Raw genomic sequence first — 72,089 nt, forward strand, 5'->3', positions numbered from 1 at the left:
AAACCACTGTTTGATTCAGAGACTAAAATGATGTTTCTGGATAGGGTTTCTCTCCATTATTTTGCTCTTTAATCTCCAAGCTGACTGTCTTCTCAATCTCCATTTAGTATTAAGATAATCTACCAGTAGTTCTCATTCTACAAATTCCAAGGTATAAAACCAATGAGAAAAGGTCTACACTTCCTTTCCAGTAGTCCTACCAAATATTTATTTGAATCTCAATAGCCTTGATTGGGTCAAAAGTCCTTAATTGATCCATGTCAAGATAGTGCTATGTTCTGATTGTCTAACTTGCAAACAAGTCATATACTTACACCTGTTACTGTGAGGTTAGGGGATGGAGTGGTTGCACAAAGGGAAATTTGGACAATGTTAGCAGAAAAATTGAAATGACATGTAAGTGACAAAAAACTACAGGGATAAATAAAAGTTTCCTATGGGGAAGAAATGTGTAATGAGTGCATTTGTAAAGTTATCTGTAGTTCCAGAGGCTTTTAACTGTGGGATTTCCTTTTTTGCTGTTGTTCTCTGGGAAGTAAAAATGACATATATTATACCAAAAAATATTTACTGAGTGTCCACTGAGAGCTAATTATTTTGCTGTGTAATAAAGACACTAAATCAAACAAGATGTGGTTCTCATCCACAGTAAATTTATAGCTTAGTGTGGGAAATAAGCAAGTTTGTTAAATGCTACAGAAAATGTTTGCAAGGAGCCCAAGGAAGAACTTCAAGATCATAGTCGGAGTGAGCACTGTTGTTTCTTCAGCCAAATTTGAAAGGGCAGGAGTTAGTTAAATGAAACAATATCACAGAGTGGGGATAATAAGAATATTACAGCAGAGGTATCAGTATAGAAATCATTAAAGACTTTGTATATTAATGATACTGATGTAGAGAATAGTGGAGTGTAGGAATATGAGAGTAAATAAAGTTAGACACATAGACAGGGAGCATACAAACAAAGACTCTGTATACTAAGCTAAGAAGCTTGAAGCTTTTGTGGAAAATATAGTGGACCTACCAAGTTATTGCAGTGATGGAATAACCACCAAGTTATTACGTTACAGGAAGACCCTTTTGACAATTGAATGGAAAATATATATATTGGAGGAGGTCCAGAGTGTCAACAGGGAGATTCCCTAAAAGGTTCTGTAAATAATTAAGATGAGTGACAATAAGAGCCAGGAAAATAGAAACGAGGCAGTTGAGCAGATGTTTAGGTAAAAGACACTATGCTCCACAGGAGAATGGAGGCTTTGGTGATTTTTGTCTAGATGGGATAGTGAACTGAATGAGAGAGTGCAAGGGAAGAGATTATGGTGATTCTAAGTTTTATGTCTTATAAGAATGAGGAAATATGGTACTATTTAACAACAACAACAAAAATAACTGAATTACTTTTATTCTGCATTTATCATTTAGAATCTGGAAACCCCAAAATGGTGACCTTTTAATTGTTTCCTTAAAAATAATGTATCTGCCTGCCTTTGTGTGTCCAGGTTCCTAGAATTCATCTTTTACTAAGGTTATGTACTTGTTTTAGCCTAAAAAACCTCACTTATGTAAAGTTCCAGCCTAGGGGTTGAGTTCCTATTACTACATCTCCATGGACTGGAGTCCTATTCCCAAGGGATGGTAGATCATGGTTCAGGAAATGTGCTAGGAGATATTGTTTTTCACTTTCGTAACTAGAATTTTTTTGATTACCTTTATGTAAGTAGTCAACCAGAAAATACTATGAGCAGAATCAAAAGTGCAAAGGCCTAAAATGCTAATGGAGATCAATCTTTCAATAAATTTAAAGAAAGAGTTTCATGGGAGAGTTTGAGAACAACTCAAACCTAACCAGGTGTGGATAGGGGGTTACCTCTTTAAGAATATAGGAGATCTAGGCATCCATATGAATAAAGTGATAGCAATTATGAGAAGGATACTGAAAATGTAAGAGTTGAGATAATTGAAGGAACAAAATCCTTCCTCAGTCTATAGTAAATGTAAAGAAATAGATGATACTGAAGAGAAATTCTGAGATGGAGTGAAAGGCAGTTGCAATGACATTTTGTGGGTCTTCTATTTTATTGGTTGAGTAGGAATCAAGGTCATCCAGCTATATGTTGTCCTACTGAAATGTGCTGAAAAGCTGAGAATACGAACTTAAACACATGATTACATAAACAGAGATAATGTTCTGCATTTCAGTTAACAAGATCTCCTGTACCAATCTGCTTTAATAGAAACCTACCTAAAAAAAACATCTTTGTGTTCTGATCGACTATAAGGTCAATATGAACCAAAAGATGGCATGGCACCTGATGCAATATTGAGCAAAATATCACAAGTCTAGAGTCAGGTAAAGAGGGTGATCATCCCACTGAAATCAGCAATGTTTGGGCCACAACTGAGTGTATATGTTCTATGCTGGGCTCTGCAGTTTATGCAAGGTTTATTTGTTTCTTAGTCACAGTAATATGCTCTTTGTAAAATGTTTGGGAAGTGCACAAAAATACAAAGAAGATAATAAACATTTTTCATAATCCCACCAACCTTAGATGATGACTAATAACAATGAAGAATATTTCTTCAAGTTTTTTTTCTTAATGCACACAATCATGCAGAGGCATAGCAAATCTAAATTTTGATCTGAACTAAATATCCAATTACTAAACTATATTAAGCATTAATCATTCAGATGATTCTGAAATCATTCTTTACTGAATTGGGGTCTTTTCTGGGAATATTGTGTGGATGTTTGCTGTACAATAATAAAAAATTATGTACTCAAGGACATTTGTCCAAAAATAGACAGTACATCTCAGAGGAAAATCCAGACCTACAACTCTTAGTAGGCAAAAAGTTGCTACAGTTTTTAAGTGAGAGTATTTCCCTTTTCAATAGTCAAGATTTGAAGGAAAAATTTTAGAGTTCAATTTCATCCAGGATATCTACACGCATGTAAATATGTGTACCTATATTTACATAAATATCTTACATGCTATACAGTTTTATAATTACAATTCTACAGTTTATTCATTTACTTCAGATTTTTTTTAATTTTATTTTTATTTTTGGTTGTGTTGGGTCTTTGTTGCTGCATGGGCTTTCTCTAGTTGTGGCAAGTGGGGACTACTCTTCATTGTGGTGTGCAGACTTCTCATTGAGGTGGCTTTTCTTGTTGTGGAGCATGGGCTCTAAGTACGGAGACTTCAGTAGTTGCAGAACATGGGCTCAGTAGTTCTGGTGTGTGGGCTCTAGGGCATGTGGGCTTAAGTAGTTGTGGCATGCAGGTTTCCGTAGTTGCAGCATGTGGGCTCATTAGTTGTGGCACACAGGGTCTAGGGCATGCAGGCTTCAGTAGTTGTGGTGTACAGGTTTAGTTACTCCATGGCATGTGGGATCTTCCCTGACCAGGGATCGAACCCGTGTCCCCTGTATTGGCAGGTGGAATCTTAACCACTGAACCACCAGGGAAGACCTACTTCAGATTTTAAGTATAAAAATACCACACATACAAAATGTACAGAATGTGCATGTACAGTTTTACAGCAACAATATAAAAAAGGAGTATGTGGTTACCACAAACTAGCTGAAAATAAAATATTGCCAAATCCTTTGAAGCCCCTCTGTGTCTTTCACTAACCATATTCTTCTTTGTCACCCAAAGATAACCACTGTCCTGAATTATTCCCTGTTTTTATTTTTAGCTTAGCCATACAGAAAAAAACTGTACCCCGAAACAATCTATTTGTAAAGTTTTACATTTTAAGTACATGACAATCCCTGGCAGGGCTTTTATTTAAATGATATTAAATCTACACAGCAATTTTGGGAGAACTGACATCCTTTCATTATTAAATCCCCTCTCTGTGAACCTAGCTTAGGTTTTCTTTAATGTTTTTCTATAAAATTTTATATATCAATGTATCAAAATTTGTGTCATATTCTTCTATATTTTTTGTAACAGATAGGATACATTATTTTTAAGAAATATATGCATTTTATTTATGATTTAAATTTTATTTGCATAAGATTGTTTATAACATATTCTTATCACTTTAATGTTAGTATAATCTTTAATAGTCCTTTACATTCCTTTTTTTTTCTTTTTTACATCAGTCTTATATGATGTTCAATTTTACTGGTCTTTCAAAGAAACATTTCATTTTGATAATACTTTCTATTTTATGTCTGTATTCTATCTAATTCATTTATTCATTTACTTTGCATTTATTTTATTGTTCTTTTTGTATCTTGTTGAGATGGAGGTTTATTAATTTTCCACCTTTCTTATTTTCTATTAAATATTTATAAATTTGTCTACTTGCTAAAATTTATTTGTAATAAGCTATAGACTGAATGTTTGTGTTCCTCCAAAATCTGTATGTTGAAACTTAATCCCCAGTGAAATGGCATTTCAAATTGGGGCGTTTTGGAGGTGATTAGGTAATGAGGGGGAAACCCTCATGAAGGGAATTAGTGTTCCTATAAAAGAGACTCCAGAGAGTTCCCTCAGCCCTTCTAGCATGTGAGGAGGGTGCAACAAGAAGACACCAATCTATGAACTAGGAAGTCACTCTCACCAGACATTGAATATGTCAATGCCTTGATCTTGATCTTGGACTTCCAAGTCTCCAGGACTGTCAAAAATAAATTTCTGTTGTTGATAAGTCACCCAGTGTATGGTAGTCTTTTATAGCAGCCAGAAAAGACTAAGTCATAACCTCAAAATCAATACTTACAGTGTTTTTACAGACACTTGTGGACATGCACAAAGATGTGAAATATTTGAGTCTCTGATATGCATGTTTCCAGATGAGTCAAATGAAGTAACATTCTGCCCTCTTGTTTCAGTTCTCATGCTGTAAGTAAGTGCCCTTTTCATGGTCTATATAAGTGTTTCATTTTAGTGTCATATTTTTCCTTTTTTTTGGTGATTTTGCTGTTTAAAATACCCCCAAAATAAATGGAAAAAGAAATTTCATGGAAACAGAAATGACAAGAAAGCAGGGGTCACAATACACATATCAGACAAAACAGACTTTAAAACAAAGGCCATAAAGAAAGGCACTATATGATGATAAAAGGATCAACACAAGAGGAGGATATTCTACTCATCAACATATATGCACCCAATATAGGAACACTCAAATATATTAAACAAATACTAACAGACATAAAGGGAGAAATTAATGGGAATACAATAATAGTAGGAGACTTTAACACCTCACTCATATTAATGGATATATCTTCTAGACAGGAAATCAATAAGGCAACAGAGATACTAAGTGATACAATAGAACAGTTAGACCTAATTGATATTTTTAAGACATTACATCCAAAAAAACCAGAATACACATTCTTTTCAAGTGCACATGGAATATTTTGTAGGATTGACCACACACAAAGGCACAAAACAAGCCTTAAAAAATTTAAGAGTATAGAAATTATTTCAAGCATCTTTTCTGAACACAAGGGCATGAAATTAGAGATCAACCACAGAGAAAGAAATGAGAAAAAAATGATTACATGGAGACTAAACAACATGCTACTAGTGGGTCTAATGGATCACCAATGAAATCAAAGAGGAAATTAAAATGCCCCCCAGTATAGTGCTGAAGTGCTGCTTAGTATTCCTAAGCATAAGAAGGCTGTTATGTGCTTTACAGAGAAAATACATGTGTTAGATAAAATTCATTCAAGCGTGAGCTTTAGTGCTGTTGACTACAAGTTCAATGTTAATATATATTGAAGCATCTTTAAAGAGAAACACACATAAAACAAGGTTATGTATTGATGAAAGTTGATGAAAATGTGACCAGAGGCTCATGAGAACCTAATCCCATATTTCCCTTTGGAACAATGGTTTAGTATTCACTAATTCAGTGTTTACAGAAAACTTCTAGAACATAGCTACTATAAAAAATGAGAATCAATTGTTATAGCTTTAACAGTATCTTCTATGTCACTTTATTTTTCTTTCTTTTCTCTCTGTTTTATTCTGGATATTTTCTTCTGATTTATATTCCAGTTTTAATCTGTTAACGAATTCATAATTCACTTATCTTATTTTTTGGTCCTGGAATATCTATATCTATACTTTTTCATGTTTACTTCTATATTATTTCAATTTATCTGGAAATTCCTCAATCTTGTCTTTTGTTTTCTTGAATATATTAAACTTAACTCTTTTTAAAATCTATATCTGATAATTCCAAATAATAATAGCTGTTGTGGGTCTCTTTTTACTGGCTATTGTTTCACCTGGGTCTCACTCATTTGTCTTATCTCATTGGATGCCTGGTTATTTTATTATTATTATTATTATTATTATTATTATTATTATTGTTTGCAGGACACTGTAGTTGAAAAATTACAAGACCCAGGATGTTAAGACCCAGGATGATGTTCTCTTATTTCAGATTTTTTTTTTTTTTTGCCTCTCACAGATTCCTGGGGATATAACAATGTCCTATGACCTGAATTCAATTTCAAAGATTGAGTTGATTCAGATTTGGGCTGTAGTCCCTGTGGAGAGTGAACTACTTTAGATTCACTGCTATTTCTGTTGTATACTTCTCTGGAGTCCTTGGTGGGTACCAGTATTCAGCTTGTATCCTGCTAGCCCAGAAGGTTGACAGAAGTGCTATGCAGCTTCTTAGTCTCTCAACCACCAATTGTGACATCAGCAGTCATCCCTAGGGCAAAAGTGGCTCCCAACATCATACTTATCACTGAATTTCCATCTTACTTCAGATGTTGGCTTTACAAAAGCCTTCTTATAAATATATATATTTTGATCAGAGTGACAAACTTAGCACAAATTACCTAGTCAGTTATTACTGGAAGCCTCCTTAAATTTTTAATATTCAATTATTCATTACTTCTAAATCCTCTAGTTATTTATCAAATTTGTTTAGTTAAGTTTAATAATTTTATTACCTTTTACCTTCACTCTTTTATATTTTTATTCAGATTGAAATATTTATTTTATATTCTATGATTAATAATTCCCTATGTGTCTCTTACTGTTGTTACTTCTGATGACTCCTGATCATATTGGCTTATTAGTTTTGGGTTCAGTAATTTTTTAATTATAAACTTGTATTTCTTTGAAAATTATTCAGGGGAATCTTATTATATTTGTGTTTAAACTGTATTACTAAACAGACATTTTGATTTGATCTAGCACTTTTCTTTTTTTAAATAACAATATAATGAAAAATACTTACATTTAAACATTTGTCTACAAGTTTAATTATTTTCTTAGGACAAAATCCTATATTTGAGATTATTGGGTCAAAGTAGTGCATATTACATTTTAATATGGATTACCAAATTTATGCTCTAAAGGTCACTGTAATTTATATTGCAGGAATATTTAGACTCCATATTTTAAGATGAATATTGACAAAATTACTTACCCTGAAAAGGGTAACGAGTATGATGATAGGACTGAAGCCCAAGCTCCATATAAAAAGATAAAAGAATATTAGTGTATATACTATTATATGTTTTCACCTGCTAACTTTGTCAGACATAAGTCTAGGCAATAAACATGCCAAGTTTATGGTAGGTTCCCTTTGAATGTACTGATTAATCCACTTGCTTACTCATTTAACAATATTTTCTAAGTAACTAATATATGTCAGGCAATAAATGAGTCATGAAGGATTCAACTAAGATAGTATGAAATTTACAGTCTGGTGGAGGAGACTTTTAATAAGCAGGTTAAAAACAAAATATATAAAGTGAAGAGAAACAAAGGTATGGAGCACTAGAGAAGAGACTTCTATCAACTTGCTTATCTAGAGTGGTTTAGGGAAGTCTCTTGCATTATATTATCATTTAGGTGTGTGTAGGTGATGTATTAAGGGTAGAAATAAACCCCAAGAAAAAGTACAAACATCCTGAAAGATGCTTGCATGGTGGCAAACTTAATGATAGAGTAACATGAGGTAAATTTGTAAAAGAAAAGCAGTGACTAAGTCAAGCAAAGTTCTGTAGATCAAGGTAAGGAATTTGGATATAATTCTCAGGACACTAACACATTTTTGAAGGTTGTTTTTAGCACATTTATCATACAAACTGATATATTTTTAGACGTTTACTCCACATTCTATGAAATGAATGGTTTGTAGACCATCAACAGTGGAAGCAGGAAGACAAAGTAGGAAATTACTGCAGTAGTCTAATTGAGAGATGGTGATGGCTTGGAATGCAGAGCTTGTAGGGAGATTGAAAGATATGAATGCATTCAGGCTATATTTTAGAGGTATAAACAATGAAACTAAATGATAGACTGGCTAAGGGAGTGAAGAAAAAGGTACAATCAAGAATGATTTTTGGTTTTCTGGCTTGAAAAACTGAATACATAATGGTTTAAATGAATGATATGGAAACAGAAAGAGAGGCACCTAGAATTCTTTATGCCGTCCTGTTACCTTGTTTATGTTTGTCCAAAACAATGCTCTAAACCTCCCCTGGATAGGAACTTTCTTTATCTACTCTTGCATCCCTGTCACCTAGCACAATGACTAGCATGGGTAATGAACCCAGTAAGTACTTGCTGAATGATGGATGAATACATGATTAAAAGAAAAAATGATTATCCTTTTTTTCTTTTCATACTGGACAACTAGAAATAATTGCTCATAATTACAGGCAGACAGATTTCATTTCCATGTAAATATTGCCAGATAATTAGAACTCCACAAATGAAAGAGTTTGATTTCAGAAGAGCATGTTCTCTAATAACTAGAAATATTTAAACAGAATTTTGTTGAAAATAAGACAGGTGTCTAATTTTGAAATAGAATTGGAAATTAACTCAGGCAGAAAATATTAATTCTTCTAACCTTCTACTTAATCCCTCTTTGAGTTCAGAATACTTTTCATTGTCTATACATCTGAACAATGACTCTTATTTCCTGTTAATTGAGTTAGTGAACTTATGCTAAAAGAATGTCTTCAAATACTGGAAAGAAAACTAAAATAACTGCTTTTTCTTTTCAGATGCATAAAATCTAGGGTTTATACTTTCCAATGTTCAGCCAGGGTACCAAGATGTCTGGTCCAACTGATCTTGACTAAAGAGAGAGCACGAAGCATTTGCTTGCTCCCCCTGAAGAGATTCTCTTTCCATGACTTATCAAGTAATAAGGATGTAGGGAGTTAAGGTATTTTGTTTAGAAGAAGATTGCTAGAACTGTAGGATTGGACTTTACTAGTTGGTAGACATTTTGAGTTTAGGAAATCTTTCTGTAAGCCTCTATTCTGCACTGGACCTAAGACTCTACTTAAGCCGCATGGCATAGAGAAGACAAAGGGCCTAAAAAAAATCTGATTCTTCCAGAAAAAGTATATTGTTTTCTTATATTCTTATTTTAAAACTTAGAGACCAGAACTACGAAAATAGATAGATCTTGGTAACCATAATGATTCTGGTTGAATATCAGTTAGAATGTTCTATTCCTCGTGGGGGAGGGGACAGTAGAGTGAGTGAGGATCCCCGATCGCTACTGCCATTTTCACCTAAAGCAGTCAGCCTTTACAGGTTTTATTACATTCCCACTCAGTTTACTTTGAAGAAAAAAGCTATACCTAGAAAGAGTCTCGATATCAGTGGACAATTTCACTTTTATGACATTTTATATCTTGAATGTCCCATGGATATGTCTCACTATTCAATGTATCTAATTACTCAGGCAGGATACTCCTTCTATTGTATATTAAGAGTACATTGTTGCTTTGATTTGGATATACAGAACCTAGAAAATAACATGTAGAAGATAAGTTAGAAGTGATGTTCTTTTGCTCTTACCAAATTTTATCAGAAACTTTTAGAAATTCTGCATAAAAGGGGGATCCCAAAAAATTCAGTAATTAAAAGTCTGGCATACTGAGATGAAATTCCTGTACATCAAGAGTATGAAGTAAATACTTATTAAAATGATGTTTTTGCAGCTGTGTTACTTTGGTTCTGTGAATTAGTATAGTTGATTTCTTTTTAGATCATCTAAACTTTTAAATGTTTTATCATGACATAAAAATTTTGCAGATGTTCTTTTATATAATAGGATTTTGTCTAGTTTTTCAATCATGTATGAAAAGCATGAACAGACACAAGGAAAATAATGAAAAGCTATCCATTAAAGTCTCTCCACAGCCAGTCAGCTACATATTGCAGCATGTTTATGGGCAAGTTCTTTATAATTACTTTTAGAGTGATTGAAAAAGGATTCCCTCTTTCTTTCCTTTGTTATTAGCTACTTGCAACACTTTTAAATTATCTTTTAAACTCATTTTATTTCTGTGGTCCTGGCCCTACATTTAGCTTTTCTCCTTTTCTCTGTACTACATCTCCTCAACACATACTCCCATGGAACTGACAATACTCTATAGGTGTGTTTAATAAGATTTTTTTAACCCATTGAAAGACATGTCCCATTCCCACACACATTTCCCTGTAGAAGATTTCTACCATCAATTATAAAAATAACACAGTGAAAATTAGGTAGTTCTGAAAAAGACTGCCTTGAAATTAAGTTGTCAAAATGCCTGGATCAAACACTAGTAGCTTGAGAATTAGAGCAACAATGATAATCAAAATATCACTAAACACTAAATATAGTGTGTACCAGTAAATTAATTAATTGATTAATTTATTCAGCAAACACATATTAAAAACCCCTTTTATAATAGGTACAACTTTAGAAGCTAGGGATAGAGCAGTGATCACTCCCCACTTACACAACCTTTATAATCTAATGAGACAAGACAGGAAAAGAAGGAAAATAATATGATTTCAGTTAAAGATGACTGCTATAAAGAAAATAAAGCAGGGTCTTGGTAAGGAGAATCACAAGGAATTTGATAATTATGCTTAGTAGAATGGTTAAGGAAGTCTTATCATCTGGATAAGTCTTATCTTAAATAGCCTTTGGTTGACTCCTTTGGCTTTATTCCCACCATAAGTAGATCAAGAGTGTGGTATAATAGTCACTGTAAAAGGATATGAGTTGGAAAGAGGAGATATAGCCATAATCTATGGCAATAATTTTTGAAAAGCTGGCAGAGCAGATACACTGACTAATCCTGACTATAGGATGCACTTACCTATTATATCAAACAAATATTTTCTCAACACAGCACTTTAATCTTCTACATCTATATTGTAGGGAAGTGATGGGAAAAAAATTTCATCAGGAGAAGGATCATGCTGATTGATTCTTGGTTCTTTAGTCTCAGATGGGCCAGACTCCAAGGTGCCCAAGCCCAACACAGGAAAACATACACCCTACAGTTTATGGATCTGATAAGAGAAAGTGGTCATTTTAAAATTTTCTCCAGTATTTGAAGGCATTCTTTTAGTATAATTTTGCCAACTTGAAACCGGGAAATAGTCTCCATCAAAATTTAAAGTAAACTACCAAGAATCAATCCAATTTTTTTTCAAATAGAAACATCTCTAATGAGACTCATTTTGGCATCACTTTGCCATAGTTAGCCTAAATATGTCTATCCTTGGTTCATTTGACAGAATTTTTTGCATTTTATTTTTACTTAGCAACTTGTTTGCTAGTTTTTCAAATTCCTATGAAATTCAATTGCACAACTGAAATTTCAAAGTCAATAAAGTATAATCAGATAATAATTCAAAAGAAGTCTGTAGGTTAAGTTATTAGGAAAAAGGAGGCACTTGATAATGTGAATCTTGGTAATTTAAATTGGTTTATACATTTAGAAATTTCTAGCATTTTTCCCTTTTTAAAAAAACAATATTACCATTTTGTCTTTCAAGATGGTAGTTTCTGGCTTTTTAAAATAAATTTTTCTCAAATACTTTTACATGTGATGTCATCTACCACATTGCTGCCAAAAATAACAAAATGAACTTCACAAGTACATGTTTAAAATCCTCATAAATGACAACTCTGTTAAGAATGATTCATTCAACACAGGAAGAATCAAACCTCAGGAACTGTAGGAACGTGGATGTATTCTTACACTAGGAAGTTAGAGATAATGGCCATTACACCCAATCTAGGCTCAGACCTAATCCATTCAAGTGTTTTTCTGAGACTATTTCCTGGCTCTAACAAAGCTTACTCAACTAGAAGAACTGGATTAGAGAAAATGATATCAGCCATGAATTCTGACACCCCAGGTATTGTGGCTCCTTATTCCTTAAGTATACAGCTCTAAATTCAATATCTGTGGGAAGCATATCAGGCTTGCATTAGTCATGTAATAAAGTGAAAAGAAAAAAAATAAACTTGTCAGGAACTTAGGCTATCTACGATTTATTCTAGACTCTACTACTAATTTGATGACCTTGCACAAGACATTTCAATTCTTCAGGGAAGGCTCTAATTCCTCACCTGTAAAATAAGAATGTTGAACTAGGTATCTTACAGATGTAGACTTCTGAGTGTGTTGTAGGCTGAACTGTGTCTCCCCAAAATTAATACACTGAAGCCCTGAACCCGGTACCTCAGAATGTAACTATATTCAGAGAAAGGACTTTTAAAGAGGTGACTAAGTTAAAATAAGGTCGTTAGGGTTAGCTCTAATCCAGTCTGACTCGTATTCTTATAAGAAGAGAAAATTTGGGCACACAAAGAACATCCAAGGATGCATGTGCACAGAGGAAAGACCATGTGATGACACAGTGAGAAGGTGGCTATCTGCGAGCCAAAGAGAGGGTCCTCAGAAGATACCAATTCTGCCAACACTTTGACCTTGTACTTGTAGCCTACAGAACTGTGAGAATAAGTTTCTATTATTTAAGCCATCCAGTCTCTGGTATTTTGTTATGGCAGCCCTAGCAAATTAGTACAAAGTAGAATTACAGAATAGTGTTCACAAAGCTCTCTCAACCAAAAATAGCACTCACTGAAAAGTGCTTACTGGTTGGACAATTCTTTCGGCCAGCACTACTCATACTGCTTTGAAATAGTATTGCATTGTTATTTTATTCATATCCATATTATTTTTAATTCTCCCTAATAACCATCACAGTGTCTTGCACAGTCTTCAACAATTGTATTATTTTTAATTGATTGACCTTGTCCTACCCCACCACTACTTTTTCTTACCTGTGAAATGAGTTACTTAAAACAAACCAAAAAAAGCCTGTTGTAGTATTTGATAAACCACCAATACTCTCTCATCCCTATGGCAAGTGTAGCTCAAGAATAGACAAATGAATATAAAGATATGTAAGAAAGATTTTGTTCTTAGAAATATCTAAAGCAGGGAGTCAAACATAGAGCAAAAGAATATGTATATGCCAGATCATTTATTAAAAACTTGTTTTAGGTTTAAGACATTTGGGATATTTGAAATCCTGAGTTCCAGCATCTATTAACTTTTAATATTTTTAGAGATATTCCAGTGCCACATAAATTCTCTTTTATTTTCTCAGCACAGTGTTTATGAAAGCTGTTATACATCTATAGCTAATCATCTTCCCAGAATCGCTTATTGAAGTATAGTCTACTTAGCTTTCAGAACAGATCTGGTCTAAACCATAGTATCTGTAGTGAGTGTTGTTTATCACCAGGCAAAATACAGATTTTTATACTAATTTACCATGGGACATACCCATCCTTTTCCTTCACAGTTGGTTTTTCATTCACAGTTCATGAGTTGTGGCTTTAAGATGCAAATAAGCTTTTTACTTCAATTCATTGGCATTTCAAAAGACTTTATAGCAGTTTAAAAACACTTCAACTGTTTCTTAATAGACTTTATCTTAAAAGCTTTCTGGAATATTTGACTATGAAAGGTCAACAATTTGCCATAATTCAACAGGTTAGAACCAACCAATACAAATCAATATTGGATAAATGACCCACAGGACAGCTGAAAAAATTCAGTATTAATATGGCATTGGAACAGAATGTTCTACATAGATAAGATTCAATAAATTGGGTTTTCTTATGTACCTGATTATTAATTTTCCTATTAACTATTATTCTATCTGGAGATAAAATTTATATAAAATTATTATTGTTGTTATCATTATTATTAAACCATTGTTTTGAAATAAAGACTATCTACTCAGTTTTTTTCATGGACCATAAGCATCAATTATCACCTGGGAGCTGGTTAGAAACACAGAATCTCAGGCTCCACCTCAGACTGTCTGAATGAGAATCTTCATTTTTAACAAGGTTTCCAAGTGCTTAGTCTGCACCTTCATATCTGAGAAGCGCTCAATGAAAGGATTTAGTCTTGGTATTTAATAAATACTCCTGAAATTTCCATTACAGATATCTTATCATTCAAATATAGAAAATAATAGAAAGACCTTAAAAAATAATTTAAAATTTGATGCTAAAACAAAAAGAAGAGAGATGTCCATTTGGGTTAAATTCATTGTGAGCAGCTAATATTAAAAACAACTTTGTAATATATTTTAAATGTATAATCTCACATGCTATTACTGTAAGATATAAAACAAAGTTTCTTCTGTAAAATGAAGGAAAGCAGAAATTCTGTCTCTCTCTTATGTCTTTGTCTCTGTCTGACTCACACACCCACATCCACACACCCACACCCACACCCACACACACACATGGAAATTTCTGATAGAGTAAGCCTATGTGACAGTCCTATCCTTCTTATACCATTTAACGTCTATCCCTCTATGACATTAAAGCTTGCTCTCTTTAAAAATATAAAGTTAAAAATATTATGTATCCTCTGTAGCTATATTTATCATAGTACTTTTTCATTTCTCCTTTCAGAACTGACATATTATAAGTTAATATACTGAACGTTTTTCAGCTTTACAAAAATGAGAAAGGAGGTGAAAAAGGGTTAGAGTTACTATTTATAATAAGAATGAATGAACATTTTCTGCCTGCTTTATTCCTGGAAAGTCAAATGCCTAGTCATAAAAATGGTTGCTTTTTCCTTTGGTGTTCTTTTCTTTTTTGTAATGAAAAGCAAAAAAATACATGTACCAGAAATTTACAGCCTTATAAACTCTCTCTCTTTCTCTCTCCACACACACACACACACACACACACACACACAAACTCTATATATGTATATACACACACACAATAAATATCTCTACTTATATATACATACTAAATATATAGTATAAATAGCATATATGTTAGTATGTATATATCTATACATATATACACATTATATAGATCTATACAGATGTTATACAGATATGCATACACACATACATTGTATATATGTATGTATATACCTACATACTAAATATATACTCTCTTTATATACATATACTCAAGAAAACTATCAGAAAACCAACTGTATTTAAAATTGAAATTTACATCGAAAATGAAGCACTGTGAGATGTCTGTAATCAATTTTAATACAAATAAAAATAGGGCAAAATTAAATGTACTGACAACTTAAGACTTCGGCGACTCTGCTTTGTACGTATGTGAGTAGTTTCTGATGCACTCACAACATTGCGAAGATATGCCATTTTCAAGCTGTCATCATGAATACTTGGGGGAGGAGAGAACCAAGGTCAATCAAGCAAGAAAAAAAGGTAAACATGCAAATTGGACACAACTGTGATTCGGCAGCCAATCTAAGTGGCTGATTATAGTTTGCTTGACTACTTAAACTTGCAGCTGTGCTTAGGAGGAAAAAAAAAGTAGGGAAGGAGCAGAACAACTATGAAAAGGTCGTAAATAGACTGGTTTTGAAAGTGAGCTTTATCCTCCACCCATGTCAGCCTCTTTAAGTACTTCCAGAAGGAAATGTCTGAATCAAGGAATATTAAAGTGACGTTAGCAATGTAATAAGACCTGACACAACAGAGCTTTAACGTAACATCATGGACTAGATTTCTATCATAGCAATCACAAAAGCCATTCTCATTTGAAACCCATCACTTCTTTAACATACTGTAAGTCTAATTAAATTATTTTCTGGTATTTTTTAAATTTAGCTTTTAATTTAAATTCTTTCTCACTATAGATTATTTTGAATATGTTTAGAACTGCATGCATATGTGTGGCTGCGTGGGCATAGTTGTGTGTTGTGGCTAGGGAGAGAACAGAGTTGAACAGAAATGAGTAAGCCAATTTCACAATATAAACATTAAATGTTAACATTGGATAGAGGCTTAAAGACTACTTTGTTCCACTAGTCAAGGGAATAGGCTGAAATAGGTAAATAACCCTCAAATGCATATATGCCATAATTATTTAATGGTCAAACCAGAACTAAATTCCAGCCTCTTAATTCTTAATCCTGAGGTTCTTTACACTTCTTTAATCTTTCTAGGCCTTGATGAATTTTTATCTTTAAGAAAGGAAGGTAAGAAAGATGGATAGGTCTTAACTTCTGTCAAGGCCCTTTCCATTCTCATTTTATGACCCTTCAAAGTTAATCAAATTGTGACTCCCAACTAAAGTGAATGAAAGCTAATTTTTCCTAAGCATCCACTCTCATCCTGTCATTTATTTAAAAGATTAATAATATCTTACTTAATGAATTCAACTTACCAATAATATGTCACTATCATCAATTTCTTTTGATAAATGTAAAATTTACAACTGAAAGCAGTTAAATAACTTGTCCAAGATATACCAATTATAAGTAGCAGATCAATTATTTAAACCCAGGTCATTCTATCAGACACTAAGCCCATGCTTTTCCCATTAGGTCAAACTGCTTTGTCTGAATGTCAGCCCCACTTACAAGAAAAAGTGTGGTAGTGTGGAACCATGGTAGATATCACTGGACTTTTCACTGATCAATCCATTCATTCTTTTGTTAATATTCTATCAAGTGTCTCCTATGTGATCACAGATATTAAGTGTCATAAGTGATATAAAAATACAAGACCAATATCCTACCTTCAAGCAAGTTATGATCTAGTAAATTTCATTGAACAGACTCCAGAGCAGTAGTTGTCAATGCTCAGAAATATTTTAGACTAGGGAGGTTGACTCAAACTACAGCCCATTGTCCAAATCTAGCCTGCTGCCTGTTTTTATTAAAAATAATTTTTAGAGAGCATTTACTGTCTATGGTTGCTTTGTGCTGCAACAGCAGAGTTGAATGTTACTGGAGACATTATTATACACACAGTTTAAAATATTTACTATCTGGCCTCTTACAGAAAAACTTTGCTAACCCCTTTCCAAAACCATTTTATGATTTAGGCATGCATCATCTAATTTCCCTTATCACCCCAGGTGATATATCATTCTATGACAATACTTTTGTATTTTGAATACATGACTTGCTAGGTAAATCTGCCCTTGGGTTCAATAGTTGCATGAATCTGGTTCTCTGATTTAAAAATATGGACTATTATTATAAAATATTTGGGAATTTTAAAATATGTATAAACAAATAGTTTTGTTATATTAAAATATAGTTATGTTTATATATGGTTTATATATATATATACCTCAAAGTCCAAATCATATACTTTTGTCTCTTTTTTCTCTTACCATTAATATATCATGAGAATTTCCCCCTAGAACTAAACTTTCATAATTACCACGTTGTTCTGCCCTGACATTTATATATATATATAATATATATATATATATATACATGTATATATATATACATGTATATATGAAAGAGAAAGAAAGAGAGAGAGACAGACAGAGGTAATCATACTGACTCTGACTTTGAACATTACTCATGCTTTGTAAATTCAAGTTCACATTAGTTATATAAAGTCCAAAAAGTAAAGAGAAGCAAACTCAATTTCCTACATGACTCAGACAAAAAAATAAAATAAAATAAAAAATTGAATCAGGTTAGGTACACAACACTACACAGAGGAATCAAGTTTATGATGACATGGCAGTACTAAAGTGTTGTCATAGCCAAACAAGATGAATTCTTAAGTTCAATAAATTATAGTTGGCTCTTAAACAACTGAAGTTTGAACTGCATAGTTTCACTATTTGTGGATATTTTTCAATAGTAAATACTACAGTACTACAATGATCCACAGTTGTTTGAATAGTGGATTCAGAACCACAGATATGAAGGTCTACTATAAGCTATGTGCAATTTTTTTTACTAACTCTAACCCCCAAGTTGTTCAAGTGTCACTGTACAAGTTTGAAATTCCTTAAGGAAAATATTGCTTACTATTCCTTTTCCAAATTCTTTGTCAATATGAACTGCCATTCTTCTCATCTATTCTCTTCTCTCATTTACCATTTATTCCTCCCTTTAACTAGTATAAATGAGAGTATTAATAATTTTTTCTCTTCCCAACATGGACAATTTAAAGCCTTCTTGATTAGGTTGACCTGCATACAATGTCAAGTTGGATGGTATCCAAGTTAAATATAAGCATGCCTAGCTGGTTAGTAGATCATATAACTCCTTATATCACTTGAACTAGTATTTGAAATGTCAAAAGAGAATGATATATGGATTTTTAAAACATGAAACTGTTAATATCTTTGTTTTTGTCAATAGCACCATTAATCACTCAGGAAATCATGTTTAAATTTTTGTATTATCACTTATTCAATGCATTCCTTTCTCTCAATAGTGATGCAAGTAATACAGTACTGTTTTCTAGGTCTTCAAAGAGCCTTTTCTTTACTAATCCTTTATGTTAGATTATATGTAACACTATTCTCTGAATTATAATAATTACAATGAAATTTTTTGCATTTGACAATCTTCTCACTCACATAGAATAAAATATACCAATGAGGTGCTCTAACTCATTTTAGCTTTTGATAAGTTTGTCAAAATACGTGCTATACTACTCTGAAATAAAGTTTGAGTGATGCTTCATGAATTTTGGTAAAGGACTTTTTTTTTCTGAAATAACAAGATAGACTTCATATATCTCTATTTTAAATTTTGATTTTCCCTACTTATTTTATTTATTTGACTCCAATTTTGAGAAACAGTACCCTATTTATTGATATTTCACATAACTTAAAGATGTTGAAATGTATTCACAGATCTTTACATTCAGAAAGAAAATTTGTGTATGTATTTGCTTGGTTAATAAATATGTATCATTAGCTATTAATGATTTCAGTAAGTAATTCTCAAATACTTTTTACCTCTGACATCTATCTTATGGATCACTTTAGTAACGGACTAAACCCCTCACACATCTATAAACTGTTCTTTTCTATATCCAACAATCAGAATTTTAACCCTTCAGTTCACATTACTCAGAATCATTTAGTGAGTGCAATAATAAGCTGATAAAACAATTATGTGGGGGAGAGACTACCTTTTCTCCGGATGTTCGGTTTTGTTTCCTCCTTCAGCCTATTTCTCGGACCCGCGCCTTTTTTGAGAGATTCCCTTCCTCCTTTGCCCCCTTTTCGGGCCACATCAGGCGGGAGGCTTCCAGAAAGTCGACAAGTCATCTTTAGGTGTAGGGGAGTCAGACTTCAGGAAGACCAACTCAAATATTTGGCATTTAAAGGAATTTCAAGTTTTTAAAAGAAAGATTTTTTGGAGGCAGGGAGGAAGATGGCGGAAGAGTAAGAGGCGGAGATCACCTTCCTCCCCACAGATACATCAGAAATTCATCTACACGTGGAACAACTCCAACAGAACACCTACTGAACGCTGACAGAAGACCTCAGACCCCCCAAAAGGCAAGAAACTCCCCACATACCTGGGTAGGTCAAAAGAAAAAAAGAATAAACAGAGACAATAGGATATGGACGGGACCTGCACCAGTGGGAGGGAGCCGTGAAGGAGGGAAGGTTTCTACACACTACAAGCCCCTTCGAGGGCGGAGACTGCAGGTGGCGGAGGGGGAAAGCTTCGGAGTAGCGGAGGAGAGCACAGCAACAGGGGTGTGGAGGGCAAAGCAGAGAGATTTTGGCACAGAGGATCGGTGCCCTCAGGCACACACCAGCCCGAGAGGCTTGTCTGCTCGGCCGCCAGGGCGGGCGGGGCTGGGAGCTGAGGCTCGGGTATCGGCTTTCAGTCGGAGCGCAGGGAGAGGTCTGGGGCTGGCGGCAGGAAGAGAGCCTGAAGGGGTTAGTGCTAGCCCGGAGGGAGTCCGGGGAAAGGGTCTGGAGCTACCGGAGAGGCAAGAGACTTTTTTCCCTTTTGTTGCCTGGTGCGCGAGGAGAGGGCATTCCCCTCCCTCCCCTCTGCCTGAGTGAGCCAGAGCCCCCGAATCAGCGGCTCCTTTAAACCCGTCCTGTCTGAGCGAAGAACGGACGCCCTCCGGCGACCTACGTGCAGAGGCGGGGCCAGGTCCAAGGCTGAGACCCGGGAGCTGTGAGAGCAGAGACAGGGAAATCTCTCTGTGCAGCCTCCGAGGCAGCGGATTAAAGCTCCACGGTCCATTTGATGTGCCCTGCGTCTGTGGAGTGCATGAATGGACAGCGAATCATCCCAAATTGAGGAAGTGGACCTTGAGGACAAGATTTAAGACTTTCCCCCCTTTTTTTTCCCTCTTTTTACAACGAATTATCTCAAATTAAGGAGGTGGACTTAGCAAGATTTCAGACTTTTCGCCCTTTTCCTCTTTTTACAACGAATTATCCCAAATGGAGGAGGTGGACTTGGAGAGCAAGATTTTTGATTTTTCCCCCTGCTCTCTTTTTGTGAATGTGTATGTGTAATCTTCTGTGTAAGATTCTCTCTGTATAGCTTTGCTTCCACCATATGTCCCAGGGTTCTTTCGGTCCGTGTTTTTTTTCAATAATTACTTTTTAATTTTAATAACGCTACTATATTTCATACTTTATTCTATTTTACTTTACCTGCTCTTTCTTTTTTTCTCCCTTCCCATCCTCCCTCCCTCCCTCCGCTCCTCCTTTCCTTCTTTCTTTTTCTTTCCTCCATCCCTCCCTCCCTCCCACCCTTCTTCTTTCCACTTTCTTTTTCTTTCCTTCCTCCCTCCCTCCTGTCTTTCTTTCTTTCTTTCCTTCCTCCCTCCCTCCCTCTCTTCTTCCATTCACTCTTCCTTTTGCTTTCATTCCTCCCTCCCTCCCTCCTTTCTTTCCTTTCTTTCCATCCTTCCTCCCTCCCTCCTTTCTTTCTTTCTTCCTTCCTTCCTTCCTTACTTCCCTTCTTCCTTTCTTTCAATCTCTCTTTCTTTCTTCTACTAATTATTTCTTTCTACTTTTTCTCACTGTTATTCTGAGCCGGGTGGATGAAAGGCTCTTGGTGCTGCAGCCAGGAGTTAGTGCTGTGCCTTTGAAGTGGGAGAGCCAACTTCAGGACACGGGTCCACAAGAGACCTCCCAGCTCCACATAATATCAAGCAGTGAAAATCTCCCAGGGATCTCCATCTCAACACCAGCACCCAGCTTCAGTCAACGACCAGCAAGCTACAGTGCTGGTCACCCTATGCCAAGCAACTAGCAAGGCAGGAACACAACCCCACCCATTAGCAGAGAGGATACCTAAAAACATAATAAGGCCACAGGCACCCCAAAACACACCACCAGACGTGGACCTGTCCACCAGAAAGACAAGATCGAGCTTCAACCACCAGAACACAGGCATTAGTCCCCCCAACCAGGAAGCCTACACAACCTACTGAAACAACCTTAGCCATGGGGGACAGACACCAAAAACAACGGGAACTACGAATCTGCAGCCTGCAAAAAGGAGACCCCAAACACAGTAACATAAGCAAAATGAGAAAGCAGAAAAACACAAAGCAGGTGAAGGAGCAAGATAAAAACCTACCAGACCTAACAAATGAAGAGGTAATAGGCAGTCTACCTGAAAAAGAATTCAGAATAATGATAGTAAAGATGATCCACGATTCTATTTCCCAGATCCAAAATCTTGGAAATAGAATAGACAATATGCAAGAAACAGTTAACAAGGACCTAGAAGAACTAAAGATGAATCAAGCATCGATTAAAAACACAATAAATGAAATGAAAAATACTCTAGATGGGATCAATAGCAGAATAACTGAGGCAGAAGAACGGATAAGTGAGGTGGAAGATAAAATAGTGGAAATAACTGATGCAGAGAAAAATAAAGAAAAAAGAATGAAAAGAACAGAGGACAGTCTCAGAGACCTCTGGGACAACATTAAACGCACCAACATTCGAATTATAGGGGTTCCAGAAGAAGAAGAGAAAAAGAAAGGGACTGAGAAAATATTTGAAGAGATTATAGTTGAAAACTTCCCTAATATAGGAAAGGAAATAGTTAATCAAGTCCAGGAGGCACAGAGAGTCCCATACAGAATAAATCCAAGAAGAAATACGTCAAGACACATATTAATCAAACTGTCAAAAATTAAACACAAAGAAATCATATTAAAAGCAGCAAGGGAAAAACAACAAATAACACACAAGGGAATCCCCATCAGGTTAACAGCTGATCTCTCAGCAGAAACTCTACAAGCCAGAAGGGAGTGGCAGGACATAATTAAAGTGATGAAGGAGAGAAACCTGCAACCAAGATTACTCTACCCAGCAAGGATCTCATTCAGATTTGATGGAGAAATTAAAACCTTTACAGACAAGCAAAAGCTGAGAGAGTTCAGCACCACCAAACCAGCTTTACAACAAATGCTAAAGGAACTTCTCTAGGCAAGAAACACAACAGAAGGACTATACCTACAATAACGAACCCAAAGCCATTAAGGAAATGGGAATAGGAACATACATATCAATAATTACCTTAAATGTAAATGGACTAAATGCTCCCACCAAAAGACACAGAGTGGCTGAATGGATACAAAAACAAGACCCATATATATGCTGTCTACAAGAGACTCACTTCAGACCTAGAGACACATACAGATTGAAAGTAAGGGGATGGAAAAAGATATTCCATGCAAATGGAAATCAAAAGAAAGCTGGAGTAGCAATTCTTATATCAGACAAAATAGACTTTAAAATAAAGACTATTAGAAGAGACAAAGAAGGACACTACATAACGATAAAGGGATCGATCCAAGAAGAAGATATAACAATTGTAAATATTTATGCACCCAACATAGGAGCACCTTAATACATAAGGCAAATACTAACAGCCATAAAAGGGGAAATCGACAGTAACACAATCATAGTAGTGGACTTTAACACCCCACTTTCACCAATGGACAGATCATCCAAAATGAAAATAAATAAGGAAACACAAGCTTTAAATGATACATTAAACAAGATGGACTTAATTGATATTTATAGGACATTCCACCCAAAAACAACAGAATACACATTTTTCTCAAGTGCTCATGGAACATTCTTCAGGATAGATCATATCTTGGGTCACAAATCAAGCCTTGGTAAATTTAAGAAAATTGAAATTGTATCAAGTATCTTTTCCGACCACAATGCTATGAGACTAGACATCAATTACAGGAAAAGATCTGTAAAAAATACAAACACATGGAGGCTAAACAATACACTACTCAATAATGAAGTGATCACTGAAGAAATCAAAGAGGAAATTAAGAAATACTTAGAAAGAAATGACAATGGAGACACGACGGCCCAAAACCTATGGGACGCAGCAAAAGCAGTTCTAAGGGGGAAGTTTATAGCAATACAATCCCACCTTAAGAAACAGGAAACATTTCGAGTAAACAACCTGACCCTGCACCTAAAGCAACTAGAGAAAGAAGAACAAAAAACCCCCAAAGTTAGCAGAAGGAAAGAAATCATAAAGATCAGATCAGAAATAAAGGAAAAAGAAATGAAGGAAACGATAGCAAAGATCAACCAGACTAAAAGCTGGTTCTTTGAGAAGATAAACAAAATTGACAAACCATTAGCCAGACTCATCAAGAAAAGAAGGGTGAAGACTCAAATCAATAGAATTAGAAATGAAAAAGGAGAAGTAACAACTGACACTGCAGAAATACAAAAGATCATGAGAGATTACTATAAGCAACTCTATGCCAATAAAATGGACAACCTGGAAGAAATGGACAAATTCTTAGAAATGCACAACCTACCAAGACTGACTCAGGAAGAAATAGAAAATATGAATAGACCAATCACAAGCACTGAAATTGAAACTGTGATTAAAAATCTTCCATCAAACAAAAGCCCAGGACCAGATGGCTTCACAGGCGAATTCTATCAAACATTTAGAGAAGAGCTAACACCCATCCTTCTCAAACTCTTCCAAACAATATCAGAGGAAGGAACACTCCCAAACTCATTCTACGAGGCCACCATCACCTTGATACCAAAACCAGGCAAGGATGTCACAAAGAAAGAAAACTACAGGCCAATATCACTGATGAACATAGATGCAAAAATCCTCAACAAAATACTAGCAAACAGAATCCAACAGCACATTAAAAGGATCATACACCATGATCAAGTGGGGTTTATTCCAGGAATGCAAGGATTCTTCAATATACGCAAATCAATCAATGTGATCCACCATATTAACAAGTTGAAGGAGAAAATCCATATGATCATCTCAATAGATGCAGAGAAAGCTTTCGACAAAATTCAACACCCATTTATGATAAAAACCCTGCAGAAAGTAGGCATAGAGGGAACTTTCCTCAACATAATAAAGGCCATATATGACAAACCCACAGCCAACATTGTCCTCAATGGTGAAAAACTGAAACCATTTCCACTAAGATCAGGAACAAGACAAGGCTGCCCACTCTCACCACTCTTATTCAACCTAGTTTTGGAAGTTTTAGCCACAGCAATCAGAGAAGAAAAGGAAATAAAAGGAATCCAAATTGGAAAAGAAGAAGTAAAGCTGTCACTGTTTGCAGATGACATGATACTATACATAGAGAATCCTAAAGATGCTACCGAAAAACTACTAGAGCTAATCAATGAATTTGGTAAAGTAGCAGGATACAAAATTAATGCACAGAAATCTCTGGCATTCCTGTACACTAATGATTTAAAATCTGAAAATGAAATCAAGGAAACACTCCCATTTACCATTGCAACAAAAAGAATAAAATATCTAGGAATAAACCTACCTAAGGAGACAAAAGACCTGTATGCAGAAAATTATAAGACACTGATGAAAGAAATTAAAGATGATATAAATAGATGGAGAGATATACCATGCTCCTGGATTGGAAGAATCAATATTGTGAAAATGACTCTACTACCCAAAGCAATCTACAGATTCAATGCAATCCCTATCAAACTACCACTGGCATTTTTCACAGAAGTAGAACAAAAAATTTCAATATTTGTTTGGAAAAACAAAATACCCCGAATAGCCAAAGCAATCTTGAGAACGAAAAACGGAGCTGGAGGAATCAGGCTGCCTGACTTCAGACTATACTACAAAGCTACAGTAATTAAGACAGTGTGGTACTGGCATAAAAACAGAAAGATAGATCAGTGGATCAGGATAGAAAGCCCAGAGATAAACCCACGCACATATGGCCAACTTATCTTTGATAACGGAGGCAGGAATGTACAGTGGAGAAAGGACAGCCTCTTCAATAAGTGGTGCTGGGAAAACTGGACAGGGACATGTAAAAGTATGAGATTAGATCATTCCCTAACACCATACACAAAAATAAGCTCAAAATGGATTAAAGACCTAAATGTAAGGCCAGAAACTATCAAACTCTTAGAGGAAAACATAGGTAGAACACTCTATGACATAAATCACAGCAAGATCCTTTTGGACCCACCTCCTAGAGAAATGGAACTAAAAACAAAGATAAACAAATGGGACCTAATGAAACTTCAAAGGTTTTGCACAGCAAAGGAAACCATAAACAAGACCAAAAGACAACCCTCAGAATGGGAGAAAATATTTGCAAATGAAGCAACTGACAAAGGATTAATCTCCAAAATTTATAAACAGCTCATGCAGCTCAATAGCAAAAAAACAAACAACCCAATCCAAAAATGGGCAGAAGACTTAAATAGGCATTTCTCCAAAGAAGATATACAGACTGCCAACAAACACATGAAAGAATGCTCAACATCATTAATCATTAGAGAAATGCAAATCAAAACTACAATGAGATATCATCTCACACCAGTCAGAATGGCCATCATCAAGAAATCTAGAAACAATAAATGCTGGAGAGGGTGTGGAGAAAAGGGAACACTCTTGCACTGCTGGTGGGAATGTGAATTGGTACAGCCACTATGGAGAACAGTATGGAGGTTCCTTAAAAAACTAAAAATCGAACTACCATATGACCCAGCAATACCACTACTAGGCATATACCCTGAGAAAACCATAATTCAAAAAGAGACATGTACCAAAATGTTCATTGCAGCTCTATTCACAATAGCCCGGAGCTGGAAACAACCTAAGTGTCCATCATCGGATGAATGGATAAAGAAGATGTGGCACATATATACAATGGAATATTACTCAGCCATAAAAAGAAACGAAACTGAGCTATTTGTAATGAGGTGGATAGACCTAGAGTCTGTCATACAGAGTGAAGTAAGTCAGAAAGAGAAAGACAAATACCGTATGCTAACACAGATATATGGAATTTAAAAAAAAAAAAATGTCATGAAGAACCTAGGGGTAAAACGGGAATAAAGACCCAGACCTACTTGAGAATGGACTTGAGGATATGGGGAAGGGGAAGGGTAAGCTGTGACAAAGGGAAAGAGAGGCATGGACATATATACACTACCAAACGTAAGGTAGATAGATAGTGGGAAGCAGCCGCAGAGCACAGGGAGATCAGCTCGGTGCTTTGTGACCGCCTGGAGGGGTGGGATGGGGAGGGTGGGAGGGAGGGAGATGCATGAGGGAGGGGATGTGGGAATAGATGTATATGTATGACTGATTCACTTTGTTATAAAGCAGAAACTAATAAAAAAATAAAAAATAAAAAAATAAAAAAAATTAAAAAAAACAATTATGTGAACACTGAGTGTAGGAAAACTTGCAGTAGAAGTGTACTCTGTTTGAAGAATTTTGTTATACAATAATGCATGATTACATGGTATCTTGTTTGAACAAAGCACCAGTTAAAAGACGACTACCTTCAGTCTGCAGATTCATAATAAGAATTCTTTTATAAAATATAGAAGTATAAGATACAGAAAAATGTCTATTATATTAAATTTTAGTGTTACTTGATTATCAAATTTGATGGGAGACAAATGTGCATATGGTACGTTTAGGAAGCTTCAGTGTGTCATAGAAAGCAGTGCATTCTCTTTTGAAGTACTTGGTGTTAGAAGCAAAGAAAGTATCTCAGAGGCAGCCTCTGTGACTTCATGTAGGGATTATATGCCATCCCTCCAAAGCAAAGCAAAAAATTCTTGCAAAATCTATTTTTCAATTTCTTCTAAAGTACTGCAGTGAAAAAAAAATGTGGCTTTCAAACTTTCAGAGTCCCAGATTCAATTAAAAATAAAACAGAGGAGTTCCCTATAGCTAAGAAGTGTCCATTATTGAGCTTGAACATCAACAAAGAAAGAAACTGCCCAAAGAATAAAATCAAGATATGGAAACCAAGCAAAAAAAAAAAAAGTTTAAAATTTCTACTACAAATAGGCTACTTGCAGAAACTAGTTTTCTCTTATAGTCATTTACTTAAGTTACCATTTCTAAAAGGAATGCAGAAAGGATATTGGACAACAATTAATATGGCTTTTCTTTTTAGTTCTGATTTTTCCTTTCATTTAACTTCTTGCCATAATTTTATTGTGTGTAAAATGAGGTTTACAATTAAACTTTTCACAATGGCAAAACCCTTGAACTTATTTTTCTTTCTTATTCACATGATTTTCTCAGCTCATATCTGACTTTATACATTCACTTTATTCTGATTGTCACCAAAAATGTATCAGATAAAACCTCCTCTCTCAACTCCATATTTGACTATCAACTTGAGTATCCAATGTATGTCTCAAATTAACTTATACAAAAATAAACTTTTGCCTGAAAACTTAGTGTTCCTCACCTGCCCAGTACACTGATGGCACAGTAGGTAAACTCAAAATGTTGACACCATACTTGTCTGCTATTTTTCCTCATATCTCATATGGTAGAGATGACTACTTTCCACTAATGATTCATTTCTCACTTTGCATAGCAGTTATTATAGGAAAGTAGCTGCCCAAGAAGCAACTGTAATTCCCAGCCCCTGTGCATATAATTTAGGGCACAGTGGCTCATCATTGGAAATGATGTTTGCTCAAGATGAGGGCAATATGATTAAGAAATGAATGTGCTATCTCCATTTTTTTCTTTCTCCATCAGCCAATTGGATGTCAACACTTGGGCAACCATGGAAGCTACACGATGAGGTTAGCAGAGTCTCCATCACCCCGCCTCCCTGAATGACTTGTGAAAAGTACTCCTACCACTACCACCACCACCACCACCACTCACACACTGACCAGAAACACCACAGTGGATTGTTTAGAGAGCAAAATGAAATTTTAGTTATTCTAGGCCACTGTTAAAATGGAGTGTGTTTTTTACAATAGATAATGTTACAATAACCAACATTCTTTATATCCAACCCAACAGCAAGTCCTTCAAAATATATCCCAAATCCAGCCATCTCTCTCCACTTCTTGTGCCACAATAATGGCACAATAGTCCAAGCCACCATCAATTTTCACCTGAATTAATGCAATAGTCTACTAATTGGTCTCCTTGCTTTGACTTTTAGCTGTTTTTATCTTGTAACCATTCAGTAGCTAAAGTAATTCTTTTAAAACAGAAATACGCTTATGGAACTTTTCTGCTTGAAATATTTCAGTGGATTTCTAGTACATTTAGAATGGAATCCCAAATCCCAACATGATTTCAAGGTGCTATGTGATCTGAGTCTAGCTACATCAATAGTATCTCCCCTTTTATGTCTCCTCTCCTATAGCTAATCCTCAAGCAGTTCACTCAGCTCTCACTCCAGATCTTTGCATTCACTAAGCCCTCTTCCCAGGACAGTCTTCCTTCAGATGTCAGCATGACTTGTTACCTTACTTTGTTCATGCCTCCATTCCAATCTCCCTTCATTAGAAAAGAATTTGCTGATGAAAATGGCACCCATCTTGTCTGATGCAACATTGCAGCACATTATTACCTTATTCTGTTTTATTTTCCTTAGCAGTACTTTTTACCACCTAATATATATTTACTTGTGCTTATTTTTTTTTCCTATTTCCCTCAGTAGAACATGAGAAGTGTATATCCCCTGCCTTTGAAAAGAGCTCCTAAAATCATGTCATGCCATGGAGAATAAATATTGTGATAGAAACTACCACTCTCTGTATAAATTGTTGAATGAATGAACATGTCAAAGAAGGAACTAATAAAATGCTAAAAATGTTGCAGGTTACATTACATTGAACTTAAGTTAATATTGAAATTAACTAAATATTAATTATTTGAATTAATATTCTTATTTCTGCCTAACACTTAACAATATTTCTCTTCAGAGATTATCTTTCCTAACCTTCATTATCTAATGTTTGTATCATCTTTATAGAAGTTCTCAGATAAAAAATTAGATCAACTGTCAATAATTTAATTCATAGTCTTAATATATCAGCTTTTTAAGTGAATAAAATAGGAGATAAGGAAATTTTTATAACTTTGAACATGATTCTAAATTTATATTTATTGTTTTATATTATTTTCTACATGATTTCAAAATACAGTATAAAAATCATATAATCACATCAATAGATGCAGAAAAAGCATTTAACAAAATCCAACACCTATTCATGATAAAAAACTTTCAGAAAACTAGGAATAGGGGAGAACTCCCTCAGCTTGATAAAGCACATCTACAAAAGCCTACAATTAATATCATAGTTTAATGTGAGAAACTAGATGGTTTCCCACCAAGATGAAGAACAAGACAAGAATGTCTGCTCTCACCACTCATATTCAACACAAAATTAAGTCCTAGCTAATGCAAAAATAATACAAGAAAAGAAAAGAAAGTGTATACAGATTTGGAAGGAAGAAATAAAACTGTCTTATCTTGCAGACATAACCACTGTCTTTGTAGAAAATCCAAAATAATTGCCACAAAAAAAAAAAAAAAGCAAACTCCTGGAACTAGCAAACGATTATAGCAATGTGACAGGATAAATCATTAATATATAAATGTCAATTGCTTTCTTGTATATCAGTAAGGAAAATTAAATTTTTCAATAAAAATCACAATACCATTACATTAGCACCAAAAAAGAGAGAAATATTTAGGTATAAATCTAACAAAATATCTACACAATCTCAATGAGGAAAACTACAAAACTGATGAAAAAAATAAAAGTAGATCTAAATAAATGAAGATATATTCCACATTCATGGATAGGAAGAGTCAACATGGCTAAAACTGAAGTACAATTCATGAAGGAAAAATTATGTTAGACTTCATTAAAATTAAAAACTTCTATTTTGTGAAAGACAGTTAAGATAATGAAAAGATAAGACATAGATTGAGAGGAAATCTTTGCAGAACATTTATTTGATAAAGTAATGGTATCCAAAATATACAAAGAACTCTTAAAACTCAAAAAGTAGAAAACAAACAACCCAATTAAGAAATGGGCAAAAGATCTAAACAGACACCTCACCAAAGAAGTTATATAGGTGGCAAATAAATATAGTAAAAGATATTCAACATTATATGTCATTAGGGTGTCACAAATTAAGACAACAATGAGATTCCACGACACTCATTAAAATGGCTAAAATCCAGAGCACTGACACCAAATGCTGGCAAGGATGAACAGGACATGTCATTCACTGCTGGTGGGGATGCAAATAGTAACAGCCATTTAGGAAGACAGTTTGGCAGTTTCATACAAAACTAAATATATTACAAATATATGATCTGGCAACTGCATTCCTTGTTTACCCAAATAAGTTGAAATCTTATATCCAAACAAAAAATCTGCACATATTTATAGCAACTTTATGCATAATAGCCAAAACTTGGAAGCAATAAGGAGGTCCTCCAATAGGAGATGGATAAACTCTAATATATAGATACAATAGAATATAATTCATCAATAATTTTTAATGAGCTATCAAGCCACCAAAAGGCATGGAGGGAACATAAATATATATAGGTAAGTGGAAGAAGCCAATCTGAAAAGGCTACAAATTCCAACTATATGACAGTCTGCTCTACCACATTTTTTTGATTACTGTAATTTTGTAGTAGAGTTTGAAATCAGGGAGTGTGATACCTCCAACTTTGTTCTTCTTAATACAGCTTTGGCTATTCAGGGTCTTTTGTGTTTCCATACAAACTTTGGAATTATTTCTTCTATTTCTGTGAAAAATGCCATTTGATGGGGCTTGCATTAAATCTATAGATTGCCTTGGATAGGATGGACATTTTAACAATATTAATTCTTCCAATCCATGAGCACAGTATATCTTTTCATTTGTTGTGTTGTCTTTAATTTCTTTCATCAGTGTGTTATAGATTTCTGAGTACAGATCTTTTACCTGCTTGGTTAGATTTATTCATAGGTATCTTATTCTCTTTGATGTGATTGAAAATGGGATGGTTTATTTAATTTCTCTTTCTGAGAGTTTATTATTATTATATAGAATCACCACAGATTTCTGTATATTAATTTTGTCTACAACTTTACTGAATTCATTGATGAGTTCTAGTAGTTATTTGGTATTGCCTTTAGGATTTTCTATATGATATCATGACATCTGCAAAAGTGACAGTTTTACTTCTTCCTTTCCAACTTAGATTCCTTTTATTGATTTTTCTTCTCTGATTTCTATGGCTAGGACTTCCTAGCCATGGAATAAATTCCAATAATATGTTGAATAAAAATGATGAGAGTGGGCATCCTTGTCTTGTTCCTGATCTTAGAGGAAATACTTTCAGCTTTTCACCATTAAGTATGCTGTTAGCTGTGGGGTTGTCATATATGTCCTTTATTATGTTGAGACATGTTCCCTCTATGCCCACTTTTTGAAGAGCTTTTATCATAAATGGATGTAGAATTTTGTCACAGTTGTTTTTGCATGTATTGAGACAATCATATGGCTTTTATTCTTCAGTTTGTTAATGTGATGTACAACATTGATTGATTTGTGGATATTGAACCATACTTGTATCCCTGGGATAAATCCCACTTTATAATGGTGTATGATCTTTTTAAAATATTGTTGGACTTGGTTTCCTAATATTTTGTTGAGCATTTTTGCATCTATGTTCATCAGTGATATTACCCTGTAATTTTCTTTTTGTGTGATATCTTTATCTGGTTTTGGTATCAGAGTGATGCTGGCCTTGTAGAATGAGTTCTGAAGTGTTCCTTCCTCTGCAATTTTTTTAAGTAGTTTGAGAAGGATACATGTTAGCTTTTCTGTAAATGTTTGATAAAATTCAACTGTGAAGCCCTCTGCTCTTACACTTTTGCTGGGAGGTTTTGTGGATTGTTCTTTACTGATTCAATTTTATTACTGGTAGTTGGTCTGTTCATATTTTCTTTTTCTTCCTAATTCAATGTTGAGAGATTATACATTTCTTAGAATTTGTCCATTACTTCTAGGTTGTCCATATTATTGGCATATAATAGATCGCAGTAATCTCTTATGATTTTTTGTATTTCTGTGATGTCAGTTTTAATTCTCCTTTGTTATTTCTGATTTTATTGATTTGGGCCCTCTTTCTTTTTTTTCTTGATGAGCTTGGCTAAAGTTTTATCAACTTTGTTTATCTTTTCGAAGAACAAATTCTTAGTTTCACTGATATTTTCTATTGCTTCTTTTAGTCCCTATGTTATTTATTTCTGCTCTGATCTTTATGATTTATTTCCTTCTACTAACTTTTGGTTCTGTTTGTTCTTCTATTTCTAGTTCCTCCAGGTTGCTTTTTGAATTTTTTTTCCTTGTTTCCTGGGTTAAGCTTGTATTGCTATAAACTTCCCTCTTAGAACTGCTTTTGCTGGGTCTCATAGATTTTGGATTACTGTGTTTTCATTTTCATTTGACTCCAAGTATTTGTTGATTTCCTCTTCGATTTCTTCAGTGACTCTTTGGTTGTTTAACAGCATAATGTTTAGCCTCCACAAACACTATTTGTGTTTTTTTCAGTTTTTTTCTTATAGTTGATTTCTAGTCTTAACAATATGACATTCTGGAAAAGGCAAAACTATGGAGATAGTAATAAGATCAATAACTTTGATAGAGGTTTAGGGGAAGGGAGGGAGGGGAAAGGAGGGAAGGATAAATAGGAGGAGCACAGGTAATTTTTAGGGCAGTGAAAATATTCTATATGATACAAAAATGGTAAATGTGTGTCATTATATATTTTTCAGTCTATGTAATTACATAAGGACTGAACCCTAATGTAAACTATGGACTTCAGTTAATAATAATAATGGATCAGTATTGTTTCATCAATTGCAAAAATGTACCACATATTTTCCTCTCTATCACAAAGCAGTAAGTAGGACAAAATTTCTTTTAACAACTGGGTTTTACTGTTTATCTCCATTAACCATTAATAACTAAAAACCAGTTTTTCCTTTTGCCCTCTTCTTTTTGTCTTACATTGTTCTACAAGAAAAAAAAAAGCTACCCTGTCTAGATTATTAATCAAATAATAATTCATACAAAATAACAAGATGTGTTATCTGCAGTTTATTTTTTAAAAGTATGCTTCACTAAAATTATGTTATATTTGATAGTAGGTAAAGGATCCTTAATTTAAAACATGAAATGTAGGCTGTTTGTATTCAAAGTATTTTTTAATTCTAGAGTCTTAATTTAAGGTCTTATGAAAGAAACATGTCATAAAGCTAAATAATTCATTTTTAATCATAAGTTACTTTAAAGAAAAGGAATTGTCCGTTGCAAACAGTCTCATTTTCTCTAGCGTCTATGATAGAAAGGGTTGATATTTAATTATTTTCTTAAGAGTAGGCTGACTCATTCAATCTACACTTTTATCCCTACTACCTTTATAACAATTAATCTAAGTGGATGATGATTTCACAGGTTTGTCATGTCTCTTCAAATATATTTGTATTGTGTTTCTTAAACCATTATTTCTATAGGACAATATGTTGCACTGTCAAACTCCTTGAAGTAAATATCAAAGCATATAAGAAATACCAATAAAAGTATGCACACAGTGATACTCTGTAATGGCCTCATATTCTTAAATGCACACATAGCAGGTATGCATGTGGGAAAAAGTATACATATTAATGTGTCTGTTATTTTTCATGTAAGTAGAATGATTGACACTGCCTTAATCATCTAATTTAAAACATGTTTATTTAATTTACATCATTTATTTTAATAAACTTTTAGTTCCTAGCCAAAACCTCACAATTTACTAAGCATCACTAATACTTCTTGTTTTTTCCACAAAATTGAAGTGAAATAATTATACCAGTTCCTTAAAAAAAAATACAAAATAAGACAAAAAAATATTTTGTCATTTAATGAGCACCTACTATTGTGTCCAACTTAAAACTATCAGTAGTCATGATTTCTAAGAGGTATCTTGTATTTTTCCTTGATTTTCAATTTCATTGTGTTACAATGTCATTAATTGATTAATATGTACAGTATACAACCTACTTTCACTTAACTCAGAAAAATTTATTACATTAAGATAGTATAGATAAGGTCACTCTTGTGATTTAAATGAATTGTGTTCAGCCTCAAAATGAGGTCAAATTTTGAAAACAAATTTGGGCTATTTTTTTAGAAGATGTAAAATAAATGCAGTAGAAAAAACGTGTCTTAAATTAACCCAGTTTTAAAGTAACTATATCCAGTAACACCAATATATGAAAATTCCTCTTTATTCCCACCTCTGTGGTTTGATTATAAATTAGGACCCTACTTCATGTGAGACCACATAAATGAGTCAGTTGATAGATGTAAGCTATCTTTTTTCTTTATATTTATTTTGTATATTATATTTATTTAATATTTTTATTATATTTATAATTTAAGAGTAAAGAATCAAAGTGGGGTCATCTATTTGTTCCATCTAAATGAGTTAAGTTCAGTTATTTTAAACCGGAATAGGGTTTTGTATTGTTTTGCTTTAAGATATTACTGATCTCAATCCATTAATAAGACATAGTATAAGACAGATAACCATAGTAACATTAAAAATTAATTAAGTTTGCAACTACATACAAAAATATATTAAGGGTCCATGAATTTCCTTTTGGATGTTTTGAGACTTCACTCTCAATACCTGAAAAACCAAGCAAGAAACAAAAAGTCAAGATGCAAAATATCAGATTTCATTTTATTCTTCCATGTTTAAAGGTTTTTCTCAGAGTTTCTGGTGATTCTTGAAAAGCCTTTCACCTTTCAGAAGGTGACTCTAAAAAGCTGACGGTTGTTCCATGTGCATGAGTGGGACTGAGTACCTAGGAAATCAGGCCAGGCTGTCAGTGATCTTGGAGCCCAAAGGAGAGAAAAGGAGTAGAGATCTCACTTTTCATCATGCAGACTTCCACTTATCCCCTCAGTCTCAAAGAGACACCCCACAATCTGCACCTGCTGTTCCTTAGTCCCTAGGCCATCTGGTTGAACTTCTCCAGAGGGTAAAAGTCCTGGATCCTTTTGGAGTAAGAAGTGGAGAATAATGTTCTGGCTATGAAGAGTGGTGTTGAAAGTTCAAGGCTCTATGAATTTATACAGATTTTTAATCAATCCTTCAATTTCAGCAACACTCCCCATCCTCACCCCAAACATCCACCAACTACAGAGGTAGGTGGTGCTTTAGATTTGAGCCTTTTCTCAATGCTGCAGCATAAATGGGTTGTGTACTGACTTTTCCAAACTTCCACTCCTATTTGCTTTATCCATTCATCTGTTGATGGACGCTTAGGTTGCTTCCATTTCTTAGCTATTGTAGATAGTGCTGCTAAGAACATAGGGGTGCATGTACCTTTTCAAATTATAGTTTTGTCTGTTTATATGCCCAGGAGTGGTATTGCTGGGTCATATGGTAACTCTACTTTTAGTTTTTAAAGAAGCCTCCATACCCCATAGTGGCTGCACCAATTTACATTCCCACCAACAGTGTAGGAGGGCTCCCTTTTCTCCATACCCTCTCCGTCTTTTGTTATTTATAGACTTTTTGATGATGGCCATTCTGACTGGTGTTAAGTGATAACCTCATCATAGTCTTGATTTGCATTTACTTAATAATTAGCATTGTTGAGCATCTTTTCCTGTGTCTGTTGGCCATCTGTATGACCTCTTTAGAGAAATATCTATTTAGGTGTTCCGCCCATTTTTTGACTGGGTTGTTTTGTGATCTTGGGTTGTTTTTTTTTTTTTTTTGATATTGATTTGTATGAGCCATTTGTATATTTTGGAAATTAAACCCTTGTTGGTTGCATCGTTTGTGAATATTTTCTCCCAGTAGATAGGTTGTCTTTTCATTTTGTTTATGAAATGAGCTGTGCAAAATCTTGTAAGTTTGATTAGGTCCTATCAGTTTATTTTTGCTTTAATTTCTTTTGTCTTGGGAGACTGACATAAGAAAACATTTCTATAATTTATGTCAGCAAATGTTTTGCCCATGTTCTCTCCAGGAGTTTTATGGAATCATGTCTTATATTTGTCTTTAATCCATTTTGAGTTTATTTTTCTGTATGGTATAAGGGGGTGTTCTAACTTCATTGATTTACATATGACTGTCCAGCTTTCCCAACACCACTTGTTGAAGAGACTGTCTTTTCTCCACTTTATATTCTTGTCTCCTTTGTCAAAGATTAATTGGCCTTAGGTGTGTGGGTTTATTTCTGGGCTCAATGATCAACTAATTTTATAATTGATATTTCTGACTCTCAATTTTCATCTGAGGTCCAGAATCCCATTTCTAAAGGTCTTCTCAATATTGCTCCCTGGATACATAGTAACATCTGTAATTCTATAGGTTCACAGATAAACTCATTGCCTTCTCTTCAAAAATATGTATTCTTATTATATTTATTGTGATCTTAATGTCCTGAGCACCCATTCAGTTTCTCATGCTGAAAGCCTCCAAAGTATCTTCAACTTCTTCTCTTCTTTATCTCATAAGACCAAATTATTAACCACATGTGCCTTATTCAACAGTAAAATCTCCCTTAAATCAGAGTTATTATCACTTTTCACATAATTATTGCAAAACAAAACTGCCTCTAGTTTTCTATATCCCTTCTCTCAAAGGTTCACCTGTGCTAATTGAATAAAACAGAGCTGGTTTTGTCACCTCCACTTAAAAAGAAAGAAAAACACACTTTGCTGGAAAAAACATACATACACATAAGCACACACACACACATACAAACAATATTTCATGAGTTTCTAGTATTCATTTCTAATTGTATAGAATAGTATTTGTAACTCTGATTTCTAACTTGAAGTCAGATGATTCTTTGATTCTACTTCCTTACAGGTTATAGCTCTTTGACATACACACTCAGTTCTAATAAAACAAGACTGCTGGGCTTCCCTGGTGGCGCAGTGGTTGAGAAACCACCTGCTGATGCAGGGGATACAGTTTCGTGCCCCGGTCTGGGAAGATCCCACATGCCACGGAGAGGCTGGGCCCATGAGCCATGGCCACTGAGCCTGTGCGTCTGGAGCCTGTGCTCCACAACAGGAGAGGCCACAATAGTGAGAGGCCCACGTACCACAAAAAAAAAAAAAAAAAAAAAACAAGACTGCTGACTATTCTCTAATTCTCTTGTCAGTCTAATGGAAAATCTTTTTCTTACCCTTTCTTCTTCTGTTCACATTGAATTCATTCTTGTAGGCCTAGCTCAGTTTTATACCCTCAAGAAATCTTGTCCATTCTTTAACCCTAAACTTTCATTTGTTTACAACCATATTGTGAGGTGTATGCATACATATATCTATCTACAATACATACATTTCCCTATGAAGAAACTGAGTGTTTATTTCTCATCTTTATATTTCCACAGAGGTCCTGGCATAAGTATTTGGACCATCATGATTAATACTCATAATGTGCTTGTTGTAGCTAGATGCAAACAGTTAGGGACATAAACTTATTAGTCCTAAAATATAAAACAATTGAAGCTGATAATGACCCCAGACTATTTTCAAGAATTGTGAAAGTCTGAGATTTTAAATCTATTTTTAACCTAACCTCTGTTTCATGGATGGTGGAAGGAATATGACACTGTTGAGTTAGAGACAAAGTATTTTATTACTTATATCAATAGCAGTAATCAGATCATCAGTATTTGTGCCAGTCTTTCAAACACTAATACCCACAGTGTAACACAAAGAGGAACAAGTGATGCTGCAGTGGGTTATGTTAAAGAACAGGGATTCTGAGTTTAGAGAGCCCCAATCTTTTATAAAGGACAGAAATCTTTCCTGAATTTTGTCCTGAAGATACTATCTTTACTACTCTGTCAAGAAATAAACCTACCCTCTGCCCCAGAGGGACACATGGTTTCTGTCTTATAAGGCTGTCTATAAACATCCTTGAAAAATTAACCCAGAACAAAAGAAGTCAGTGACTCTGCTCACAAGATAGGTGGAAAAGCAAGAAACCAACTGAGAATTGTCTCCTAATGCCTATTTTTACCCAAAACATTCTGATGCATATATAAAGGACAATTACAATAGGGGGAAACTGAAGCATTTGGAGTACAAGACTAGAAGTATCATTCAGTCACTCATCAGTTCAATTAATATTTATCAAGTGTCTCCTACAGACCAGACACTTATCAAATTCTGGTGGTAGAGCAGTGAACAAAACAGTGTTTCTGCCTTCTTGAATTTTACATTCTACAAAGACGGGAGTCAGCTTGACTCCAAAATTTCTAGTCTAATCAATTATAAGCAGGAAAAAACAGTCAGGAAGATACTACATAAGCACCCATTTTAATCATACTCTTATACTTTGCCACTATATATTTCTGAAGGCATATTTTTTCAATATTATCTTAGCATGTTCCATATTTTTCATTAAATTGCCTGCAATCATCAAAGTACTTAGAAAGCTCAGAGCAAACTCTATTCAAAGTAGGATGTTCCAGATTCTAATTTTCATGTTGAAATATATAAATATTTCAGCCCAAGTATTTTCATAGGTATGATTTTTACTTGCATAAAAAGTAAGGCTCATTGACAAAATATTTTGCAAGATAAAAATTTTCAAATAAATTATCATTATAAATAATTTTTGCATGTTTTACCAATTTCAGTCTAAAAATTCATAGAAATTCTCAATTTAATTCCATGTTTATACAGATTATATCTTTATACTAAATAAAATTTTTTATCAAATATTTTTCTACAAATGAAGATATTTTAAAACAAAATCACAGAATTTCAAGGGTTCAAATAATTCTAAAGTTATAATGAACACCACACAGAGAAAGCACATACTGCCACACTGAAAGAGGTTTTCATTAAGAACATCAGCTCTCCGGGACTTCCCTGTTGGTCCAGTGGTAAAGAATCTACCTTACAATGTAGGGGATGCAGGTTCGATTCCTGGTCAGGGAACTAAGTTCCCACATGCTGCGGAGCAACTAAGCTTGCATGCACAAATATTGAGCTCGTATTCTTCAAACTACAGAGCCCATGCACTCTGGAACCCACACACCACAACTACAGAGCCCATGTGCCTTGGAGCCTGTGTGCCATAACTAAAGAGAGAAAAAACCCCACACCACAGCTAGAGAGAAACTCGTGTGCCACAATGAAGATCACGTGTGCCTCAACTAAGACTTAATGCAGTCAAAAATTAAATAAATAAATAAAAACCAAAACACCAGCTTTCCACAAACATATTGTGGCTCAGTTATTCTGTGTATGTATAAAAATATTTCTTTGGTAACCACAGTTTCTTTTTCAATTAGTAGAACATCATTTCTGTGTCAATTCTGGTTATCTGAAAAGGAGAAACAAAGATAGGATAGATTGCAAGAGAATTATTGGGAATCACCAGTGAAGACTAAAGGGCAGAAAACAAAGGAAGGCAGGGAGAGATTTAGACAGTAATGCATATCTGACACCTGAAAGAAAAAAGTGTAAAGGAAGAAGGATTGGGTAAAAGAGCTTCAGTCCACACTTCTAGTGCAGTTTTGAGAGAGTCTCATTCAGGACAATGGGGAGTCCCTGAGCAAAGACTGCTCAATAGAGTTGTCCTGCATTGGGCAGGAATTGTCTGGCTCTAGTACCACTGCCATGCTCAGACACTTGGTGGAAGAATTTCGGGGGTGGGGGTGGGGAGCAGGGCTTTGACAGGAATATCACAATGAATCTGAGGAAGCATAGATTCAACTATACTCCCCTTGGCACATTCTCTTGAAGGGAGAGTTGAGCAGTGCACCTCACAGCTGCCATGGTCTCTGATTGGAATTAATTGATATTCTTTATGAAATGTAAGGTAACAAACATTAAGATAAACCCTTCATTACTTAACTCTTCAAATATTTTATTCTGCTAATGGAGTCAACTAAGTAACTGCTATAACTTCACTTTGCATACGTACGAATAAAAATTAGCATCAACAATGAACAAAATTAATTTAGAAGAACATTTTTTTGGACTAAATGAAACGTGTTTTACAGAGTGATAAGTAAACACAACTTCTTCAGCTGCATGTGTTAAACTGTCATCTCTAGGCACATTCTACTAAAATAACTGGTATTTCTTTAACAGATTTGTGTCTTGTGGTTCTCTTGTGGCCACTATCCTCCTTATGTTGGATTATAAATGTTGAGATGAATTTTGTGCAAGTTAATTTTTCATCATCAAAACTTCCTTACTCTTGCATTGTAAAAATTCATTTTCATTTTTCTTTTTACTTACTAATGGCAAATGGGTTCATTACAAAATAAAAAGCATTACTAAACATTAAAATTAATAGTTGTAGATTTATACCTCTGTAGTGAGAGTAATCAGATTACTTTCTATAAAACCACATCACAATCACTCAGACTTTATTCTTCCTACATATTTCATGTACACCTAACCTGTCATTTACCAAATTTTCCATGATGACTGCTGGCTGTGTATGGTCACTGCTGACCCCTATATGGCTCACAGGAACTAGCTGTTACACACACAGACAGCAAGACTACAGTGGCAACCATTTCTCTCATCACTGCCACACACAAGACAAAGTTAGCTGTCCTGATTTCTTTTATGTAAGCATCTTTTCTTTAATTAGTGTGTATCCTGCATATTCTCTTGAAGGAAGTGTTTAACTAAGTAGAGTTTGAAAATGGTCAGAAAAAGAGAGTTATTCTTTCAGATTACACCATGTGTTAAAAGTGAGAATTCTGTTCACCACATATGAATAACACAAATTACTAACTGATATTATGATAAAAACTAGAATTACATGGTGAAGGTCTGGCTAACCTATCTCAGCTCATTTTCATGCAACTGTTAATCAAAACAACACATTGTTTATAAATGAACAATTCAGGAAAAATCCTAATGAAGATAGCACACTGAGACAACAGGCATAAACCAAGACTGTCTCTGGCAAACTGAGACACAGTCACTCTAGGAGAACCTATGTTTTCTGGACAGGGAATACATATATTCTATAGTAATTGAGGGTGATTTTGAACACTGATCATAGAAAAGGCATTAAAAATGAAAAACAATACCAGTAAGCTTCAAACTGAGACTTTTACTCTGAAAAGAAAAGGAAAAGTCAATCAGAAAATCCTATCATGTTTGAATGAGATTTAAAAGTAAATGATGTGGAGGAGGAGATACAGATGGCAGAGTAGGAGGATGTGGAACACACCTTCCCCCAGGAACACATCAAAAATATGTCTACATGTGGAACAATTTTCACTGAAAACTGACTGCAAACTGGCAGAAAGACTCCTATATAACCAACGCTGTAAAAAAGGTCCACACAAAATCAGACACAAGGGGAAGAGAATTGATCAGATGGGGACCTGTGCCCCTAGGAGGGGACTCAGAGGATAAAAGAGATTACATGGGTGGAGATCCTCCCTGGGGACTGAGCTGTTTGAATCACATATTGGGTGCTCCAGCCCTGAGGCCTGAAACAGAGAAGACGAGCTGGTTGGAGGGCTGGTGGGACTAACAGGAGGGCTATGGGAAGCCTAGACTTTGCTCATGAGGAGTGCATGCACACTTGCTTGCTTCCAAAGCAGGGGCAGCGAGGGCAGATTGAAAACTGCTCCAGCACCTGGCCAGTTTCCTGAAACCTTCCCCTTGTGTCAAGTGAGCATTCCAGCCCCACTTGCTTCATCACTCAGTTCCACCTTAAGGTGAGGACTCAGCTGTGAGACTCCAAGGAGGCTCAGACCTGAAGTAGCATCTGAACAGGGTGGGGGAGCCATTACTGGCACTTACATAACCAGCACATCAGAAACAGTTTGGGTCTTTGTTCTGAGCTGGACTGCTACAGCCTGCATCCTGACCCACAGCATGTGCCCACACTGGTCCTTCTTACTCCAGCATGGTTCCCTCCTAGGGCAAGGGTGTCAGTGCAGGAAGCAGGGAGAGCACCCAATTAAAGAGAATAGAGCCAGCTCAGGCCAGATCCTCAGGGTTTCTGCTCCAGCAATCTGAACACTGATCCCACCCCTGGTAAGGTGGTTATGGCCACTGAGCAGAGGGGAAGCTCCAGCTCACATCTGGCTCTGGCCTTGGCCCCTCCACCTCCAGCCCCACTTCCTACCAAGGTGATAGTGTGCAAGCACATGCTGAGGAAAGTCGTGACTTGTATACACATCAAATCCAGCTCTCCCACCAAAGCCATTGTACATACACAGACTGTATAGGGACACTCCCACCTAAGGACATGTCTTCAGTACTGCAGTAGGTAACTGTTTCACCAAATTTCATTGAGACAGAGAGTTAAGCAAAATGAGAAGACAAAAGCATTTGTCTCAACTGAAAGAGCAAGAGAAAAATCACTGAAAAGACAAAAAAAAGCAGAAATTAAAATTTACCATATAAAAAAGTCAAAGTATTAATAAGAATCCTAACTGAATTAGGGAAAAGAATAGATAAATGCAGTGAGAATTTTAACAAGAAACTAGAAAATATAAAAAAGAACCAGTCAGAACTGAAAAATAAAATAACTGAAATTAAAAACATACTAGAAGGAATTAATAGCAAACTAGGTGATACAGAAAAACACATATGTGTTCTGGAAGACAGAATAATGGAAATTTCCCATTCAGAACAGCAAAAAGAAAAAAATGTGATCTGGAACATAGAATAATGAAAATTTCCCAATCATAATAGCATAAAGAAAAAGGAAAACAAAGAATAGTTTAAGGGGTCTCTGTGACATCAGGTGTACCAAAATTTGCATCATAGGGGTCCCAGAAGGAGAGGATAGAGAGAATGGGATCAAAAAAGTAATTTGAGAAAATTGTGGCTGAAAATTTCCCAAGCCAGAAGGAAATGGATGTCCAGGTACAGAAAGCCCAGAAGGTCCCAAACAAGATGAACCTAAAGAGACCCATGCCAAGATATATTATAAGTAAAATGGAAAAAAGTTAAAGAGATCATTCTAAAGGCAGCAAGAGAAAAACAAAGAGTCATATACAAGGGAACATCCATGAGACAGTCAGCTGATTTTTCTGCAGAAACTTTGTGGCCAACAAGGAAGTGGCATAATGTATGCAAAGTGCTGAAAGGGAAAAACTTGCAACCTAGGATACTCTACCCAGCAAGATGGTCATTTAGAATTAAAGGAGAGATAAGGAACTTTTCAGACAAGCAAAAACTAAGAGTTCATCAATACTAAACCTACCTTAAAAGACATGTTAAAGGGTCTTCTCTAAGGAAAATAAAAGGCTATAACAAGAAGAAGGAATCTATAAGAAAGGGAAAATCCCAATAACAAAGGCAAATATAACAGCTGAGTATCAACCACTTAAAGAAGCTAGTAAAAAGATTATTAGTTTAAAACAAGTAGACACAGTTATAGGTTGACATATATATATATATATATGTTGTATTTTGTATATATTTGTATGTGTATATGTATGTTTTGTATATATATGTTGTATCTATATATATATGCTGTTTACAAGAGACTCACTTTAGAGGTAAATATACACACAGACTGAAAGTGAGGGATGGAAAAAGATATTTCATGCAAATGGAAACAACAAGAAAATGGGAGTAAGTAATACATCACACAAAATAGATTTTAATACAAAGTCTGTAACTAAAGACAAAGGAAAGCATTATATAATGATGAAAGGATAAATACAAGAAGAGGATATTACACTCATTAACATATATGCACACAATATAGAAGTGCCTAAATATATAAAGCAAATATTAACAGACAAAAAAGGAGAAATGGACAACACCATAATAGTGGGGAAATTTAACATCCCACATACATCAATGGACAGATCATCCAGACAGAAAATCAATAAGGAAATTGGTCTCCAATAGACCAACTGGAGTTAATAGATATCTACAGGACATTTCACCTCAGAATAGAATAAATTTTTTTTTCAAGTACACATGGATGCTTTCCTGGATAGATCACATGCTAGGCCACAAAACAAGTCTCAACAAATTTAAGAGGATAGAAATTATATCAAGCATTTTTTCCTACCACAGTGGTGTGAAACTAGAAATCAACTACAGAAAAATAAATAATGGAAAAGGAACAAACATGTGGAGATGAAGCAACACACTTCTAAAAAACCAATGGGTCAATGGTGAATTCATGGGGAAATCAGAAAATACTTTGAGAAAAATAAAAATAGAAACACAGCTTTCCAAAATCTAAAGGTTAAAGCAAAAGCAGTTTCAAGAGGAAAGTTCATAGCAGTACAAGCTTTCCTCAAGAAACAACAAAAATCTCAAATAAACAATCTAACCTACCACCTAAAAGAATTAGCAGAAGAACAAACAAAGCCCAAAGTCAGCTGAAGGAAGGAAATAATAAAGATCAGAGAGGAAATAAATAAAATAGAAATTTAAAAAATATAAAAGATCAATGAAACAAAAAACTGGTTTTTTTTTTTTAATGATAAACAAAATTGATAAATCTTTAGCCAGGCTAACCAAGAAGAAAAGAGATATGACCCAAATAAACAAAATAAGAAAATTAAATAGGAGAAGTAACAACTGACACCTCAGAGATACAAAAATTCATAAGTGAATAATATGAAGAGTCATATGTCAACAAATTGGATAGCCTAGAAAAGATAAACATATTTCTAGAAATATACAACCTCCCAAGACTAAATCAGGAAGAAACAGACAATCCAAATAGACTGATCATTAGTAGTAAAATTAAATTTGCAGTTAAAAAAACTCCCAGCAAATAAAAGTCCAGGACCAGACAGAGTCACAGGGGAATTCCCCCCAAAATATAAAAGAGCTAATAACTATCCTCCTCAAACTATTCCAAAAAACTGAAGAGGATGAAGATTCCCAGATTCATTCTATGAGGGCACCATTACCGTAATAGCAAAACCAAAGACAATACAAAAAAAAAAAAAAAAAAAAGAAAATTACAGGCAGATAGCTTTGATGAATACATATTCAAAAATCCACAACAAAATATTAGCAAACCAACTTCAACAATATACTAAAAGGATAATACACCATAATCAAGTGGGGTTTACTCCAGAGATGCAAGGATGTTTTGACATTCACAAATCAATCAATGTGATAAACCACATTAACAAAAGGAAGGATAAAAATCACATGTTTATCTCAATATATGCAAAAAAAATTAATAAAATTCAACATTCATTCATGATAAAAACTTTCATTAAAGTTTGTGTAGAAGGAATATATTTCAACATAATAAAGGCCATTTATGACAAACTTACAGCTAACATCATACTCAAAGGTGAAAAGCTGAAAGTCTTTCCTCTAAAATCAGGAATAAGACAAGGATGCCCACTCTTGACACTTCTATATAACACAGTATTGGAAGTCCTAGCCACAGCACTCAGGCAAGAAAAATAAATAAAAGGCATCCAAATTGGAAGGGAAGAAGTAAAACTCTTACTATTTGCAGATGAGATGATACTATATTTAGAAAACCCTAAAGACTCCACCCAAAAGCTATTAGAAATAATAAATTACTTCTACCAAGTTGCAGGATACATGACCAGTACACAGAAATCTGTTCCTTTTCTGTACACTAATAATGATCTATCATGAAGAGAAAGCAAGAAAATAATCCATTTAAAATTGCATGAAAAAAAATAAAATACCTAGGAATAAGCTTACCCAAGGAGTTGAAAGACCTATACTCTGAAAACAATAAAACACTGATGAAAGAGTCTGAAAATTATACAAAGAAATGGAAAGATAACCAAAGCAATCTACAGATTTAATGCAATCTCTATCAAAATACCTATGGCACTTTTCACAGGACTAGAACAAATAATCATAAAATTTATATGAAACCAGGAAAGACTGTAAATTGCCAAAGCAATCTTGAGAAAAAAGAATAAAGCTGGAGGTATCATGTCCCAGACTTTAGACAATACCACAAATCTACAGTAGTCAAAACAGCACAGTACTGACACAAAAAACAGACACAAAGATCAATGGAACAGAATAGAGAGCCCAGAAATAAACCCACACACTTACAGTCAATTAATCTACAACAAAGAATATACAATGGAGGAAAGACCTGATTAAACTTAAAACTTTTGCACAGCAAAGAAAACCATCAACAAAATAAAAAGACAACTTACTGAATGGGTGAAAATATTTGCAAATGACATGACCAATAAGGGGTTAATATCCAAACTATATAAACAGCTCATAAAACTCTATATCAAAATTTCTTCAATAAATGGTGTTGGGAAAACTGGACAGCTACATGTAAAAGAATGTGATTAGAACATTTCCTCACACCACATACAAAATAAAATGAATTATAGACCTAAATGTAAGACCTGAAACTATAAAACTCCTAGAAGAGAACATGGGCAGAATCCTCATTGACATAACTGTTGCAATATTCTTTGATCTGTTATCTAAGGCAAAGAAATACAAGCAAAAATAAACAAATGGGACCTGATTAAACTTAAAACTTTTGCACAGCAAAGAAAACCATCAACAAAATAAAAAGACAACTTACTGAATGGGTGAAAATATATTTGCAAATGACATGACCAATAAGGGGTTAATATTCAAAATATATAAACAGCTCATAAAACTCTATATCAAAAATCAAGCATACCAATTTAAAAATGAGCAGAAGACCTGAATAGCTAGGCATTTTTCCATAGAAGACATACTGATAGCCAATAGGCACATGAAAAGATGCTCAACATCTCTAATCTTCAGAGAAATGCAAATCAAAAGAAATGAGATATTACCTCACACCTGTCAGAATGGCTATCATCAAAATAATCACAAATAACAAATGTTGGTGAGGATGTGGAAAAAAGGAAACACTTGTACACTACTGGTGGGACCGTAAATTGGTACAACCACTATGGAAAACAGTGTGGAGGTTCCTCAAAAAAAACAAAACTCCACTATCCTTGGATCTAGGAATCTCTCTCCTGTGTAGACATCCAAAGAATGTAAAAACACTGATTTAAAAAGATACATACACCCCAATGTTCAGAGCAGCAGTATTTATAATAGCCAAGATAGAGAAGCAACCTAAGTGTCCAAGTGTCCATCAACAGATGAAAGGATAAAAAACAGGGGTATATATATGCATATATGTATATGCAATTATATATTATTACATATTATTCCATTATAAAAAAAATAAAATTCTGCTGTTTGCAACATCAGTGGACCTAGAGAGTATTACTACTTTCTAGCAGTGAAATAGTTCAGACAGAGAAAGACAAACACTGTGTTATCACTTCTGTATAGAATCCAAAAGACAAAGCAAATGTATATGGCAAAACAGAAACAGATTGACAAATATAGAGAATAAACTAGTGGTAGAGAGGGAAGGGGTCCGAGACAGGGGTATAGAATTAAGAGATACGAACCACTTGTATAAAAAAGAAGCAACATGGATATATTATACAACACAGGGCAATATAGCCATTATTTTGTAATAACCTTTTTGGAGTATAATCTATAAAAATATTGAATCACTAGTTATACACCTAAAACTAATATAATATTATAAATCAACTGTACTTCAATTAAAGAAAAAAATAAATGGTGTGTTGAGGCATGGCAGAAGTGTGGGATTTATACTAAACATTCCTGGGCTTGGATTTTTCCTCCACTTCATACGACACTGGGATAAATGAATTTATCTCCTCAGTTTCAGTGTCTTTAAATGTAAAATGAGATAATAATGACAACAGTAAGTCTGTTGTGAGTATTAAATAATATAAGTAGATAATTCTCTTGACACTAATGTGTAGCTCTACAGAATATTAGAGTGTATTAGTGCAAACATATATATCTGTAGTACCAACAGTTCTGGAAAGAACTTGAAAGGTGGGCATTTAAGGAATTTTAGACCTGTTGAGATTTAAATACTATTTCCTTTTCTCTTATAAAAGTGCTAATGCAAGCAAAGGAAGCTATCAGCATCATTAAGGCATTTGGTAAAATTAAATACAGTGTAACTGCCCCTGAGAAATCTAAAGCAAAACTAATAGACAAATGTCTTTCAATCAGTAAATGCTTTTCAGGGAAAGTTTGAGATCACCTGATCACTGTGAAGGAATTCTAACAATCCTATCCTTGTTAAGATTCCACATCTTCTAGTGTGTAGTAATAATTTTTCAGTCTTGTAACAAAATCTCCTTTAGCAAGACTTTGTCAGGACAATACAATACAGTATCATACGGATCATTCAGTTTGAATAATAATTTTTCAACTGATATTCTCTCCAGCCAGCCTTTCATATAACAATGCATCTTCTGTCCAGCCTCATGCTCTACTGGCTTTCAAATGTCTTGCACTACTGGCTTTCTGAATTTAACTGATGTATCTCTAGTGTTAAGGAATTCACAGAGGATGTGACTTCTTGCATAATATTACTTCTTTAAACCAAGTCACATAAAACTTTACTCCCTAGGTTCTGATCTAGCAAACATGTTTTGCTGCCATTAGAGGACATTGATGTTAAAACTCTACCAGACTAAAAACAAGAGTAATAGCTACCTTTATTTAGAGCTTACTGTTTGCCATTGTCTTAAATGCTGACCTTCCACATCTCGCTATTTTGTACACATTTTACATAAGTGAACTGAAGCTTAAAGAGGCGAAGTAATTTGGAAGAGATCATGGATGAGTAAGCTATGAAACCTGGATCAGAGGAATCCAGTTCTGACTTCAGAGTTTGTACTCTCAACATCAGACCACCTGCCTCCCTTGTTTTTTTTGCTCATCTGTCTGACAGCCAGAGAAAATATTCCCTTAAACTACTAAAGAAGGAAAAAACATATAATTTAATTTAATTTAAAAATAGTGATTCATAATCTTATGAGAAGCAGATTATGTAACTGTAAAAAACTAGATTGAGATTTTAGATGTCTGAGAGATACCTAGAACTCTGCCACTGACCAGCAAGGCTGAATTACCTACTCTATCTAAAAATAAGTTTCCACCACTGTAAAGTGAATGAGTTATATTAAATTACAAAAACTTAGAAATGTCCAAAATCCTTTCTAACATTTAAATGTTATTAATGAACTATATGTTACTAATATATTACTATTATGTCTAGTAATATATAGCACACAGCAAATGTTTTAGCTATGTATCTACTCACCTTCATGTCATTCTACAGTGGGTGATTTCACTTGTGACACCTCATTTAAACTTCACAACAAAAGCAATCATATAATTCATATTTTGTGATTAGGAATATTACATAACTAGCCCAATGTCAGACAACTAGCTCAGAGTATAGATGTGGACTTGAAATTAAGTCCCCAAAGGTTAAAATATTTTCACTATAGTACAGAAATATTAGAAATATTGAACTTCATGTTACATAAGCATGGTGCCTCAGTTCTGCATCAATTTTTGACTGGACATTTTGTAGAAAATTGCATGAGATTTGGAAGGCAGAAGTGAAGCAATCTCCATGTTTAAGGGTTAGTGTAGGGAGACTTCCCTGGTAGTGCAGTGGTTGAGAATCCACCTGACAATGCAGGGGACACGGGTTCCATCCCTAGTGCAGGAAGATCCCACATGCCACGGAGCAACTAAGTCCATGTGCCACAAGTACTGAGCCTGCGTGCCTAGAGCCTGTGATCCACAGCAAGAAAAGCCACCACAATGCGAAGTCCCTGCACCGCAACGAAGAGTAGCCCCTGCTCGCCACAAGTAGAGAAAGCCCGCATGCAGCAAAGAAGACCCAACACAGCCAAAAATAAATTAATTAGTTTTTTAAAAGGTGCTGTTTCTTGACACTTTTTTTCATTGTTGCTTTCCACAGGAATCTTTATTTAACTTCTTTTTTTCCGAATTGACCTTCCCACCCTCCTGAAATTAAATACTAAAGAACTAGACTCTGCCTAGTTGGGCTAAGCTTTGGAGGACCAAAGTTGATGTAACTGAGCAAGGGGGCTGGTTGTGTGCCACACAACAGAAAGACCAAATACTGAGGCAATGGTCTTCTGCAGAGATAAAAAGGCTTTACTGCAGGATTGCCAAGCAAGGAGACAGGAGACAAAGCTCCGATGTCTCTCTAATTGGCTGTTGATTGGGATATTTATCATGGAAGCAGAAATTAATGGGGGGAGGGTCTCAGAAATGATTGGTGGAAAGCAATTTGGAAGTTTCAAGAGTTCTGTATTCAGGTGCAACTGCCTTTTCATGGGTTACATGTGAAAATTTGGGGGTGTTCCCTATGTAACATGCAGTGGATTTTCGGCCTGATGTCTAAAGTTCACTGTCAGTCATGCTAGTCCGTGGTCCCTACTGCACCTGCATAATGCTCAGTCAAAAGGGCTATCAGTAAGTTGTTTCCTTATCTGTGGTTTCCTGGTACTCTGCAAAACAAGTGTGGTGTTTTCTTGATGTATCATTTTGTTTCTACCTTATGAGCCTTGTAAGTTACAGGGTACAGTTTCAACTATTGTAATAAGATTGCTTTTACTCCACCCCCAAACCATTGTTTTTCTCCTTGGGAAGGAGAGGGTATCATCCCTATTGATATGGAGTCAAATAGTGCTGCTACTTATGAAGGTTGCCATTAATGTTGGCTCATCCTGTGGCACTAGGACAGCAGCTGGGCCTGAAGCTTTGCCAGCTCCTGCTGCATTTCCTCCTCCTTTTCTCCTATCTTCCTTCTAACAGTCTTGGGTCAGATACATTTACAGCTCTGTTCATGAAGGACAACAGCATACTCTGCACATCACCCATATCACGTTTGAAGGAGGTAAGAGAGAGGCACACAGGTTCTAGTTCATCCTTTTGGATTTCAGTGATTCTCCCAAATTCCAGTTTGTCATCACTCTCCTCCACTTCACAGCCATCTTTTCTTTCCTGCTGCAGACCATGTTGACTTCAGGCCCAACACAAGAAGAGGAGCAAGAGCCTGAATGGGATGGCTTAACCACCTCCCACAAGTGGGTAAGGACAAATGCTTATAATAAACAGCTTACTACATATTACTCACAATGTTCTTTTTGTCTGATAGAACCCTACTTAAAAATAGGTGATTTTATAATATATCAACCTAACTGCATTAACACATATAAATAATATTCTCAGTTCTCATTTATTTCATTGTCTCTCCTAAGTTCTTATAAAATTAAGTCACCAAAACAAATAAATAAAGAGAAAAAAAGAAAGAAAATCCCTGGATATACACAGCCTCACATTGTTCATCATGTCATATTTCCAATAGTTTTCAGTATTTAATGCCTGGTTCAAATGTCATTAGCACATTCAAAATGACTGACAGAGGAAACAGTTTTTGATACACATGTACTTCTTATTACAACATTTGGCATCACTGTTTGTAAAATTACTCTTTCATCTCTGTTTATCTTTCACATAAAACTATTTTAAATTAAATGGATCTAATTTGCATTATTACTCATTGAATAGTAATGTATTCTTTTTTTTAAACATCTTTATTGGAGTATAATTGCTTTACAATGTTGTGTTAGTTTCTGCTGTATAACAAAGTGAATCAGCTATACATATACATATATCCCCATATCCCCTCCCTCTTGCATTTACCCCCCCATCCTCCCTATCTCACTCCTCTAGGTGGTCACAAAGCACCGAGCTGATCTCCCCATGCAATGCAGCTGCTTCCCACTAGCTATCTATTTTACACTTTGTAGTGTATATATGTCAAGGATACTCTCATTTCGTCCCAGCTTACCCTTCCGCCCGCCATGTCCTCAAGTCGATTCTATACGTCTGTGCCTTTATTCTTGTCTTGCCCCTAGGTTCATCAGAACCTTTTTTTTTTTTTTTAGATTCCATATATATGTGTTAGCATATAATTGTTTTCACTTTCTGACTTACTTCACTCTGTATGACAGATTCTAGGTCCATCCACCTCACTACAAATAACTCAATTTTGTTTCTTTTTGTGGCTGAGTAATATTCCATTGTATAAATGTGCCACATCTTCTTTATCCATTAATCTGTTGATGGACACTTAGGTTGCTTCCATGTCCTGGCTACTGTAAATAGTGCTCAATGAACATTGTAGTACATGACTCTTTTTGAATTATGATTTCCTCAGGGTATATGCCCAGTAGTGGGATTGCTGGGTCATATGGTAGTTCTATATTTAGTATTTTAAGGAGAATCCATACTGTTCTCCATAGTGGCTGTATCAATTTCCCTTCCCACCAACAGTGTAAGAGTGTTCTCTTTCCTCCACACCCTCTCCAGCATTTATTGTTTGTAGATTTTTTGATGCTGGCCATTCTGACCGCCATGAGGTGATACCTCCTTGTAGTTTTGATTTTCATTTCTCTAATGGTTAGTAATGTTGAGCATCTTTTCATGTGTTTGTTGACAATCTGTATATGTTCTTTGGAGAAATATCTATTTAGGTCTTCTACCCATTTTTGGATTGGGTTGTTTTTTTGATATTGAGGTGCATGAGCTGCTTGTATATGTTGGAAATTAAGCCTTTGTCAGTTGCTTCATTTGCAAACATTTTCTCCCATTCTGAGGGCTGTCTTTTCATCTTGTTTATGGTTTCCTTTGCTGTGCAAAAGCTTAGAAGTTTCATTAGGTCCCATTTGTTTATTTTTGTTTTTATTTCCATTTCTCTAGGAGGTGGGTCAAAAAGGATCTTGCTGTGATTTATGTCATAGAGTGTTCTTCCTGTGTTTTCCTCTGAGAGTTTTATAGTGTCTGACCTTACATTTAGGTCCTTAATCCATTTTGAGTTTATTTCTGTGAATAGTGTTAGGGAGTTTTCTAATTTCAATCTTTTACATGTAGCTGTCCAGTTTTCTCAGCACCACTTATTGAATAGGCTGTCTTTTCTCCATTGTATATTCTTGCCTCCTTTATCAAAAATAAGGTGACCATATGTGCATGGGTTTATCTCTGGGCTTTCTATCCTGTTTTATTAAACTATATTTCTGTTTTTGTGCCAGTACCATACTGTTTTGATTACTGTAGCTTTGTAGTATAGTATGACGTCAGGGAGCCTGATTCCTCCAGCTCCATTTTTCTTCCTCAAGATTGCTTTGGCTATTTGTGGTCTTTTGTGTTTCCATAAAAATTGTGAAATTTTTTGTTCTAGTTTTGTGAGAAATGCTATCGGTAGTCTGATAGGTATTTCATTGAATCTAGATTGCTTTGGGTAGTATAGTCATTTTCACCATGTTGATTCTTCCAATCCAAGAACATGGTATATCTCTCCATCTGTTTGTATAATCTTTAATTTCTTTCATCAGTGTCATAGTGTTTTGCATACAGGTATTTTGTCCCCTTAGGTAGTTTTATACCTAGGTATTTTCTTCTTTTTGTTGCAGTGGTAAATGGGAATGTTTCCTTAATTTCTCTTTCAGACTGTTCATCATTAGTGTATAGGAATGCCAGAGATTTTTGTGCATTAATTTTGTATCCTGCTACTTTACCAAATTCATTGATTAGCTCTAGTAGATTTCTGGTAGCATCTATAGGATTCTCTATGTATAGTATCATGTCATCTGCAAACAGTGACAGGTTTACTTTTTCTTTTCCTATTTGGATTCCTTTTATTTCTTTTTCTTCTCTGACTGCTGTGGCTAAAACTTCCAAAACTATGCTGAATAACAGTGGCGAGAGTGGGCATCCTTATCTTGTACCCGGTTTTAGAGGAAATGGTTTCAGTTTTTCACCATTGAGAATGATGTTGGCTGTGGGTCTGTCATACATGACCTTTATTATGCTCAGGTAAGTTCCCTCTATGCCTACTTTGTAGAGCGTTTTATCATAAATGGGGTTGAATTTTGTTGAAAGCTTTTTCTGCATCTATTGAGATGATCATATAGTTTTTATCCTTCAGTTTGTTAATATGGTGTATCACATTGATTGATTTGTGTATATTGAAGAATCCTTGCATTCCTGGGATAAACCCCACCTGATCATGGTGTATGATCCTTTTAATGAGCTGTTGGATTCTGTTTGCTAGTATTTTGTTGAGGATTTCTGCATCTATGTTCATCTGTGATATTGGTCTGTAGTTTTCTTTTTTTGTGACATCTTTGTCTGGTTTTGGTATCAGGGTGATGGTGGCCTCGTAGAATGAGTTTGGGAGGGTTCCTCCCTCTGCTATATTTGGAAGAGTTTGAGAAGGATAGGTGTTAGCTCTTCTCTAAATGTTTGATAGAGTTCACCTGTGAAGCCATCTGGTCCTGAACTTTTGTTTGTTGGAAGATATTTAATCACAGTTTCAATTTCAGTGCTTGTGATTGGTCCGTTCATATTTTCTATTTCTTCCTGGTTCAGTCTCGGAAGGTTTTGTATTTCTAAGAATGTATCCATTTCTTCCAGGTTGTCCACTTTATTGGCATAGAGTCGCTTGTAGCAATCTCTCATGATACTTTGTATTTCTGCAGTGTCAGTTGTTACTTCTCCTTTTTCATTTCTAATTCTGTTGATTTGAGTCTTCTCCCTTTTTTTCCTTGATGAGTCTGACTAGTGGTTTATCAATTTTGTTTATCTTCTGAAAGAATCAGCTTTTAGTTTTATTGATCTTTGCTATTATTTCCTTCATTTTTTTTTCATTTGTTTCTGATCTGATCTTTATGATTTCTTTCCTTCTGCTAACTTTGGATTTTTTTGTGTTCTTCTTTCTCTAATTGCTTTAGGTGTAAGGTTAGGTTGTTTGAGATATTTCTTGTTTCTTGAGGTAGCATTGTATTGCTATAAACTTCCCCCTTAGAACTGCTTTTGCTGCATCCCATAGGTTTTTGGTCATTGTGTTTTCATTGTCATTTGTTTCTAGGTATTTTTTGCTTAGCTCTTTGATTTCTTCAGTGATCTCTCAGTTATTTAGTACTGTATTATTTAGCCTCCATGTGTTTGTATTTATTACAGTTTTTTTCCTGTAATTGATATCTAGTCTCATAGCACTGTGATCAGAAAGGATACTTGATATAATTTGAGTTTTCTTCAACTTACCAAGGCTGGATTTGTGACCCAAGATATGATCTATCCTGGAGAATGTTCCATGAGCACTTGAGAAGAAAGTGTATTTTATTGTTTTTAGATGGAATGTCCTATGAATATCAATTAAGTCCATCTTGTTTAATGTGTCATTTAAAGCTTGTATTTCCTTATTACTTTTCTGTTTGGATGACCTGTCCATTGGTGAAAGTGGGGTGTTAAAGTCCCCTACTATGATTGTGTTACTGTCGATTTCCCCTTTTATGGCTATTAGCAGTTGCCTTATGTATTGAGATGCTTCTATGTTCAGTGCAAAAATATTTACAATTGTTATATCTTCTTCTTGGATTGACCCCTTGATCATTATGTAGTGTCCTTCTTTTTCTCTTGTAATAGTCTTTATTTTAAAGTCTATTTTGTCTGATGTAAGAATTGCTACTCTGGCTTTCTTTTGATTTCCATTTGCACGGAGTATCTTTTCCATCACCTCACTTTCAGTCTGTATCTACCTGTAGTTCTGAAGTGGGTCTCTTTTACACAGTATGTATTCAGGTGTTGCTTTTGTATCCATTCACTTAGTCTATGCCTTTTGGTTGGAGCATTTATTCCATTTACATTTAAGGTAATTATCGATATGTATATTCCTATCACCATATTCTTAATTGTTTTGGGTTTGTTTTTGTAGGTTTTTCCTTCTCCTGTGTTTCCTGCCTAGAGAAGTTCCTTTAGTATTTGTTGTAAAGCTGGTTTGGTGATGCTGAATTCTCTTATCTTTTGATTGTCTGTAAAGCTTTTAATTTCTCTTTCATATCTGAATGTGAACCTTTCTGGGTAGAGTAATATTCATTGTAGGTTTGTTCCTTTCAGCACTTTAAATATGTCCTGCCACTCTCTTCTGGCTTGCAGAGTTTCTGCTGAAAGATCATCTGTTAACTTTATGGGGATTCCCTTGTGTGTTATTTGTTGCTTTCCCCTTGCTGCTTTTAATATTTTTTCTTTATATTTAATTTTTGATATTTTGATTAATATGTGTCTTGGCATGTTTCTCCTTGGATTTATCCTATATGAGACTCTCTCCACCTCCTGGACTTGGGTGTTGTTTTCCTTTCCCATGTTAGGGAAGCTTTCAACTATAATCTCTTCAAATATTTTCTCAGACCCTTTCTTTTTTTATTCTTCTTCTGAAACCCCTCTAATTCGAATGTTGGTGCATTTAGTGTTGTCCCAGAGTTCTTTGAAACTGTCCTCAATTCTTCTTTTCATTCTTTTTTCTTTATTCTGCTCTGAGGTAGTTGTTTCCACTATTTTGTCTTTCAGGTCACTCATCCATTCTTCTGCCTCAGTTATTCTGCTATTGATTCCTTCTAGAGAATTTTTAATTTCATTTACTGTGTTGTTCATCATTGTTTGTTTGTTCTTTAGCTCTTCTAGTTCCTTGTTAAATGCTTCTTGTGTTTTCTCCATTCTATTTCGAAGATTTGAATTATCTTAACTATCTTTACTCTGAATTCTTTTTCAGGTAGACTGCCTATTTCCTCTTCATTTCTTTGGTCAGGTGGGTTTTTACCTTGTCCCATCATCTGCTGCATATTTCTCTGTCTTCTCATTTTGATTAATTTACTGTGTTTGGGGTCTCCATTTTCCAGGCCGCATGTTCGTAGTTCCCATTGTTTTTTGTGTCTGCCCCCAGTGGGTAACATTAGTTCAGTGGCTTGTGTAGGCTTCCTGGTGGAGGGGACTCATGCTTGTGCTCCGGTGGGTGGGGCTGGATCTTGATTTTTTGGTGGACACGGTTGCGTCTGGTGGTGCGTTTTGGGGTGTCTGTGAACTCAGTATGATTTTAGGCAGCCTCTCTACTAATAGGTGGGTTTGTTTTCCTTTCTTGCTAGTTGTTTGGCATGGGGCATCCAATACTGGAGGTTTCTGGCCATTGCATGGAGCTGGGTCTTAGTGTTGAGATGGATATCTCTGGGAGAGCTCTCGCCAATTCACATTACATGGGGCCAGGAAGTCTCTGGTTGTACCATGTCCTGAACTCGGCTCTCCCACCTCAGAGTCTCAGGCCTGACACCAGGCTGGAGAACCAAGACCCTGTCAGCCATATGGCCCAGAAGAAAAGGGAGAAAAAAAAGAAAGAAAAAAAATACATATATATGTGTGTGTGTGTGTGTGTGTGTGTGTGTGTGTGTATAATAAAATAAAATAATTAAAATAAAAAATATTAAAATAAAAAGTAATAAAAAAAGAAGAGAGCAAGGAAACCAATAAACAAATCTACCAATGATAAAACGCCCTAAAAACTAAACTAAGATAAATATAAAAATCAGAAAGAAATCAGTCACAGACAGCAAACCCCAAGTCTACAGTTGCTCCCAAAATCCACTGTCTCAATTTTGGATTGATTATTTGTCTATTCAGGTATTCCACAGATGCAGGGTACCTCAAGTTTATTGTGTGGATTTAATCCACTCCTCCTGAGACTGCACAGAGAAATTTCCCTTTCTCCTCTTTGTTTGCACAGCTTCTGGGTTTCAGCTTTCGTTTTGGCCCCACCTCTAAGTGTAGGCTGCCCTCAGGCTTCTGTTCCCACCCAGACAGGATGGGGTTAGAGCAGTGGTTCATTAGGGGGCTCTGGCTCACTCATGCCGGGGGGAAGGAGGGGTTCAGTACTTATAAATGGAACGTGGGGAGAGCCTGCAGTGACAGAGGCCAGCATCACATTGCAACAGCCTGAGGTGAGCCATCTGTTCTCCTGGAGAAGTTGTCCCTGGATCACAGGACCCTGGCAGCGGTGGGCTGCACAGGCTCCTGGGTGGTGGTTGGGGGGTAGTTGGGGGCATGTGGATAGTGACCTGTGCTTGCACACAAGATTCTTGGTGGCTGTAGCAGCAGTGTTAGCATTTCATGCACATCTCTGATGTCCGAGCTGATAGCCATGGCTCACACCCATCTCTGGATCTGGTTTAGGCGGTGCTCTGCCTTCTTTAGGCAGACAAGGAAGGAATCCCCTCCCCTCGTGCACCCAAAAACAATGTTCTCTTGCCTCTTAGGCAGGTCCAGAGTTTTTCCCAAACTCCCTCCTGGCTAGCTGTGGCACACTAGCCCCCTTCAGTCTGTGTTCACAGAGCCAACCCCAGTCCTCTCCCTGGGATCTGACCTCTGAAGCCCAAGTCTCAACTCCAAACCCCCACCCACCCTGGTGGGTGAGCAGACAAGCCTCTCAGTCTAGTGAGTGCTAGTTGGCTCTGATCCTCTGTGTGGGATCTCCCCACTTTGCCCTCTGCACCCCTGTTGCTGTGTTCTCCTCCATTGCTCAGAAGCTTCCCCGCCATCCAACCCTATCTCTGCCAGTGAAGGGGCCTCCCAGTGTGTGGAAACTTTTTCTCCTTCACAGCTCCCTCCCTGAGGTGCAGGTCCCATCCTTATTCTTTTGTCTCTGTTTTTTCTTTTGCTCTACCCAGGTACATGGGGATTTTCTTGCCTTTTGGGAAGTCTGAGGTCTTCTTCCAGCATTCAGTAGGTGTTCTGTAGGAGTTGTTCCACATGTAGATGTGTTTTTGATGTATTTGTGGGGAGGAAGGTGATCTCCACGTCTTAGTCCTCCACTATCTTGAAGGTCCCCCCTCTGTAAATTCTTTTCTGATTTGTTTTCCTTCCTTGGACTCTTGGGACATAAGGTTTCAATAAAACACTTATTTATCCACTATTTCACTGTTTCTTCTAATCATTCATGATCTTCAAGATGATCCAATTGTTACAATAAAACAATAATAAAAAATAATAAGAAATAAAAAATAACAGACATTTCCTGGGAAGTTTTTTAAAGTAAGGTATAATATAAAATGGGTTGGACAATGAAAAGAATATGCTTTTTCATTTCTATGGGAATTAGTCTCACATGGAGAAAAATTGTGTCAATCACTCTAAATGACAACTGACAGTCTCAGGGTGGGAATCTCTCTTCCAATGGTATTTGTTGAATGAAAAATACATAAGATGGGATATGCTTTTTATATGGCTTGTGTTTTCATACAGTTTGAATGTGTAATCATAAATTAAAATAACTTAACTGCAGTTATTTAAATATCTAATCCTCAAAATAAATACATTTGTGTTTATTTCAAATCCTACAAATAAACTTTTAAGAAGCTATTATGAGTTCTACTCTTTGGTACATTGTTTAAAATTGGTCAAAACATTGAATATACCCTTCAAAATATTATTTGTGTGTATGTATACATATAAATGTGTGTTATAATAGACAGTTAAAGTTTTCATTATGACTTAATTTTACCTTAGTCAAAGTTTTGAAAATTAACTAAACTGTTCTATTATTTTTCTGAGTAAAGGAAATTTAAAACATATCATGTCCAGAGAATTGTGTTCTTAGTAAAGTTTTCATCAAGATTAATTTCTGCTCTTTCCTAATTATGACATCATTCTTCCAATAAGTTATCTTTAGAGCATATACATTCAGACCCAGTTTTCAATCATATGTAAAAATTGTCTTGAAACTTAGTATTAAAATTTGAGCTACTTGTCCCTTCAATGATATCATATTTCAGCAATTTTGTGAGAAAAATATTAACATATTTCAGTGGAAATGTTAGCACACAGGCTCTTATTCCTCAAGAAAAAAAAAAAAGAGCCTTTGTTGTTATTGTTACTTGACTAATTAAAAGACAGATTCCAATTAACATAGTCCTAGAGGGAAATCTATTTGTGCAAAAAAAAAAAAAGTCTCCCTACAAAACTATTTTGGATTATGCTATAAGCAACTAAAGAAGTTCACATTTCAAATTGACTTCAATTTGTTTAAAGTACACATCAACAATTACAGTATTTTTTCTACAACTCTATTCTAAAACTACATTCTACTATGAGTCAAATTTTGGTATATCTCCTCCTTAATTATCCTTATAGTATTTATTCTATTCTTTCCCAAAATTCAATTTGAGTACATAAAACATTTCAAATGCTTTTCCCCCATAATTTCTTATGGACAGAAATTACATCAGATAGCTCATTAACAATTGAAAATGTAGTCCTTGCTATATATTCTTCACTACTGCCACAGAGATAATACAAAGTAGCCCTTAGCTTCAGAGTTTTATAACAGGTGTTCCCTGGGAATAGCTTCTCAGAGAGTACCCACATTCTGTGAGCAAGTGTAGGAAATGGCCCAGTGTTTTTTGCACATGACCAAGAGTGATGTATTGTGACAAGAGCAAGAGCATATGCAGGGACCCAGTGGTCTAGACAAAGAGACTAAGATTTGACACAGTGTGGGTCAAGAAACCTACACTGTCATGTGGTTCCTTATGGATGGCAATGTGACCACACACTCACACACTTACAATCATAGAAATGTAAATACAAATAGTAGAGTTTTCATCGATTTTTGTTTTGTTTCATTTTAAAAGCTTATTAATAATACAGGTATGTATCATCAACTAAAACATCTGGCACATGATTCCAAATGTACATTTAGTCAATTTAAATGAAAAATCAATCAATGACTTGACTCTCATCACTGCTCCTAATGCTTTATTCATTTAAGAGGAGGCAGGTGTTCCAATCACTATGGCTGTATAACAAATTACCTTAATACTTAATGGCATAGAAGCACAACTTTTTGTGCTCATGAATTCTTAGGGTCAGGAAATCAGACAGAATATAGGATGGCTGTCTTGTCTTTGTTCTGTATTTCCTGAGGCCTTGACTAGAAGACTTAAAAGCTGGGACCTGGCTCATCTTAAGATGTGTTCAATCATACATTTGACAGGTAATGGTGGCTATTGGCCTGGGTCCTCAGTTCCTCCCTGTGACCTTTCCTTATGGTCTAACTTGAGCTTCCTCACAGTGTAGTGGCTTGGTTCCCAAGGCAAGTTTCCTAAAGGAGAATCATGTGGATATTTTATTTTATTACCTATCTTTATAAGTCATATAGCATGATTCCTGCTGTACCCTATTGGTCAGACCAATCATAACCCTCTGTACAGATGCAAGGTAAAAAAAAAAAGACCATGATTCTAAGTGAAAGGAGGGGCAGAACACCTTGTAAGAACACGTTGGGTTGGAGATGGTATTACAGTTATCTTTTTAAAATATAATCTGCCACAACAGTTAAGAGGCACAATATAAAGTCTAAAACTGGAACTTATCCTTCTTTCAGTTAGTATCCTCAAACTAGTTCTTACGTCTTTTTCCTTCTGTTCAGTATAATTCCTCAAACAGCAAAATGATTAATTCACATGTTTTTAATTATGACATTCCTTGGTTGACTTATTTCTGATTGAGGAAGTTTAATTCTAACCCACAAAAAGAAGGATGAGTTCTAATTTTAGAATTTATCTTATGCAATATTTATGAACATATGAGTCAGATGTGTTGTATGACAGTGATAGGGGTATGGTAAAATCATATACTATCTAAAAATATTTTTCAGATTTTAGTTAGTTAGAGTGAAATACTTTAGAACACCAATTTGTTAGGATCAACACCATTTGTGAGAGAGAACACAAAATGCGAGTAGCCTTGGTTCTGAGGGACAGCTTTGATTTTTTGCAAAATTATGAAGCCATGTTTTTCTGATCTGCCCTGGGATAATCTGAAAGTTCTTATTCCCTTTTCTTTGTAGAAGTTCTCACCTTCTTGATGTTTATGCTTGCACAGCCCCTTCTTTTGGACATAAGCATCATGGAGATGTTTTAGATTTTCACATATATTTATCACACAAAAGATAGGTAGATAGCGGAATGTTTTGCAGTATTGGCAGTGACAAATTTCTGGTGAGTTCTAGACAAAGGAACTCTGTTTAGAATCAGAGGTCCTGTCATATGTAGTAATATTCTGCTCAGCTGTTTCAGAGACACTGCCTGCTTTCCTCCTAGGCAACCAGTGAAGGAAATCAGAAGGTCCTAGGAATTATGATAGTTGTTATTATTGTTGAATATGTGAGAGTGGACTGGATTGCAAAAAGGTAGAGTGTAGAGAGAAAAGACAAAGACTTAAGGGCAGACACTTTGGCAATTCATACATTTAGAGAGATGGAAAAAGAGAAAATACATTCATAAATTGTATATATTTAAACAGATTATCTCATGGCCTATGGTAACACTTAGCTTGCAATCGAACTATTTGACTCTGAAGTGACTATGGTCTATGTCAAAAACATAAACTATGGCCTATGTTTAAAAACAAACACAAATGCAAAGTGTAAATCTGTGTGATTACTTCTCATCTTCATATTTATGCCAGGGAAGGAGAACAAAAATGAATGAGTAAAATAACTTTATACTCATCTCTATTCCTGATTTGCTTATGATGATCAAGATAATTTGGCGATCCTATTACTTTTTTTAAAGTTTGTAAACCAATAAACTTATGGGATATATTCATGACTAAATTCTCATGTGATCTAAGGTACAAAATAAATACCATCTAAATAAACTATAAATAATTTCATTTTAAAAGAAAACAAAGAGAGGTTTTTTTAATTTAAATTCTAATCTTCCTCCACTAAACACCCTTTGCTGAGAAGAAGCCAACAGTCAGAAAAATAATCAAAACTCTCCTATGTCTCAGGTTTTTTTTTTTTTTTTTTTTTTTTTTTGCTGCTGTTTAGAGAGCTTCACCTAAGAAACAGCAAAAAGGGAATTCTGAACATTACTTGTCAAAAAATTTTTAAAAATAAATGAAAGAGCATGAAAGAGCCACAGTCCAACAATGTCAGCTTTCTCTTGTGGTGGCAGACTACTTAAATCACCAAAAGACAGTAGCAATAGGAGAAGGATCCCTGGTGTTCAGGTTTCTTTCTGAAAGAAAAAATGCGGTTTGGTTGACTCTTAATAGCTGTCAAGCATTTTATCACAAATCCTTGAAGGATTCTGTGTAGTTAAAAATACTGCCCTTAATGGGTAAGGAAAACTTTAAAACAACAATATAGAGTAACACCCCTCATGCATGTTTTTGAACGTGTCACCATCAGGAAAAAATCAGACAGGTGTGTCAATATTCAAGTAGATAATTGTATTTTATTAATATATAAAAGGTAGACAGATGGATAGATAGACACTGTGATGTTATACCTGAACCATAACATTATTTTGTGAAATTATAAAGTGTCCTTTTAAGTTAGGACACTATGTGTTGAATTCATGCTACTTATTCTGTCTGAAGGGGTGTATCACAAACATATTTTTGGACTTTCCAAGGTCAAATTCATGCACTCTGAACACAGAAATTTAAAATTCCTGAGTCTGTTATTTGTGATTTTATGGAGAAGGGTGTGCTGTCACTGTTAGTAATATTAATAAGTATATTGGTTTATTAAATAATGAATTCCTTTGGCTGAAAACTATTAAAGTAAAACATAAAGTGTAAAAGATTTTTCTAAATGCGAGGTCTTATTATTAATTTGCAGGGTTCTTCCTCTTTTCCCCTCTGTCACTAGAACAGTGATAATCCTGGTGAGGTGGATAGAGCTTGCATATAAAGTCGTTAGTACCATGTGCCATGATTTATAGGTACATATAAACGTTGTTTTTTTTTTTAATGAGCAACATGATTTAAATAAAATGTGCATGGTTAAATGAACAAGCAGAAATTCAGGGCAGAAGTCATGCATGAATATATCCTCAAAGGTAAATATGCTATTGTGAAGCCAGCTACTTCAAGAGAAGCTGGCAGTGATCACAAAGAAAAGGAACTCTAATAGTGTGATAATCTCCCTTTTCACTGGTTTTTCTATCTACATTGTCCTTGTCATCATCTTCCCCAGCCTTTTATAGTTGTCATCTCATCTTTCTTCCTTATGATTTTCCAATAAATCTTTGTGTGCCTTTATTATGTTGCAGTTTCTCCTACACTATAATTTAATGAGGCACAAGCAAAAAGAAATGGAAAGGAAACCATTCAGCTTTTGAACATTATTTAGCATGCCCTAAATTGGTAGGTATTGGACAATTAACAATAAAACGAGAAAAATATAAATTTTCAGAGGTTTATCTTCTGAGTTAAATTATATTGTTTGAAGTATTTCTAGGCTAGGAAAGGGTAACTAGCTTAGAATGCACACAAAACTGACGGAACAATCTTTGGGGAATTATATGGCAGTAGTCAATGCAAAAATGGCCAAGCACCCGTAAGCTCTGTGCCTATTTGTTCTGCTATTTTAGAGGATGATTTAGTCTCTGCCTGAACCTGAGTTGCTCTACTGTAGCTGTTCATGATTTTAAAAGACACCCACGTTTACTTTCTTAGTGTGTGCACAGAACAAACATTTAGGTATTTACTCTGCACAGCTCAAATCCATGGCTCTACTACTGTCAATACTCCAAATCCATTAGGCAAATGCCTGGAAAAGTACGGAAAATAAGCAACTAGAAGCATCAACAAACAAGTACAAAACTCCATGGAAAGATGCTTATTTTGACCTTCCAATTTACTGCATAATATCAGGCTGGTGTACAGAGCAATGGACAAACTAACGTTGTCTGAGGATGAGCAAGCATTCCTTTGATTAATCTTTTGGAGTCTGATTAGCTGCAGTTACTTGGTTCTATAAACAATGTCTTTTGTGCCAATGCCTTTCCACATGCCCAACACACTAGCCAAGAATAGGAGGGGGAATCAAAATTTCTATTTAATCTCTGCCTATCTATCCTTTGGTTTCTGAATATTTTCTACTGCCAAGCTTCTGAGGTTTCTCACGCCCCTGGTCTCCCAAGGAGCTTCCCATTGCTTCAGCCTTGTTCACCATTTCAAAATTTACATGGCTTTTGAAGTATTTTCTCAGGACTTGTAAGACAATGTGAACATACAGACAAAAATTGGTTGAGCATCTATTAAGGTCTAGTATGTATGTGGAAATATATATGCATTTTCTCATTTATATCTTACACAAATCTTTTCAGAGAGATATTATCCTCAGTTCATAGATAAGGAATCAAGAGATTCATGAGATTAAGGAACAGGGCAGGCACAATAGCAAAGCTGACTGACATATGAAACACAATATCTCTGGAGAGTATGTCTCTAAAACTTCTACTGTTTCTGCAATCCCAATCTGTGAAACCAATGAGTACCTTGTAATATGAAGGACAGTGTCCTTCCTGATTAAATTGGTATACTTTGCGTTAGACAAGAAAAAAAGGAAGATAGCAGAGGTGGCATCTAACTCCAGGAAAGTCACAGTCCTCAATGTTGATGAGGGCTTCTGTTTTGCCTTCCTTTCCTCATCTCTGTATATAGCCAGCCTAGGCAGAGCCTTCCATTTCATTTCTGTGTGCTCAGCCACACCAGTGGCCGGCTTTCCTCCTTGTTTTCCATCTTTGGGTTCTACTGTTGTGTTTTCTAGAGCCAATATGGCTGCTAAGGTACTGAATTATGTTCTCTCAAAATTCATATGTTGAAGCCCTAACCCTCAGTACCTCAGTGTGAGAGACTGTATTTGGAGATAGGTAAAGAGGTAATTAAGTTAAAATGAGGACTAATCCAATCTGACTGCTGTCCTTATAAGAGGAGGAAATTAGGACAAACTGGGATGTACAGACAGAGGAACCACCATGTAGGACACAGCAAGAAAGCAGCTATGTGCCAGCCAAGAAGAGAGGCATCGGGAGAAACCAACACTGCTGACACCTTGATTTTGGACTTCTAGCCTCTAAAATTGTGACAAAATAAATGTTGTTGTTTAAGCCACCAAGCCTGTGGTATTTTGTTATGGAAGTCCTAGCAGATGAATATAGTGGTTTTTAAACAGAGGGCTTACACAGGTTGAAAAGCAGAAGGGAGAAGTAGTGGGAGACTCCCCTATGGATGAGTTATTGGATAGGTCCCTCTCTCACGGCCTTTAAATGAGGTTGAAGACATCTGTGTATGGCTGAGAGGTAATGGCTGATAATTTATTAAGGCGTCATCCCTAGCATTGTTCTACAGGCTACTGGCAAAACATCTTCACATTGAGGAAAGTCGCTAATAATTTATTTTCAGATATTTTTCCTGGAAAGAGAGTGAGAAAAAAATCGAAATGAGGAAGTGTGCCCCAAATTTATGCATTCTGTCTATGGCATCGGATTGTACCTTCCTAAAAAATGCTGAAAGGAGGTAGAATGGAAGACTGCTGTCTTAAGATTTCCAAGTCTGGTGAAACTATGTCCCTGAACTTCAGAGGATAATGGAAAGGGAAAGACAAATTCATAATTTAAAAGATTCCCAAATGATAAGTGGATGCCATAATAAAAGGAGGGTGTCCTTATGCCTCCCCCACAGCAGGTGCTGTGGCAAGAGGTTTGGTGTAGGCAGTCTGTTTAGGAAGTGATTCAGGAATATACACAGGAGAAAGGGGGCATGGTAGGTAGAAAAACCAGTAAAGTGTCCATCAGTTGGAACTCCGTCTCACAGGGCAACAGTCAGCGTAGCTGTGGAGACTGGAGAATTTATCTACAGAGTCCCATCCCCCAGGCATTGAGGATTGCCCCCAGGTATGTTAACTCCCTCAAAATTCTTACAATGCCGCACAAATCCTTTATCAGAGAGGAGTGACAGACATGCCCGTGATGTGAGAAGCTGTCAGTTCACAGTGAACTATCCACAACTATAGGTAAACTCAGGTGGGTCAAGCCCCTGGGGGCCACAGCATCAGAGGCATCTGATAAATTGGATGTACTCCAATTTTATAAATTAGCTAAAACACGGACAACCACATAGCTTGTTATTATTACTGAGGTGTTATCCACAGTGAGTATGGTCTATTTAAAAGAACCCACAGTTGAACATCTCTACTTTATATAGAAATGACTAGGTCAGTAGAGTAAGACGTCTAGAGTTGGGTAAAGTTGCTTGAGCAACATGAGATCCATGGAAACATTCACATCTAACTTGGTATTGATTGGGTCTAGTCATCTTACAATGTTTTAATTTATATGGCCTGGTACAAACTACATGGTAAAGAGAAAAAAAATTAGTTGGATGATACAATAAAGGCAATGAGGATAAAAGGGTGTGTAAGTATGAATTACAGCTCATTATTTTACTGGTCAGCTCTACTGCCTGGGTTCTTAACTTTGAGCAGTTTGGGGTATGTGGGAGGCAGGGCAAATGTGTATTTCTATTGAAGTAAAGGTATGTACAAGAAAGTTAAAAAACTGTAATTGCATACTGCAATAAATTTATTCAAGATGAATACCTGCCTACAAAACCCTGACCCATATCAAGAAGCTTAACAGGATCAGCACAGCAGAAACCCCTCATCCCTTTCAGTCACCATTCCCCAAAGGGTAACGACCATTCAGACTTTCAACATCCCTGATTAGTTTTATCTATTTTTGAACATGATGTAACTGGAAAATGTAAGTATGTACATTTTAGTTCCTTGCTTTGTTCACTCAGGATGATTTTTGTGAGATTTATCCATATTGTTGCATGTGGGTGGAATTCATTTATCCTCATTGTAGCTTAGAATTCCATTGTATGAGTACAGTAAGTTACCAATTTTTCTGGACAAATGTAAACTCTTATCACACAGAACTGCAGTGTTTCATGGGAAATTTGAATACTATATTTCAGAACAAAATTAATCTACTATTGTTTTTCTAGCTACATGCAATCAAAAGAAGCCTCTATTTCTTGTGAAACTGAAACAATTACGGCTTTTCTTTATCTATAATTAATACTCGCAAAATAAAAAGGTTTTTATTTTTACATGTATGAAATTACACATTTTGTTTGTTAACTTTATCAAGTCATTCACTCAACATATAAATAAGTTTGAGCACCTACTGTATGCAAGTGGTTTTGCTGTGTATTAGAGCCATGGAAAAAGCTTCCTGGAGGAAGGGTTAAGTTTACAGTTATTTAAGCAAGTTGGGATGTGTCCAGGAAAGGGCAACACTATGTGTTCAGGTCCTGAGAGGAGACAGAGATTGAAATGTTGAAGAAAATCAGAGCACTACAGTTTGTTTGGGACTTAGAGTCAGTTAGTTTTCTCATTCATAAAATAAAGGGAGTAGACTAAGTGAGCAGTAAGCACTCCTCTAGTGTTAACATTTCTAGAAAACATTGGTCCCCTGTTGGTCTGGCCTTTAGAATTACATGGAACATTTACAAAAATAAATCTTGAATTTGATTGTATCAACCTACTACAAGTGCTGATGGACTGATGTGAAATCCACAGAGGTGCAGCCAGTGTTGTTGAATGATTTATGGAAAAAAATAAATTTCCACAAGCACAGTTTATTAGATGACCTTCTTTTACCTCAGTTTTGAAGATAATACACTTAGGATTATAAGGTCCTCAAACATTTTTGGCATAGAGGAACAAAACGTGTTCATTTCAGTAGAACAATAAAATCCAATTATTTGTCTTGCTCTCAAGTGGTCATGGGGAAAAGGTGGGGAAGCAAGAGAGATGGGAATAAAAATAAAGAGATCCTCACCAGAATGGTGGGGATGACTAACAGAGGTTCTCAAGAAAACAACCAATTCATGACAAAAACAAAAGCACGCTTCATTTTATAAATATTAACACTTCAAGAGACTAATCATGAGCCAAATAGAGAAAACTGTTCAAAGAAACACTAGTAACGCTTTGGACAATTTTGTGAATTACTTCTGTGAAGGGCTGATCAGAATAATAACCCTCTTTCCACTCACTTTGCTACCACACTCACACACACTTAGGAGCATTTATTAATTGTCCTTGAGAGTTACTAAACAGAATGCGCTATGAGCCTCTCTAACAAATTCAAGAAATTCATAAACAACCTAAGAAAGAAACAGAAATTTGATAGCTTCTCTGCTTAAATTAGTTGAATTGTCTTTATTTATACACTATTAGACTTGTTTGGGCAGATTCTCAATCTGTCCAAAAAGCAAAAAGCATATTAGTATCCTAGCAGACTTTTCTTCTGTTTATATCATACTGTCTAATGTCTTTTTCATGCATATCTGGTCGGTGTCACAAAAATACGTAGGCATATTAACTTTGTCACCCTATAAATCTACTCCTTAAATAAATAGATATTTGCTTTTGATATACATAAATACATAAATTTCTGATTATAAAATAAATAGTATCATTGTACTATGTTACAAGTAACATGCTTAAAATATGTCACACAGACACAATTTTTCAAGTTGTCTATAATCACGACATGCAGAAATTACTAAAATGAATAGTTGGTGTGTTTTCTCTTAATTAATTAATTAATTAATTGGGATCTGTATCTGTAAGTATTGTGTGCAGCGGCATGCAGTGGAAACTGATTACAGTGGATTAAAAGGGGAAGATGTTTTTCCTAATTTTTCCAAGTTTTTCGTAGTGTTCTGTTTTGTTTTGGCATAACAAGCAGTACAGATACAGGCAGTCCAGAGCTGTCACAGTGCCTCCAGGGACCATGACCCTTCTCTGTTTCTACTTCTCCATTCTTAGCTTGCAGCTCCATCTCCATGGTAATCTCATAACAGCAAGATGACTGTTCCCTGCATTCCACACGGGAAGTAGGAGAAGCATCAAAGAGGACAGGACAATGCTTATGGAAGTAAAGCAAGTTTCCCATAATTCCAAGTAAAACATCATTTGACCACCTCTACCTTAAAGAGATTTGGGGCAGGATAATATTTAGCTGGGCATTCTTCCCTCTAACAAATCGGTGTAAAGAAAACGGAATAAACTAGATATTAGGCAAGCAAATAATAATGTCTGCCACAAGATTATATATACTACAACTGTGATTTTTTTTTTACTGCTTTTATTACACTTAAATTATTCTATATGAAATTTTCTCCAATTCAAAAAGTTTCATAGGGCTTCCCTGGTGGTGCAGTAGTTGAGAATCTGCCTGCTGGTGCAGGGGACACGGGTTCGAGCCCTGGTCTGGGAAGATCCCACATGCCGCGGAGCAACTAGGCCCATGAGACATGGCCGCTGAACCTGCACGTCTGGAGCCTGTGCTCCGCAACAAGAGAGGCTGAGATGCTGAGAGGCCCGCGTACCTCGATGAAGAGTGGCCCCCGCTCGCCACAACTAGAGAAAGCCCTCACACAGAAACGAAGACCCAACACAGCCAATCAATCAATCAATCAATCAATAGAAATGCTGTAGAATTATTTTTAAAAAAAACACCTTGGGGTTTAGTTCTGTGAAACACTGCATAAAATTATGTCATACATGACCCATATGATCAATTATGTATGTGTAATATATAACTGTATTCAAATATAAAAAAAAATTTCATAAACATTATTGTAATGGCTACATGCCTGCTTAATCATTCATTTATTCATTCCAATATTTTTGAACAGTTAGGGTTTTTTTGTCTATTAATATTAATTCACGATATTTGTGGTCCATGATGTTTTATACAAAGGATTATGTCAATTAACAAGTTGGTATTTTAGACCTTTAGGCTTTATTTTACATTCTGTTCTCTTTCCAGTAACATATGAAAAAATATGTTATTTTAATTAAAAAATCATTTTCAAGTAACTTTTCTATAAGCATATTTCCTTGCCTAGCTTTATCTTTAGCTCTTACATTATTTAAAATCATGGTCTTAATGAATACCCTTTAAAGTCAACTTGGGATGTGCAAACTTCTAAAAGGTTGGTATTTTGTTTTAGCACAATTAAATATAGAATTCATGTATTAAAAATTTACACTGTGATTTAAGATCTTATATTAGCTAGAAAGCTAGTAGAATCACTAATATTGGATAAAGAAAATATGAAAATAAGAGCTAATCTGTTCTTTTATTATAAAGGGAAAATGAGAAATCTTTAAATTGAGTTTTCAACTATTTTTAATAAATTATAATTAAGAAATTTAGCCCTCTATTTTATTACTACAATCTGAGAGATTAAATTCAAAATTAAGCAATTAAAAGCAACATAATTCCTTGCGCTATATTAATGCTGAGGCCAGGTATACTTTCTTGTCCCTGTGTTAAACAATGCTGGGACCAAATAAAATAACTTAGCTTCTTGCTCCATAAAATATCTGCTACTACAAGATAAGACTATATTAACTAAAGAGTTTACTTAACAGCCTGTTCATCAATTCTCTCTTGAAGAACCTCACCTCGCAGTATACACCAATCCAAAGCTATTATATCCTAAACTTTGACCAATCCCTAAAAATTCCCAGTCTTCCAAGACCTACCTCAATATCACCCAGCCCAGGCCCTCAAACTCTGTAAATATCTTCCTCTTATATCCTATTTTGAGATACTACTAAGTCTCTGTCAAGATGCTGTTCTCGCTGACTGCTATATAACTACTAAATTTAGCTCTGCCTGATTAACAGATTTTTAAGATGATCCCTGGAGTGACAATAGTAAACACTGCATAATTCTATGACTAGGGATCAAAAATATCAAAAGCATCTAATGTCATATGTATTAAACACAGATTTCATTTACCATAAATCCAAATTACTTCATTTAGTAATTACCTGGTACTGATTATGAATAAAAACCTTAGGGTGACTATTAAGAAAATTGAGAAAGGTAACCTTGCATTTGTTTTCCAAAAACAAACAAAAATTCTTATTACTTTTTTTTTTTTTTTTTTTTTTTTTGCGGTACGCGGGCCTCTCACGTTGAGGAGCACAGGCTCCGGACGCGCAGGCTCAGCGGTCACGGCTCACGAGCCCAGCCGCTCTGCGGTATGTGGGATCTTCCCGGACCGGG

This window comes from Hyperoodon ampullatus (genome assembly GCF_949752795.1).
Source record: "Hyperoodon ampullatus genome assembly, chromosome: 5".
Classification (NCBI taxonomy): Eukaryota; Metazoa; Chordata; class Mammalia; order Artiodactyla; family Ziphiidae; genus Hyperoodon; species Hyperoodon ampullatus.